The sequence below is a fragment of the Coregonus lavaretus genome (assembly GCF_964263955.1).
Source record: "Coregonus lavaretus genome assembly, chromosome: 17".
NCBI classification, from domain to species: Eukaryota; Metazoa; Chordata; class Actinopteri; order Salmoniformes; family Salmonidae; genus Coregonus; species Coregonus lavaretus.
The window spans coordinates 40,069,194-40,137,786 of NC_140004.1; the positions used below are offsets into that span (position 1 = coordinate 40,069,194).

At 42.8% G+C, this 68,593-nt stretch overlaps 2 protein-coding genes across 2 annotated transcripts; one reads left to right on the top strand and one right to left on the bottom strand.

Moving 5' to 3' along the window:
- Positions 1-5,040: 5,040 nt before the first annotated feature.
- LOC311144557 (volume-regulated anion channel subunit LRRC8A-like) lies at positions 5,041-18,037 on the bottom strand. The gene is made up of 8 exons (XM_084180592.1): positions 17,898-18,037; positions 16,955-17,086; positions 13,727-13,871; positions 12,379-13,542; positions 11,768-12,100; positions 11,394-11,579; positions 10,024-10,314; positions 5,041-5,920 (listed from the first exon to the last, which is right to left on the bottom strand). The coding sequence occupies exons 3-8, from the start codon at positions 13,862-13,864 to the stop codon at positions 5,645-5,647; spliced, it is 2,388 nt and encodes a 795-aa protein (XP_084036718.1). The 5' UTR covers positions 13,865-13,871; positions 16,955-17,086; positions 17,898-18,037; the 3' UTR covers positions 5,041-5,644.
- Positions 18,038-18,091: 54 nt separating this feature from the next.
- Positions 18,092-33,262, top strand: hscb (HscB mitochondrial iron-sulfur cluster cochaperone). The gene is made up of 6 exons (XM_084180593.1): positions 18,092-18,534; positions 24,269-24,365; positions 30,961-31,050; positions 31,479-31,623; positions 31,847-31,894; positions 32,030-33,262. Exons 1-6 carry the CDS (start codon positions 18,179-18,181, stop codon positions 32,122-32,124), a joined length of 831 nt encoding a protein of 276 aa, XP_084036719.1. The 5' UTR covers positions 18,092-18,178; the 3' UTR covers positions 32,125-33,262.
- Positions 33,263-68,593: the final 35,331 nt, after the last annotated feature.

Consider the following 68,593-nt stretch of genomic DNA (forward strand, 5'->3'; position numbering starts at 1 on the left):
GTAGTACGTGAATTGATTGACGCTGCTACCCGCTCTTTTCTTAGTTACGTTCATGGTTATGTTACGTATGACGAAAGCGCGTAAGTGCAAGCCCTCAGAAACCCATAGAGATTGTATTGAAAGCTCTGATATTTGAAAAAAAAATATTTTACATGAGAGGCTATGAAAGTCTTCTGGGCGATTTTCAACCTGACTGAAATCGCCCCAAAAGGGGCGGGGCCATTTGAAGCACGACTTTAGCCTGATTGGACATTTAGTGGCAGATCAGACGTCTAGATTAGAACACTGATAACTACTGTTGCCGTGATATAATTGATTAGAAAAAAAATCCCTTCCTTTTCCCGTTTGGCAGTGCGTCGCCCATATCGCCCTAATGAACACACCGCCCCTGGTCAGAGCCATACGTTGACCTTGCATACAGAAGTCCACAATCATCGCATCATCATCATGCTCACTGAGTCAAACCCAGAAATGCCAGCAAGCCATTTTTCTTTTTTTGTTGTTGAAAAAAGTATAGAAATGTACTCCACAAAAACAGAAGTTGAAGAACAAATAGATGGATATGGAATAACCTATGAGGATCAGATAATTGGTTGTCAGACTCATAAGAGCTAACTAGTTTGAAATGGCATCCTATTCCCTACAGTACTTAGGGAGACATTTCAGATGCACACTAACAACTTCTTTTCTACAGCATAGAGCCCCTTCACGGTTGCGTATCAACACTAATGAACAGTAGTAACCGGTAGCTTAATATGGCACCAACACATAAAGGACCAAATGGAACATCAATCCCCATCTCACCCTGAAGGAGATGGGGTTTCAGTACAAGTGAATAAGGCCAAAGTACCTATGGAACACTAGTCACTTTAATAATGTTTACATACTTTTTTACTAATTTCATATGTACAGTGGGGAAAAAAAGTATTTAGTCAGCCACCAATTGTGCAAGTTCTCCCACTTAAAAAGATGAGAGAGGCCTGTAATTTTCATCATAGGTACACGTCAACTATGACAGACAAAATGAGGAAAAAAAATCCAGAAAATCACATTGTAGGATTTTTATGAATTTATTTGCAAAATATGGTGGAAAATAAGTATTTGGTCAATAACAAAAGTTTCTCAATACTTTGTTATATACCCTTTGTTGGCAATGACACAGGTCAAACGTTTTCTGTAAGTCTTCACAAGGTTTTCACACACTGTTGCTGGTATTTTGGCCCATTCCTCCATGCAGATCTCCTCTAGAGTAGTGATGTTTTGGGGCTGTCGCTGGGCAACACGGACTTTCAACTCCCTCCAAAGATTTTCTATGGGGTTGACATCTGGAGACTGGCTAGGCCACTCCAGGACCTTGAAATGCTTCTTACGAAGCCACTCCTTCGTTGCCCGGGCGGTGTGTTTGGGATCATTGTCATGCTGAAAGTCCCAGCCACGTTTAATCTTCAATGCCCTTGCTGATGGAAGGAGGTTTTCACTCAAAATCTCACGATACATGGCCCCATTCATTCTTTCCTTTACATGGATCAGTCGTCCTGGTCCCTTTGCAGACAAACAGCCCCAAAGCATGATGTTTCCACCCCCATGCTTCACAGTAGGTATGGTGTTTTTTGGATGCAACTCAGCATTCTTTGTTCTCCAAACACGACGTGTTGAGTTTTTACCAAAAAGTTCTATTTTGGTTTCATCTGACCATATGACATTCTCCCAATCCTCTTCTGGATCATCCAAATGCACTCTAGCAAACTTCAGACGGGCCTGGACATGTACTGGCTTAAGCCGGGGGACACGTCTGGCACTGCAGGATTTGAGTCTTGGCTTTGTTACTTTGGTCCCAGCTCTCTGCAGGTCATTCACTAGGTCCCCCCGTGTGGTTCTGGGATTTTTGCTCACCGTTCTTGTGATCATTTTGACCCCACGGGGTGAGATCTTGCGTGGAGCCCCAGATCGAGGGAGATTATCAGTGGTCTTGTATGTCTTCCATTTCCTAATAATTGCTCCCACAGTTGATTTATTCAAACCAAGCTGCTTACCTATTGCAGATTCAGTCTTCCCAGCCTGGTGCAGGTCTACAATTTTGTTTCTGGTGTCCTTTGACAGCTCTTTGGTCTTGGCCATAGTGGAGTTTGGAGTGTGACTGTTTGAGGTTGTGGACAGGTGTCTTTTATACTGATAACAAGTTCAAACAGGTGCCATTAATACAGGTAACGAGTGGAGGACAGCGGAGCCTCTTAAAGAAGAAGTTACAGGTCTGTGAGAGCCAGAAATCTTGCTTGTTTGTAGGTGACCAAATACTTATTTTCTACCATAATTTGCAAATAAATTCATAAAAAATCCTACAATGTGATTTTCTGGATTTTTTTTCCTCAATTTGTCTGTCATAGTTGACGTGTACCTATGATGAAAATTACAGGCCTCTCTCATCTTTTTAAGTGGGAGAACTTGCACAATTGGTGGCTGACTAAATACTTTTTTCCCCCACTGTATATACTGTATTCTACTGTCAATGCCACTCCGACATTGCTCGTCCTAATATTTATATATTTCTTAATTCCATTATTTTACTTTTAGATTTATGTGTATTGTTGTGAATTGTTAGATACTACTGCACTGTTGGAGCTAGGAACACAAGCATATCGCTACACCAGCAATAACATCTGCTAAATATGTGTATGTGACCAATAATATTTTATTTGAAATCCTAACTCAATTTAGGTCCTTAATTCTGAAAATTAAAATAATGTAGCCTCCAAGATCCCTGTTCATAGTGATGGCTATCCTCCACTGGGGTAGCTTGACAAAGGGACAGATTGAATCAAACCTGTCTATTGTGATTAATCTTGTTTATTCAGGTGCCTCAATTATAATATACTGCCCATGCAGTATTATATAGGCCCTAGAACTGTGGAAATACTATAATGTGGGTTTGATTGAATTCAACCTTATATGACCATTCTATTCAAATACTGCCATTAATCCACGGAATGCTGATGCCATTCAGGTAGCTATTGTTAATACACTGAACAGAAATATAAACGCAACATGTAAAGTGTTGGTCCCATGTTTCATGAGTTGAAATAAAAAAATAAGCACAGAAAGCTTATTTCTCTCATGTTTTTATGCACAAATTTGATTACATCCCTGTTAGTGAGCATTTCTCCTTTGCCAAGATAATCCATCCACCTGACAGGTGTGGCATATCAATAAGCTGATTAAACAGCATGATCATTACACCAGTGCACCTTGTGCTGAGGACAATAAAAGGCCACTCTAAAATGTGCAGTTTTGTCACACAACACAATGCAATAGGTATCTCAAGTTGAGGGAGTGTGCAGTTGGCATGCTGACTGCAGGAATGTCCACCAGAGCTGTTGCCAGAGAATGTTAATTTCTCTACCATAAGCCACCTCTAATGTCATTTTAGAGAATTTGGCAGTAGGTCCAACCGGCCTGAGAACCGCAGACCACATGTATGGCGTTCTGTGGGCGAGTGGTTTGCGGATATCAACGTTGTGAAGAGTGCCCCATGGTGGCGGTGGGGTTTGGGATAGTCTGAATCAACAACGTGTTCCAGTTCCCGCCAATATCCAGCAACTTCGCACAGCCATTGAAGAGGAGTGGGACAACATTCCACAGGCAACAGCCTGATCAACAATGCAAAGGAGATGTGTTGCGCTACACGAGGCAAATGGTGGTCACACCAGATACTGACTGGTTTTCTGATCCACGCTCCTACCTTTTTAAAAAGTTATCGTGACCAACAGATGCAAATCTGTATTCCCAGTCATGTGAAATCCATAGATTAGGGCCTGATTAATTTATTGCAATTAACTGATTTCCTTATATGAACTGTAACTCAGTCAAATCTTAGAAAATGTTGCATGTTGCGTATATATTTTTGTTCAGTACAATATACTTTGTATGCAAAAACAAATGATCCCTGACAACATAACTATGAAATATGCTTACAGGCGCTATCTGCAATTGCTATATTCATTTGTGGACTTCTAAATTAATGATATATATCCATTGATTGATTCTTGGATAATATAACACAAATTCCCGGACACAGATTAAGCTTAATCCTGGAATAAAATCTATTTCAAAGGAGAATTTCCATTGAGACTGAGAATGCTTTTTAGTCCTGGACTAATCGGTGTCCAGGAAACGGATCCCTTCTGTTAGTCTCGTCTCACTATCTAGTCTAGCATTAATATTTGCATAATTCCATTTAGAGATAAGTATGTCTGAGATAACACCATGAAATAAGAGTTGATTGTTGATGTCATCAGCAGTGGATTTCTGAGGAAAGGGGCTATCTTCAATTGTTATATCCATTTGTGGACTTATAAATTATTGATATATACACCCATTGATTCTTCAACAATATAACTCAAATTCCCAGACACAGATTAACCTTAGTCCTGGAATAAAAACCTATTTCAAAAAGGAGAAATTCCATTGAGACTGAGAAAGCTTAATCCTTGGTTGAATGGCTCCGCCTATGAATTTGAGAGTGGTTACAATGATTCAGCCCCATCCCTCAGCTGTTTATGGAAAAAGTGGCAGGGTGACAATATGGTCCTATTTGACAATATGTTGGACTCACCCAATATCTCAATTTTACCTAACTTAAGCAGCACATTTCAGTGCTGATGCATAGGAGGAGTAATATACATGGATTATGTATAGCCTTTGTCAGCTACATTTACTTTGATAATAACTTACTGATAAAATAACGATTTGCCAATTGGCCACTGGAAAAAACACTGGTGTATTATTCATCAAATACCAGTTGAGTCTCATAAGCACGCAACTATGGTTTTGTGTTTCTCTATAAAACATGTTAACTAAAATGTCAGCAAGGAATATAGACCCAGCCGTTACAATATAATTTGATTTGACAAACTCAGCTAGGTCCGTCCAATTTTGAGTGGAAAATTCCCTATTTAACTCATTTTCTGTTATGAATTCCTTATGTAATGTACCACACACACAAACACACACACACACAGAGAGTAATGAGCACAGGACCAGAGATCTTGGAGAATCCCCCTTTAATGGAGCTTCTTGCTGACAGTAGCTATATACCATCTCTCATGGCACATACTGAGAGTGGGCAACTAACTATTGCCACTTAGCACCCTATGGACTAGAATCGATCAAGGGGGGCCTATTGTACTGTATTGTATGAGTGGGTTATGATACGATTTAACAGGATAATATACCCTGCCTGAATGACAATTACACTCCCCACCTGCAGAGTCCCTTCTCTTACAGGAATATTGCATTTGCATTTTGTAACCTCACATGCAACGTCATCATCTCAGTCAAAGCACACTCATCTCATAAAACTAACATTTTCCTCATCAATGTCTCTTCCAAAATTGCATTTCAAAACTGTATCCCACGGTAGACTTTTCATTTTTTACATCCGAAAAAAGTAGCATGGCGGTTGGACATTTGCTTTGATTCCCTTGAGAAGCATCCCTGCAGTAGAGTAGAGTACAGTCACGAGTGAGCAGGGGCTGCTCTGTTAGCGAGCTGTCTGAGTCTGTGTAGTCCTCTCTAGTCCTCTTCACTCCTCCAGGGGACCGGCCTGTGTCTGTTTCGACTGAGTTACCATCCTCCAACCCCTATCTGCTCAGGCAGTCTCCTTGTCCACCTTCCACAGCTGCTCCTTCACCTCGGTGGGTAGGGTGTTGAAGAGATCTTCTTCCACCACCAGACCAGTCTTTTTCAACTGCCTGCATTCCCCGAGCTCCACGGGCAGACAGTCCAACCTGTTCCCCCTCAGCTCCAGCTGGGTCAGGCCCGTCAGCTCCCCGAAGCGCGACGGCAGAGACGTCAGGCAGTTGTTTCCCAGGTTCAGAGTACGGAGCTTCTTACACTGGAACAGCTCGTTGGGCAGGGTCTCAATCTAAATGGGGCGAAGAGGTAGAACAAAAAGAGGAAAAAGTGAGATGGAGCGATAGTGTCAGGTGGATGTGACTAACAGTGTACAATGTGTTATAGTGTCATGTGGACATGACTCACACTGCACAATGTGTTAGTGTCAGGTGGACGTGACTAACACTGCACAATGTGTTATAGTGTCATGTGGATGTGACTAACACTGCACAATGTGTTATAGTGTCAGGTGGACGTGACTAACACTGCACAATGTGTTATAGTGTCAGGTGGATGTGACTAACACTGCACAATGTGTTATAGTGTCATGTGGATGTGACTAACACTGCACAATGTGTTATAGTGTCAGGTGGATGTGACTAACACTGCACAATGTGTGATAGTGTCAGGTGGATGTGACTAACACTGCACAATGTGTGATAGTGTCATGTGGACATGACTCACGCTGCACAATGTGTTATAGTGTCATGTGGACATGACTCACACTGCACAATGTGTTAGTGTCAGGTGGACGTGACTAACACTGCACAATGTGTTATAGTGTCATGTGGATGTGACTAACACTGCACAATGTGTTATAGTGTCATGTGGATGTGACTAACACTGCACAATGTGTGATAGTGTCATGTGGATGTGACTAACACTGCACAATGTGTGATAGTGTCATGTGGACATGACTCACGCTGCACAATGTGTTATAGTGTCAGGTGTATGTGACTAACACTGCACAATGTGTGATAGTGTCATGTGGATGTGACTAACACTGCACAATGTGTTATAGTGTCAGGTGGACGTGACTAACACTGCACAATGTGTGATAGTGTCAGGTGGACGTGACTAACACTGCACAATGTGTGATAGTGTCATGTGGACGTGGCTAATACTGCACAATGTGTGATAGTGTCATGTGGACATGACTCACGCTGCACAATGTGTTAGTGTCAGGTGGATGTGACTAACACTGCACAATGTGTTATAGTGTCAGGTGGATGTGACTAACACTGTACAATGTGTTATAGTGTCATGTGGACATGACTCACGCTGCACAATGTGTGATAGTGTCATGTGGATGTGACTAACACTGCACAATGTGTTATAGTGTCATGTGGACATGACTCTCACTGCACAATGTGTTAGTGTCAGGTGGATGTGACTCACACTGCACAATGTGTTAGTGTCAGGTGGATGTGACTAACACTGCACAATGTGTTAGTGTCAGGTGGATGTGACTAACACTGCACAATGTGTTATAGTGTCAGGTGGACGTGACTAACACTGCACAATGTGTGATAGTGTCATGTGGATGTGACTAACACTGCACAATGTGTGATAGTGTCATGTGGATGTGACTAACACTGCACAATGTGTTATAGTGTCAGGTGGACGTGACTAACACTGCACAATGTGTGATAGTGTCATGTGGACGTGACTAACACTGCACAATGTGTTATAGTGTCAGGTGGACGTGACTAACACTGCACAATGTGTTAGTGTCAGGTGGATGTGACTAACATTGCACAATGTGTTATAGTGTCATGTGGATGTGACTAACACTGCACAATGTGTTAGTGTCATGTGGATGTGACTAACACTGCACAATGTGTTAGTGTCAGGTGGATGTGACTAACACTGCACAATGTGTTAGTGTCAGGTGGATGTGACTAACACTGCACAATGTGTTAGTGTCAGGTGGATGTGACTAACACTGCACAATGTGTTAGTGTCAGGTGGATGTGACTAACACTGCACAATGTGTTATAGTGTCAGGTGGACGTGACTAACACTGCACAATGTGTTATAGTGTCATGTGGACATGACTAACACTGCACAATGTGTTAGTGTCAGGTGGATGTGACTAACACTGCACAATGTGTTAGTGTCAGGTGGATGTGACTAACACTGCACAATGTGTGATAGTGTCATGTGGACGTGACTAACACTGCACAATGTGTGATAGTGTCATGTGGATGTGACTAACACTGCACAATGTGTTATAGTGTCAGGTGGACGTGACTAACACTGCACAATGTGTTAGTGTCAGGTGGATGTGACTAACACTGCACAATGTGTTATAGTGTCAGGTGGATGTGACTAACACTGCACAATGTGTTATAGTGTCAGGTGGACGTGACTAACACTGCACAATGTGTTAGTGTCAGGTGGACGTGACTAACACTGCACAATGTGTTAGTGTCAGGTGGATGTGACTAACACTGCACAATGTGTTATAGTGTCAGGTGGATGTGACTAACACTGCACAATGTGTGATAGTGTCATGTGGATGTGACTAATAATAATAATAATAATAATATGCCATTTAGCAGACGCTTTTATCCAAAGCGACTTACAGTCATGCGTGCATACATTTTTGTGTATGGGTGGTCCCGGGGATCGAACCCACTACCTTGGCGTTACAAGCGCCGTGCTCTACCAGCTGAGCTACAGAGGACCACACTAACACTGCACAATGTGTTATAGTGTCATGTGGATGTGACTAACACTGCACAATGTGTTATAGTGTCAGGTGGATGTGACTAACACTGCACAATGTGTGATAGTGTCATGTGGATGTGACTAACACTGCACAATGTGTTATAGTGTCATGTGGATGTGACTAACACTGCACAATGTGTTATAGTGTCAGGTGGACGTGACTAACACTGCACAATGTGTTATAGTGTCAGGTGGATGTGACTAACACTGCACAATGTGTGATAGTGTCATGTGGATGTGACTAACACTGCACAATGTGTTATAGTGTCATGTGGATGTGACTAACACTGCACAATGTGTTATAGTGTCATGTGGACATGACTAACACTGCACAATGTGTTATAGTGTCAGGTGGATGTGACTAACACTGCACAATGTGTGATAGTGTCATGTGGATGTGACTAACACTGCACAATGTGTTATAGTGTCATGTGGATGTGACTAACACTGCACAATGTGTTATAGTGTCATGTGGACATGACTAACACTGCACAATGTGTTATAGTGTCAGGTGGATGTGACTAACACTGCACAATGTGTGATAGTGTCATGTGGATGTGACTAACACTGCACAATGTGTTATAGTGTCATGTGGATGTGACTAACACTGTACAATGTGGTATAGTGTCAGGTGGACATGACTAACACTGCACAATGTGTTAGTGTCAGGTGGATGTGACTCACACTGCACAATGTGTTATAGTGTCATGTGGATGTGACTAACACTGCACATTGTGTTATAGTGTCATGTGGATGTGACTAACACTGCACAATGTGTGATAGTGTCATGTGGATGTGACTAACACTGCACATTGTGTTATAGTGTCATGTGGATGTGACTAACACTGCACAATGTGTTATAGTGTCATGTGGACGTGACTCTCACTGCACAATGTGTTATAGTGTCAGGTGGACGTGACTAACACTGCACAATGTGTGATAGTGTCATGTGGATGTGACTAACACTGCACAATGTGTTATAGTGTCATGTGGATGTGACTAACACTGCACAATGTGTTATAGTGTCATGTGGACGTGACTAACACTGCACAATGTGTTATAGTGTCATGTGGATGTGACTAACACTGCACAATGTGTTATAGTGTCATGTGGACGTGGCTAATACTGCACAATGTGTGATAGTGTCATGTGGATGTGACTAACACTGCACAATGTGTTATAGTGTCATGTGGACGTGGCTAATACTGCACAATGTGTGATAGTGTCATGTGGATGTGACTAACACTGCACAATGTGTGATAGTGTCATGTGGACATGACTCACACTGCACAATGTGTTAGTGTCAGGTGGATGTGACTCACACTGCGTTATAGTGTCAGGTGGATGTGACTAACACTGCACAATGTGTTATAGTGTCAGGTGGATGTGACTAACACTGCACAATGTGTTATAGTGTCAGGTGGATGTAACTAACACTGCACAATGTGTTATAGTGTCAGGTGGACGTGACTAACACTGCACAATGTGTTAATGGGATTTGATTCACAGTTCTCAGATGAGTCAACACGGCTACGGACAACACGTTCCTCATAACTCATCCAGAATACACCCTCAGAAATGTTTGTACAGAAAACCAAAAATGAAAATGAAAGCACTCACTCGGTTGGCGGTGACTGCCAGGTACTGAAGGTTCTGCAGGTACCCGACGTCTGCTGGGATGTAGGTGAGGTTGTTGTGGCTCAGGTCCAGGAAGCGCAGCTTACGACAGTAGAACAGCTGGCTGGGGATATTATCGATCTTGTTCCTGTTCAGATAGAGACGCTCCAGGTTGTTGAGGGTGCCGATCTGGATGGGAATATAGGCGATCTGGTTGTACCAGAGTTTAAGGCAGACCAGCCGGTGCAGGTGCTGGAAGCTGATGATCTCCTCAATGGTCTTCAGGTTGTTGTCCTTCAATGATGACAATAATAATACATTTTATTCATACATAAAAAAATACAAAATAAACAGGGCCAGTTTCTCAGACACAGATTCAGTTTAGTACTGGGGTAAACAACTATTCCAAAGGATATCCTCCATTGAGCATGGTTTTTTGTCCAGGACTAGATTTAGGGCGTTTTCACACACGTTTTCACTGAGCTATAGTTCCAATCAGAGTTTGATTATTTGTTACATAGTATTTTTTTCATTTTTTATTTTTTCATTTGGTCCAGTTGGTTTCACATTGCCAAAATGTCAAACCAACTAAAATGCCTAAACAAAACCACCTGTTCATGCAAGTCATTTGTTTATTGGAGAGAAATGATCACGGTAAATCCATCTTCAATAATCAAAAGCATAACTTGTATGTCCCAAACTTCATACTACTTTCGCTTTGGTCTTCCAACAACATGCGGGAGGTAACAACGCAAAAGCCACTTTAACCCTTGACGTGAACAGTCTATATTCAGTAGCCTATATCCCCTGTATAGCCCCAGTCCCCCCAATCTGCATCGGATGTGGTCATAAATGCGCAGCTACTCACAGAATGTTTCAGAGATATCAAGTTATGGTACTGCGTGCACTTCATCAAATGCTCTCAGTCAAACAACCAATAATAATGCGGAACTCTGGTTATTTTCCTGTGTTTGGTCTGGACTGCATTCTCAATGGCAGCGAACCGCACCACGGTACAAATTGAATCAGACCGAGATTACCCTTTACGAGCGAACCACGTGCGTTGTTTAGTGCACTCACGAGTGCGGATAGAGTGCTCACACCAGTCCAAACTAACGGAACTAAGGGAAGAAAAGTGGCAAAATTCGGAAAGAACACTCCAAACCAATTTGGTGTGAGAGCCACCTTAATGTGTGTCCGGGAAACCAAAGTCATTTTACGTAATAAAATCAGCAAGTTTAATAAAAACAATACAATCACTTAATAAAATGTCATCCTGCGACCAGGACTTCTGGAAAACCAGGGAAATTTGGGAAAGTGAACAGAATTTTGCAACCCTAACGCAGCGTAATAAACAGCAATGACAAACGAACCTTAAGGTCAATCTCCTGCAAGTTGTGCAGGCTGAAGATGGAGTGTGGGATGCGTTCCAGGTCACAGCGGATCAGCTCCAGTTCAGTCAGGTTCACCATCTTCTTCAGGCTGTTGAGGACCATCAGCTTGGTGCCCTCGTTGTTGACTGACAGCTTCTGGAGGTGCACCCCCACGTCAGTCACCACCTGAGGTGAAGAACATCATACATAAAAGGTGAAACATTACAGTGCAGGGAGAGGGGGAAAAAACCAACAGGGCTTGATAGGGGCTCCTCTCACAAACAAAATGATTAAAACAAAAAATTACATGAAACACAAACAAACACTAGACAAAAAGACAGAGTGAGGAAGAAAAAAAAGAGAAAAAAAAAGACCTGAGGTAGCTTGGTCAGGTTGCTCTTCAGCCGGAGCACCTTGAGCCTCTTCAGCTCCCGTAGCCCATCAATAACAATGTATCGGTTGTTCTCTGCGCTCAGGTTCCCTGTCAAGTGCAGCTCGCTCAGGTTCTTCAGGCTGTAGATCCACAGAGGGATCTCCTTGATGTCGGTGAACTTGATGTGGAGGGACTTGAGGTTCTCCCTGAGGAAGGCCAGGGCCGGAGCCTCGATCTTAGCCGGGGTGTGGTACAGCCAAAGCTCCTTCAGGTTGACCAGCTGGGCGATGATGGGAGGGATGGTGATGTCTGGGATGAGCTCCAGCTTCAGCACCTAGAATAATAACAAAAACAATACATACGGACAGAGAGGCCGATATCGAAGCTCAATAAACTGAAGCGACACGGGCAAAAGCAGTGTGCGAGTTTCTCGCTTCTTTTAAGACATCGTGTAATTATTCCAACACACCTCCGACTCAGATGTGCGAGTACTTTTCCTATAATGTACAACAATCACAAGGTTGGTACAGTGTGTGCATTCAAAAATAGATAAAAACAAGTCACAGGAACAACAAGGACAACAAGGAATAGAGCCAACTCTACACAAACTACCTCCAGCTCCATCAGGTCAAACACTGTGTCTGGGATGCCGCTCAGCATGAAGAGGTGCAGCTCCAGCTTCTCCTGGGAGTTCTTGGTGATCCTCTGCCTCAGTTTGTCCAGAGTCCACTCGTTGTTCAGGTTGAGCTGCCGCAGCTTGTTCTCGCTCACCTCGGACAGGAAGACGGCAAAGCGTTTGGAGTACAGAGGGTCGTACTGGTCGATCATGTGCAGCATGAAAGCAAAGTCGTTCTTTACGTCCGGTATGTCGCTGTAACTGCTCTCCTCTCGTATCGACTCGAAGGAGTATTTCTTCAGCGAGTGCCGCAGCATCCAACAGAGAGTGTACATGCAAATTAAGCCGTAAACCCCCACTAAGCTGATGTAGACGCAGGCTAGGATCTTAAACAGCGTGGCCAGAGGATGGGCACAACGATACATGCTGTACCCCGTGAGGCTCTCTATATCCACACTACAGTCCACGCTGAACTGAATTTTGTGCACATAATACCCTGTATAGCAGATAATCAAAATGAACTTAATGACTTTGATAATAGTCTGTCGGATGTAGAGCCTGTACACAATGTCTCCCTCTTCCACATGTAGGCGGAACTTTTTCACCTTTTCGAACAGAGCTTTTGCTTGTTCGCCCTCTTTTTTATCCAGGACGCCTGTCTCAGTGCGGTCCACGATCCCCTGCTCCAGGCGAGACTTTGTCTTTTGGAGCATGGGGACGCTGGCCTCCACGTCCTCGCTGACACATGACGCCTTCTTATCCATGGAGCCGTTCATCTTGTGGGGCTTGGGGTCGCGCTCCTCCACCACTGTCTCAGACAGGGCCCTGGTGGTCCAGGGAGAGTCAAAACACTTGAGTAAGATGGACACAAAGTGCTCCAGTTTGGAACTAGTCCGGGGGAACTTGAACCAGAAGTTACTGCAGGCCAGGAAAATGAGGGTATGAAGTAGCACCAGGTAGGGGAAGTACTTGGCGAACCAGTGCAGGCGGTTCTCGTAGCACACGGCGTCTACGTAGTTGTACTGGTGGCGATCCAGGTTGTATTGGATCCCTTTGGGCTCCAACAACAGCGGGGCCGACTGGGTGGCGTTGAAATACCTCCTGCAGGTCTGGTTGACCACCCACTTGCAGGGTAGGCAGATCATCTTGTCCTGGGTGACCTAAAGAGTGAAACGAGAGCATTTTAGGCACATCGACAATAGTAAAGTAAGCATTTCATTGTAGTGTGTGTGTGTATATACTACGCTGTATCCCGTGCATATGACAAATTACACTTTTAAATTATTTGTAACAGAAGCTGAACAAAAACAAGCTAAAAAAAAAAGGGAATGTCCTCTCACGGACCTGCAGCGTTCCCCCGAACACGGCGATCATCAGCATGACTATGGAGATGTAGTCAGTGAAGACGTCCCACCATGGCTTCAGGATACGGTAGGCCGGCTGACAGTCTACAAAGTAACGCAGCTCAGTGATGGGGATCATGGTTTATCTGGGAAGAGGAGAGTTAATAGTAATAATAATTAGGTGGGTGCTTAAATTTGTCCTGTTTCACACATGTAAAAGTATGTATTACACGCATGTGTGAATTGGAAATATGTTTTTGCATATCCCAACTCCCCCTGAGACACCCTACGAGAGTTGGGTCATGGCCAGGGTCTGCTATTATCAATGGCGACCCTGGAGCAATTAGGGTTAAGTGCCTTGCTCAAAAGGCACAGACGGATTTTTCACCTTGTCGAATTGGGGATTCGACCTGGCGACGTTTCGGTTATTGGCCCAACGCTTTAACTGCTAGGCTACCTGCCACCCTTACTATGACAGACAGTATGTTTCATAATTTCAAATTCAACGTTTTTTTATGATCAAATTGCATAAGAGCAATAAGCTTTCTGAAATACTTGGCATTTCAAAAATGGGGGCCTTCAGCTCCAATAAAATAATGGTGCCACTAATAAATTGTCTATTACATTAAAATAGGGAACGCCCTTTTATGCCATAAAAAGATAATGTCATCCGGAACATATAGATTAGCTACTGCAATTAGTAACAGCCATTCCTGTCTTCATTTAACACTCAAATCAAATGAAGACTACCATAGCTCTTGCCTCTGGCACTCTATGAACAAAAAAAACAAGCATCCTATGTCGAATGAATGTGATGTGTAACACATTCTGTACTGACAGCAACAGGAAAGGGAAAGGGGGATACCTGGTCAGCTGCACAACTGAACGCATTCAACCCAAATAGGTCTTCCGCATTTAACCCAACCCCTCTGAATCAATGGCAGCAATGCTAACAGGGTCATGCATCAGATAATAGGCTACCAGATGATTCATTTGAAAATATGTAGTAATGAAATAGACTGACTATCGCATGCATATTCTGACACCTGAATCTCTGATGCATTATATTGGCTGGTTTGCTATTGATTTCACCATTGTTAAACCGGTCCAGTTAATCTAGCTCCCATTGGGCAGGTATTGGGACAGCATTTTCATTAGGGCTGGCAGTGTGTGTGTGTGCGTGCGTGTTAGGCTGGGAATTGCCAGGGACCTCCCGATACTATATTATCGTGATACTTTGGTGCCGATAAGATATATATTGCGATTCTCACGATTCAATATTGCGATGTTATTGCGATTTGATGTTCCAAACATATTGCTCACTATATGGCTGATGCAGAGAGACGAGAGAAAGCATGAGAAAATGAGTCTTGATCAGTCAGGGAAATAAAAGTGCTGAAATCATGTTGGCTCACTATTTAAAAAGATGAGAACAAGCTATAGGATGAAAAATACCAGAGTTTTGGTGCAGGTACAGCCGACTAGCGCTACCTAACAACAACAAAAATACAAATCAATACTTGGAGTCAAAGTATTGATATAATATAATCCAAAATAATATTGCGATATTTCACTGTATCAATCCCCCCCCCCCCCCATCACTAATTTGTATTACCCTGGTAAACACACACCATGTCTCAGAAGATCAAAGTCAGTTTAGCAGTAATCTAATTAATCAGATTAGTAATTTAAGTGTGTAAATCACTTGTAAATCACTTAAAATATGAAGAAAGAAACACAGAGAGCAGGCCATGATCCTAGCTGGCAAATACAAGAGGTAAAATGTTGGTGTTTACATGCGGTGAGAAGAACAGTGTAGTGAGATTAATGTATAACAAAAGCTCTGGGGAAGGTATTTGGCAGATCATTGTGAATCAGAAATTAAAACATTCCAGAATAGATAGGAGGCACAAGTGACAGAAAATCTAAACTAACAGAAAAAAAGATGTAGTCTAGCTTTCCTATATGCCCAATATTCCACATTTTAAAGTAAAATAAATACTACTTACAATATCTGGAATAAAATACAGTAGAACATTAAGTCTCCACTTGTGTCTCCATTTATGAACAGCTTACAAAATATGTCTTCTCTATTTAAGCCTTCAACTCCAATACTTAAAAACGACCATGAAGATAGACAGACTGATAAACCTCTGACATTTTACCATGTGCCCCCCTCTTTCACTCGCGTGCCACTCTCTCCAAGAACATTATCTTCACCACCGTAACACTTCTTCAGTTTTGGCTCGTCTAGTCCAAACACAAACCACAGGAACGACAGCCACCTTACTCTCTTGTTCTCTATTCTTAGTCATTTCCCATAATAATACCCAGGGTATTGTCTCCCAGCGACCTTCAGGAGGAGATCCTGTTTACATTAGAGGAGGAGTCGGCGCTGGCTGTCTCCAGCCCCTGTCTCCCAGAAGGCCCAACACTGTACCCCGTGTCTCCTGCTCCTGGCTGTCTCCCTGGAAGGAACACTGGCTGTACCCCGGCCCTCACCTAATGGCCCTTCTCCTCTCTGGATGGTCATTATTTTCAGGAAGATGTTATTTAGTTCTTTAGAACCTGTTCCAAAAATGCTGCTGCAAAGCGGCCAATAAAGAATAAAGCACATACAAAGCTGTAGGATTGAAGAATCCACATGTGTTCGTTATTGCCAACTTTGTTACTTGCAATGTTTTTTTTTGGAACATATTCTAAAGAACATATTCCTGAGAATATAGGCTACCATCCCTGCCCTCCTCACTCACTCCCACAAGACTGGGAGTTGGCTATCTGTCGCTGCCTGTGTTCAGTGAGGAAGACAGATAAAAACAGACAGACTTCCTGTGGAGCTGAGAAGTCTGACGCCTGCCTAGCCCCACTACAGCCTAGCCCAGCCCAGTCAGATCTCCAACCTACTCCCACACACAATGTCATTGTCACAACAATTCAGCCCAATTCACCCTATTCAGAGACCAGACAACCCATTAGAGTACTGATAAAAAGTGCTGATTGGTAAAACTCTTCTTTCTACAGAGCCAACAGAACCACAAAAAGACATCACTCAGTGAGGGACAGTAGCCACATGTCTGACCAAACTTCATATTCGTATGTAATACGAAGTACACAAGAATTCTGAGTACTGTACAGAGAATTGAAGAGTTATAAACATGGTTAGATGACATCTCTGGGAGATTAGCCTAATTTATGTGAACTGTGCAGGTATCAAGACATCTGCTCTTACCACAGTGGAGGTACTGGTGTGATCTGTACTCCTGTGCCTGCTGCTGTCGTTGGTGGGTATCCCACTCAGTGTGAGCCCAGCAATCCTCATGAGCCCAGGTCTCTTCTATCTCCATAGGAATGGGTGGCTGATCTGAAAACGAAAGGAAATTAGAAGTGAAGAATAAGCCTAATTAGGCCTAGCAAGCAACTATTTAATGTCTGATCTTGTAGCACAGGGATTATGTAAGTTAATACAGACAAACTCACTAGCTAGCAAACAGACTGGCAAGATGTAGGCTTGTATATAACACTAATAGTTTAAGCTTACATAAGTCTGACATCCCATTCCCAAAGCTGAAATCACATGCTGGGATGACATGTGGATTTAAGCACTTGAAAGGGTGACACACATATTACATGACATGGCTTATTCGGCAGTCTGATGATGTGAGCAGTTTGCAAAGTCCAAAACATATGACACATGAATGATCTCATGAAATTCAAGAGACAAATGCAATTTCCATGGTGAAATACTCTAGCTACATTACTTAGCTTGCTAACTAGCTAGCCTTAGTATTGTCATACATTTTGTGGCTAATGTCGACAGCTAACTAGCTAACTAATGATAGCTAACTAGCTAGCTGGCCAAGTCATATCAGATGAAACCGGTATATGATGCAGACGATTGAGGAGTTCAGCTGCTAGATAGCCTATAATCGATTGTCAATTAGACCGTTTGTAACTATTGATGTTATCATATCAGTGATGGCTAGAAAAACATACATTAGTTATAGTTAAACTGGTTAGCTAGCTATAACGTTAGCTAGCGTAGCTTGCTAGCTGACATTTCTTAGCATTAAAATGTTAGCTCGACCGGCATTTCTATAAACAACTCTCAGAGAAGTAAGGCCTATCTTGACTATCGTTTTAACTAACTACAGTCTAGTTACTCGACAACTTACTCAGTTTGGCTCCACTGCAGCAAGGCTGGCGAGCACCACAGGCTAACAGAAATACATGATGGTGTGGGGCTAGCTAACGTTAGCTAGCTAGTGTTGCCTTCTTTTCGTCTGTTGTCGTTGTAGTTGAGCACTGCAGCCTGCAACTATGCCCGTTTCCAATAGGTGGCAGTAGTGCGCTTTTTGTCGCTTATCACACCGTAGAAGAAGAAACTCCAGGAAGTGCTCCATTATTATAAACATTCAGACAACTAACCTATGCTTTCACCTTTCAGCTGTCAACAATGCTGTCACTGAATAATTTACGACTTGTTTGCATATCTCAGACTCTTCAGCATTCACCGAAGTTATTAGCGATCAGGCAATGCTTATCAAAGGCTTCCTCTTGTGCAACGCTATGCAACAACTCTATCACCTTCAGCAGTAAGGGCACAATGAGGCACACAGGCTTCAGATTACTGAACGAAAGTACAGTAAAACATGTCAGTTCACTGCAAAGGACTTTCTGCACGGCCTCTGTGAAGCTACACTGTTGGAACTGTGGCCAGTCTCTCGAACAAACTCCGGCCTTCTTCTGTTTATCTTGTAATTTTGTCCAGCCTCCAGATGAGGTGGCATCCTACTTCCAGATTATGGACTGGTGAGTGATATGACGTTTTCAATTTAAATGTTTACACACATTAGGCTACCGATTATTGTTATTATTAATTTAGTTTGTATTCACTAGTTTGTATGCACTCATCACAAACAGTGCCTTCAGAAAGTATTTACACCCATTACATTTACATTTACGTCATTTATCAGACGCTCTTATCCAGAGCGATTTACAAATTGGTGCATTCACCTTATAGCCAGTGGGATAACCACTTTACAATTATTATTATTATTATTTGTTATTTTTTGTGTTACAGCATGAATTTAAAATGAATTAAATTGAGATTGTGTGTCACTGGCCTACATACAATACCCCATAATGTCAAAGTGGTATTATGGTTTTAGAAATCTTTACAAAATAATTAAAAATCAGTGGTGTGACAACTTTTACTTTTACTTCACTAAATTCCTAAAGAAAATTATGTACTTTTTACTCCATACATTTTCCCTGACACCCAAAAGTACTCGTTACATTTTGAATGCTTAGCAGGACAGGAAAATGGTCTAATTCACACACTAATCAAGAAAACATCCCTGGTCATCTCTACTGTTTCTGATCTGGCAGACTCACTCAACACAAATGCTTTATTTGCAAATGGTGTTGGAGTGTGCCCCTGACTATACATAAATGTAAAACAAAAATTGTGCCAATATAAGGAATTTGAAAATAATTATACTTTTACTTTTGATACTTAAGTATATTTTAGCAATTGCATTTACTTTTGATCCTTAAGTATATTTAAAACCAAATACTTTTTAACTTTTACTCAAGTAGTATTTTACTGGGTGACATTTACCTGAGTCATTTTCTATTAAGGTAACTTTACTTGGACAAGGTAACTTTACTTGTACTCAAGTATGACAATTGAGTACATTTTCCACCACTGTTAAAAATGAAAAGATGAAATGTCTTGAGTCAATATGTATTCAACCCCTTTGTTATGGCAAGCCTAAATAAGTTCAGGAGTAAACATTTGCTTAACAAGTCATATAATAATAGCATGGACTCACTCTGTGTGCAATAATACAGTCATGGTCTAAAGTTTTGAGAATGACACAAATAAATCAAATCAAATTGTATTGGCCACATGCGCCGTATACAACAGTGAAAATAGTCCGGGTAGCCATGATTAGCTGTTCAGGAGTCTTATGGCTTGGGGGTAGAAGCTGTTGAGAAGTCTTTTGGACCTAAACTTGGCACTCCGGTAGTCTATGACTAGGGTGGCTGGAGTCTTTGACAATTTTGAGGGCCTTCCTCTCAAAACCGCCTGGTATAGAGGTCCTGGATGGCAGGAAGCTTGGCCCCAGTGATGTACTGGGCCGTACGCTCTACCCTCTGTAGTGCCTTGCGGTCGGAGGCCAAGCAGTTGCCATACCAGGCGGTGATGCAACCAGTCAGGATGCTAATTTTCACAAAGTCTGCTGCCTCAGTTTTGATGATGGCAATTTGCATATACTCCAGAAAGTCATGAAGAGTGATCAGATGAATTGCAATTAATTACAAAGTCCCTCTTTGCCATGAAAATGAACTTAATCCCAATAAAACATTTCCACTGCATTTCAGCCCTGCCACAAAAGGTCCAGCTGCCATCATGTCAGTGATTCTCTCGTTAACACAGGTGAGAGTGTTGACGAGGACAAGGCTGGAGATCACTCTGTCATGCTGATTGAGTTAGAATAACAGACTGGAAGCTGTAAAAGGAGGGTGGTGCTTGAAGTCATTGTTCTTCCTCTGTTAACCATGGTTACCTGCAAGGAAACATGTGCTGTCATCATTGCTTTGCACAAAAAGGGCTTCACAGGCAAGGATATCGCTGCTAGTAAGATTGCACCTAAATCAACCATTTATCGGATCATCAAGAACTTAAAGGAGAGAGGTTCAATTGTTATGAAGAAGGCGTCAGGGTGCCCAAGAAAGTCAAACAATCGCCAGGACCGTCTCCTAAAGTTGATTCTGCTGCGGGATCGGGGCACCACCAGTGCAGAGCTTGCTCAGGAATGGCAGCAGGCAGTTGTGAGTGCATCTGCACGCACAGTGAAGCGAAGACTTTTGGAGGATGGCCTTGTGTCAAGAAGGGCAGCAAAGAAGCCACTTCTCTCCAGGAAAAACATCAGGGACAGACTGATATTCTGCAAAAGGTACCGGGATTTGACTGCTGAGGACTGGGGTAAAGTCATTTTCTCTGATGAATCCCCTTTCCGATTGTTTGGGGCATCCGGAAAACACCTTGTCCGGAGAAGACAAGGTGAGCGCCACCATCAGTCCTGTGTCATGCCAACAGTAAAGCATCCTGAGACCATTCATGTGTGGGGTTGCTTCTCAGCCAAGGGAGTGGGCTCACTCACATTTTTGCCTAAGAACACAGCCATGAATAAAGAATGGTACCAACACATCCTCCGAGAGCAAGTTCTCCCAACCATCCAAGAACAGTTTGGTGACGACCAATGCCTTTTCCAGCATGATGGAGCACCTTGCCATAAGGCAAAAGTGATAATAAGTGGCTCGGGGAACAAAACATCGACATTTTGGGTCCATGGCCAGGAAACTCCCCAGACCTTAATCCCATTGAGAACTTGTGGTCGATCCTCAAGAGGCGGGTGGACAAACAAAAACCCACAAACTCCAACATTGATTATGCAAGAATGGGCTGCCATCAGTCAGGATGTGGCCCAGAAGTTAATTGACAGCATGCCAGGGCGGATTGCAGAGGTCTTGAAAAAGAAGGGTCAACACTGCAAATATTGACTCTTTGCATAAACTTAATGTAATTGTCAATAAACGCCTTTGACACTTATGGAATGCTTGTAATTATACTTCAGTATACCATAGTAACATCTGACAAAAATATCTCATAACACTGAAGCAGCGAACTATGTGAAGACCAATACTTGTCATTCTCAAAACCTTTGACCACGACTGTAGTGTTTAACATGATTTTTGAATGACTACCTCATCTCTGTACCCCAAACATATAATTATCTGTAAGGTCCCTCAATTGAACAGTGAATTTCAAACAGATTCAACCACAAAGACCAGGGAGGTTTTCCAATGACTCGCAAAGGGGACCTACAGTATTGGTAGATGGATAAAAATAAAAAGAGCATACATTGAATATCCCTTTGAGCATGGTGAAGTTATTAATTACACTTTGGATGGTGTGTCAAAACACCCAGTCACTACAAAGATAGTGGCATCCTTCCTAACTCAGTTGCCAGAGAGGAAGGAAACCGCTCAGGGATTTCACAATGAGCCCAAAGAATTTAATGGCTGTGATAGGAGAAAACTGAGGATGGATCAACAAAACTGTAGTTACTCCACAATACTAACCTAATTGACAGAGTGAAAAGAAGGAAGCCTGTACAGAATAAAAACATCCAAAACATGCATCCTGTTTGCAATAAGGCACTAAAATAAAACTGCTAAACATTTGGCAAAGAAATGAACTTTATGTCCTGAATAGAAAGTGTTATGTTTGGGGCAAATCCAACACATCACTGAGTACCACTCTTCATATTTTAAATCATGGTGGATCATGTTATGGGCATGGTGTATGTCATCGGCAAGGATTAGGGATTTTATTTTTTATTTTATTTTACAAACAGAATAGTGCTAAGCACAGGCAAAATCCAAGAGGAAAACCTGGTTCAGTCTGTTTACCAACAGACACTGGGAGACAAATTCACCTTTCAGCAGGACAATAGCCTAAAGCACAAGACCAAATATACGTACACTGGAGTTGTGCAAATATTGTACAATACAGGTGTGAAAAGCTCTTAGAGACTTACCCAGAAAGACTCATATCTGTAATCGTTGCCAAAGGTGATTCTAACATGTATTGACTCAGGGGTGTGAATACCTACAGTTGAAGTCTGAAGTTTACATACACCTTAGCCAAATACATTTCAACTCAGTTTTTCACAATTCCTGACATTTAATCATTGTAAAAATTCCCTGTCTTAGGTCAGTCAGGATCACCACTTTATTTTAAGAATGTGAAATGTCAGAATAATAATAGAGAGAATGATTTATTTCAGCTTTTATTTATTTCATCACATCAGAAGTTTACATACACTCAATTAGTATTTGGTAGCATTGCCTTTAAATTCTTTAACTTGGGTCAAACGTTTTGGGTAGCCTTCCACAAGCTTCCCACAGTAAGTTGAATTTTGGCCCATTCCTCCTGACAGAGCTGGGGTAACTGAGTCAGGTTTGTAGGCGTCCTTGCTCGCACATGCTTTTTCAGTTCTGCCCACAAATGTTCTATAGAATTGAGGTCAGGGCTTTGTGATGGCCACTCCAATACCTTGACTTTGTTGTCCTTAAGTCATTTTGCCACAACTTTGGAAGTGTGCTTGGGGTCATTGTCCATTTGGAAGACCCATTTGCGACCAAGCTTTAACTTCCTGACTGATGTCTTGAGATGTTGCTTCAATACATCCACATAATTTTCCTTCGCATGATGCCATCTATTTTGTGAAGTGCACCAGTCCCTCCTGCAGCAAAGCACCCCCACAGCATGATGCTGCCACACCCGTGCTTCACGGTTGGGATGGTGTTCTTCGGCTTGCAAGTTACTCCCTTTTTCCTGAAAACATAACGATGGTCATTATGGCCAAACAGTTCTATTTTTGTTTCATCAGACCAGAGGACGATCTTTGTCCCCATGTGCAGTTGTAAATCGTAGTCTGGCTTTTTTATGGCGGTTTTGGAGCAGTGGCTTCTTCTTTGCTGAGCGGTCTTTCAGGCTATGTCGATATAGGACTCGTTTTACTGTGGATAGAGATACTTTTGTACCTGTTTCCTCCAGCATCTTCACAAGGTCCTTTGCTGTTGTTCTGGTATTGATTTGTACTTTTCGCACCAAAGTACGTTCATCTCTAGGAGACAGAACGCGTCTCCTTCCTGAGCGGTATGACGGCTGCGTGGTCCCATGGTGTTTATACTTGTGTACTATTGTTTGTACAGATAAACGTGGTACCTTCAGGCGTTTGGAAATTGCTCCCAAGGATGAACCAGACTTGTGGAGGTCTACAATTCTTTTTCTGAGGTCTTGGCTGATTTCCTTTGATTTTCCCATGATGTCAAGCAAAGAGGCACTGAGTTTGAAGGTAGGCCTTGAAATACATCTACAGGTTCACCTCCAGTTGACTGAAATGATGTCAATTAGCCTATCAGAAGCTTCTAAAACCATTACATCATTTTCTGGAATTTTCCAAGCTGTTTAAAGGCACTGTCAACTTAGTGTATGTAAACCTGTGACCCACTGGAATTGTGATACAGTGAATTATAAATGAAATAATCTGTCTGTAAACAATTGTTGGAAAAATTACTTGTGTTATGCACAAAGTAGATGTCCTAACCGACTTGCCAAAACTATAGTTTGTTAAGAAGAAATTTGTGGAGTGGTTGAAAAACAAGTTTTAATGACTCCAACCTAAGTGTATGTAAACTTCCGACTTCAACTGTATGTAAATGAGATATATCTGTATTTCATTTTCAATACATTTCCAAACATTTCTAAAAACATGTTTGCACTTTGTCATTATGGAGTGAGAAAAAATGTGTATTTAATCCATTTTGAATTCAGGCTGTAACACAACAAAATGTGGAATAAGTCAATGGGTATGAATCACAATCAGTTAAAAAACAAAGTATAGATTTACCCTAAAGTAGCCTACAGTGCAATGGATGCTTAACCTCTGTCATTGCTTCTTTTAAGTGACCAGACCTTTGCACTGGATACCCAGAGGCTGCAGAAAACATACTTGAAGCTCCAGCGGTCTCTTCACCCTGACAACTTCAGCCAGAAAACTGCGGTATGGATGGAGGGCTCAGGGCTTGTCAGTTGACAGCAATAAGGCTGGGACCACTTGGGTTGGGGTTTTGAGTAGGGATGGGCATTTTTAATGATTTCACTATTCGAATAATATCATACAATTTTGGGGGTGATATCCAGATAGTCAAAATACATGTGTTTTAAACTTTAAAAACTTCAATGGGGACTTGCTCGCACGACTCAGGTGAAGCGGTGCACTCTCTGCTTGTCAAATAATCGGGTTATCATTACTAGTTACCACAGCCACAAAGTTAGAATTGGCTATATCGTAAAAATTAATTTAAGGTTAGGCATAAGGTTAACAGTGTGGTTAATATTAGTGCTAAGGTTAGGTTTAAAATCACGTTTTATGCAGATACATTTTTGAAATAGGCTGGGTGTATAACTTTGTGGATGTGGTAACTAGTGAAGACCATCAAATCGATGTAAAGAAGCTTGCTAGCTACACTGTCCAGCTAAGTTAGCCAGCTAGCTAGTTAGCAAGGCTAATTGAGGATATTTTGCTGTGCTCCCTGTTCTTATCTACAGCAACTCCATTCATATTAAACAACAGCCTACCTGTTGGTTGATCAATTTAGCCTATTCCTTCTCATATAGCCAACTTAATTCCGTAATTGTAATTCCATTTTGCATTGATTAGAAATCACCCACTTCAGGGCCTCCCGAGTGGCGCAGCGGTCTAAGGCACTGCATCGCAGTGTTGTGGCTACACTACAGCGGCTAATTGGCCCAGCGTCGTCCGGGGAAGGGGAGGGTTTACTTGGCTCATCACGCTCTAGCGACTGCTTGTGACGGGCCGGGCGCTTGCAAGCAGACTTCGGTCGTCAGTTGAACTGTGTTTCCTCCGACACATTGGTGCAGCTGGCTTCCGGGTTAAGCGAGCGGGTGTTAAGAAGCGTGGGGTGGAGGGTCAAGTTTCGGAGGATGCATGACTCGACCTTTGCCTCTCCCGAGCATGTTGGGGAGTTGCATCGATGAGACAAGATCGTAATATCACGAAATTGGGGGAGATAAAGGGGGTAAAAAAATTAAAAATAATAATGAATCTCCCACTTCACTTCCTACACATGGAGTAGGCCAATAATGGAGCCTACCGTTACTAAAGGAGCCTAACGTTACTCCTTATAGTCCAAGGACCTTACATGTTCTGTTTAAAGGCAAACTGCCTCTGGAAGCCAAAACAGCCAAATACTCCATCTAAATGTGAATCGATTCTCAATTGCGGTATGTTTCTTGAAACATAAATCCTTTTACTTTCATATCACTTCAAAAATATTTTCACAAATGTAAAATACACACTTACTGTACACTGTTTTAACACAGTTGCAGCCAACAGTATTTTTATGTGACAACACGTTTGTGGTGTCTGTCTTCCGTTTTCACACAGGTGTTTGGAGATGCAGATAGCTAATTAGCACAGGTAGTCCATTCTGTCTTCCGTCTGTTTTCCGGAAACAAACGCTGTAACATGAAAATATGGCAGTGTGGGAACACTAACCCTATAAAGGTGTGTATCAATTTAACCTTTTGTTTTTGGAAAATTATTTCTTGCTGATATGAAAGATAAGGTCCTTATGCTTCCAAAACCGTATCGCAAGCGATGCGTGTTAATGTTCAGACCGAGCATCGGGGCTCTTAACAAAACTCCCCTGTACAGAAGACGCCTTCGTCCAATGACTTTTATGTGTAGTGTAATGTAATGGAACTGAGAGTCATGATCAAGGGCTACACATGGAGCCCCTGACACTAGTGCAGCTTCGATTGACCGACAATAACAAGAACAAGCTACATGTGTCTTTTTATGGGACACGCTCATAAAAACTGTTGTTTTATAAAACTGTTGAATGTCATGGTCTATCCTTGTATATAGCAACGTCACATACATCATTTAATTACATTTTATACTTTTTATTTAAAATAGCCCTATAAATAAATATTTTCTCAAAATGAATACTCTCGGAAATAGGCTAATGGAATACTAATGTCCGTTCAGATATTAGAATAATCGTGCCCATCCTTAGTTTTGCAAAATGATAAGGCTGGGATAAGAGAAAAGGCTGGGGACTTTCATGAAGGCTAATGTTTGGATAGTGGTTTTGAAAATTGGTGATTAGGCCTTGACAATACTAGAAATGGACAATACTAGGAATGGACAATACTAGGAATGGACAATACTAGGAATGGACAATACTGGGAATGGACAATACTGGGAATGGACAATACTAGGAATGGACAATACTGGGAATGGGTGCTTGCATTTCACACTTCAAACCATTTTAGACCCTGTAATATCATGGGATAATGATATAATCTAGATAGGCTGGGATAATTATATAATGGAAATAATCCCACCATACTTCAATGGGACTAGACAGTTATCACCTAATTAGCTGACCTTATACTGTTGCACAATGGGACTAGACAGTTATCACCTAATTAGCTGACCTTATAATGTTGCACAATGGGACTAGACAGTTATCACCTAATTAGCTGACCTTATACTGTTGCACAATGGGACTAGACAGTTATCACCTAATTAGCTGACCTTATACTGTTGCGCAATGGGACTGAAAGCAACAACATGCTGCCAAGGATTCCTCCACCACAACCAAATCATTACTTTCAAATTGTATTATTAATCAGCACCCCTGGCTACGTTCCCCTAATTTGACTCTCAGTCCTCCAGGGGGTAATGCTCATTACTTACAATTACAAGGTTTCCAGGATGCTCCTGTTGCATTTGAGGCATCCAGGTAAAGACAAAGGCCATACTGCTGACATGACAGCCCCTCTGGCCACCACTGAAGGCTATTGATCCTGCCTGGGTTTGAAGGACCTGACAGTTGCAAACGCTCTCTGCCTGCCAGCCATCTCCAAATCTGCGTCCGACATGGCACCCTATTCACTTTATAGTGCACTACTTTTTTTCCTCCAAAATATTGGTATAGGGAATAGGGTGCCATTTTGGATGCAGCCTAAGTTGGTATCCACCGTCTCACTTGTACCTGTCTCCTGATGGATCCAGACACATCCCAACCCGCTTCCAATTGTAAAGTGTCAAGATCTGTCGAGAAATCTAATTATCACCCAGGGTTTGGCTTTTTGTGAAATGAGTCATATTTAAAGATAAATTGATATAGAGGGAAAGGGAAGTCTGTTGTACAACTGAATGCATTCAACCGAAATGTGTCTTCTGCATTTAACCCAACCCCTCTGAATCGAAGAGGTGGCAATGTGTGAAATAACTTGTAATGTAATTCCCATGGTGACATGGTCTTTCCCAAATGTGTGACAGTTTGACAGTTTGAGGTAAGATGTGTTAAATGTGTTTGAGTTTATTTTTGTCTGTCTGATGTCCAATTTTCCCTTTATACAGTCACATCCCAAATGATTGGTACCCTTGATAAAGATGAGTAAAAAAGACTGGATCAAATAAATAATACAAATACTCAGCTATATTGTATGCTACATTTCTTTTTAACTATTATATTATTTTATACTAGTACAATTTGCTCAGAGAAAGGGATTTTGTTTAACGAGTAATATTTTATGAGGATAACGACACTGACCCTTTTTCTAAAATGTTTTCTACGATTGGAGAACACATTGGGAAGGATCTTAGATCAAAGAGTTGCAGTGTGTTTTGGAATGGGTGGCCAGTAATAAACTTGTCCTGAACATCACTAAAACTAAGAGCATTGTATTTGGTACAAAGCATTCCCTAAGTTCTACACCTCAGCTGAATCTGGTAATGAATGGTGTGGCTGTTGAACAAGTTGAGGAGACCAAATTACTTGGCGTTACCTTAGATTGTATTCTATCATGGTCAAAACGTATAGATTCAATGGTTGTAAAGATGGGGAGTGGTCTGTCCGTAGTAAAGAGATGCTCTGCTTTTTTGACACCACATTCCACAAAGCAAGTCCTGCAGGCTCTAGTGTTATCTCATCTTGATTATTGTCCAGCCATATGGTCAAGTGCTGCAAAGAAATACCTAGTTAAGCTGCAGTTAAGTCTTGCTCTTCTTTGTAATCATTGTGCCAGTCTCTCTTGGATAAAAGTTGAGGAAAGACTGCGTCACTTCTTTTTTCTATAAGAAACATTAATGTGTTGTAAATTACTAATTATTTGCAGTCAACTTACACACAGCACTGACACACACACACTTATCCCACCAGAGGTCTTTTCACAGTCCCCAGGTCCAGAACAAATTCAAAGCAAACCTGGTTTCAAAAAACAAATAAAGCAACACTTCACAGCACAACGCCTCTCCCCCATGTGACCTACAGTGGGGGAAAAAAAGTATTTAGTCAGCCACCAATTGTGCATGTTCTCCCACTTAAAAAGATGAGAGAGGCCTGTAATTTTCATCATAGGTACACGTCAACTATGGCAGACAAAATGAGATTTTCTTTCTCCAGAAAATCACATTGTAGGATTTTTAATGAATTTATTTGCAAATTATGGTGGAAAATTAAGTATTTGGTCAATAACAAAAGTTTCTCAATACTTTGTTATATACCCTTTGTTGGCAATGACACAGATCAAACGTTTTCTGTAAGTCTTCACAAGGTTTTCACACACTGTTGCTGGTATTTTGGCCCATTCCTCCATGCAGATCTCCTCTAGAGCAGTGATGTTTTGGGGCTGTCGCTGGGCAACACGGACTTTCAACTCCCTCCAAAGATTTTCTATGGGGTTGAGATCTGGAGACTGGCTAGGCCACTCCAGGACCTTGAAATGCTTCTTATGAAGCCACTCCTTCGTTGCCCGGGCGGTGTGTTTGGGATCATTGTCATGCTGAAAGTCCCAGCTACGTTTCATCTTCAATGCCCTTGCTGATGGAAGGAGGTTTTCACTCAAAATCTCACGATACATGGCCCCATTCATTCTTTCCTTTACACGGATCAGTCGTCCTGGTCCCTTTGCAGAAAAACAGCCCCAAAGCATGATGTTTCCACCCCCATGCTTCACAGTAGGTATGGTGTTCTTTGGATGCAACTCAGCATTCTTTGTCCTCCAAACACGACGAGTTGAGTTTTTACCAAAAAGTTATATTTTGGTTTCATCTGACCATATGACATTCTCCCAATCCTCTTCTGGATCATCCAAATGCACTCTAGCAAACTTCAGACGGGCCTGGACATGTACTGGCTTAAGCAGGGGGACATGTCTGGCACTGCAGGATTTGAGTCCCTGGCGGCGTAGTGTGTTACTGATGGTAGGCTTTGTTACTTTGGTCCCAGCTCTCTGCAGGTCATTCACTAGGTCCCCCCGTGTGGTTCTGGGATTTTTGCTCACCGTTCTTGTGATCATTTTGACCCCACGGGGTGAGATCTTGCGTGGAGCCCCAGATCGAGGGAGATTATCAGTGGTCTTGTATGTCTTCCATTTCCTAATAATTGCTCCCACAGTTGATTTCTTCAAACCAAGCTGCTTACCTATTGCAGATTCAGTCTTCCCAGCCTGGTGCAGGTCTACAATTTTGTTTCTGGTGTCCTTTGACAGCTCTTTGGTCTTGGCCATAGTGGAGTTTGGAGTGTGACTGTTTGAGGTTGTGGACAGGTGTCTTTTATACTGATAACAAGTTCAAACAGGTGCCATTATTACAGGTAACGAGTGGAGGACAGAGGAGCCTCTTAAAGAAGAAGTTACAGGTCTGTGAGAGCCAGAAATCTTGCTTGTTTGTAGGTGACCAAATACTTATTTTCCACCATAATTTGCAAATAAATTCATTAAAAATCCTACAATGTGATTTTCTGGAGAAAAAAAATCTCAATTTGTCTGTCATAGTTGACGTGTACCTATGATGAAAATTACAGGCCTCTCTCATCTTTTTAAGTGGGAGAACTTGCACAATTGGTGGCTGACTAAATACTTTTTTTCCCCACTGTACTTGTTGTGTGTATGTACTGACATGCATGTGTAACACACTACATGTTAATGTTTTTGAAAGTATGTAAAATTGTAAAGTCTTTAGTCTATAATGTCATTTTCTTTATGTAGACCCCAGTAAGACTAGCTGTTGCCATTGGCTCCTAATAAATCTAAATAAAATCTTAGGCCATTCCTCCATACAGAATCTTTCCAGATCCTTGATATCCTTCGTCTGCGCTTATGGACTGCTCTCTTCAAGTAAAACCAAATGTTTTCAATGTGGTTTAAGTCCAGAAACTCAGATGGCCATTGCAAAATGTAGATTTTATGGTCAATTAACCATTTCTTTGTGGATTTTGATGTGTGCTTGGGGTTATTGTCTTGCTGGAAGATCCACTTGCGGGCAAGTTTCAGCCTCCTGGCAGAGACAACCAGGCTTTTGGCTAAAATGTCCTGGTACTGGGTAAAGTTCCTGATTCCATTGACCTTAACAATATAACTCAGTATTTTTATTATTTATTTCATACAGTCTTTTTTGTTCATCTTTGTCAAGGGTGCCAATTAATTTTGGAGGTGACTGTAAGTTACCATTATGTGATGTCAGTCTGGGCATGTAGACTAACTACAGTACAGTGATCAATGTACTAGTTTACCGAATCTTTACTTGTAAGTTAAAGTGGTCTAATTTCTTTTGTCAGAAAGAACAAGAGTACTCTGAATACCAGTCAGCCCTAGTGAACAAAGCTTACAGGACCCTGCTCAAGCCTTTGAGTCGTGGCCTTTACATGGTGAGTTTGATGTCCTTTTAAAAGGTATTTTATTATTTAACTGTGGTGCTTTTATATAGACACACTTTGAATGAATGTACCACAGTTTTTCTTAACAGTCCCTTTTTTCAAACCAATTCAATCAATCAAATAGTATTAACGTAGCATAACTCTTTTAACAACAGACATTTGTCACAGTGTTTGAGAGTAACCTAGCCCAGAGCCCCTAGGAGCCATCGGCAGCACAAAGCCGACTGTACTTGTTTGTTTTTCTAGCATCCCAGACAGTCAGTGAAACAGTATGTTGTTTCCTTCAATGTCAGAAAATGGATAGTTTGAGTCAGTCTTTTTATATGACCTCCTGCTATATGTGACAACCTGGTGGAATGTTGTGTTCCCTTCAATGTAAAAAAAACTTTTTTTTAAGTGACTTCCTGCTTCTGTTTCAGCTGGAGCTGAATGGCATGGGGATAGAGGAGGGGACTGATGCGGGGGCTGATCCCCTGTTCCTTATGGAGTTGATGGAGATCAACCAAGCACTGGAAGAGGCACAGAGCAAAGAAGAGTCTGATAAGATAGGCGCCTCTATGAAAGGTGTGGGTTGAAAAAGTCATTTTACTCAGCCTACTTTTTTTGTTTTTGAGTGCGTTGATTTGAATCGGCAGGATGTGAGTTTAACGAAATGGATCAGTGTTATTTGTATTTTTTTGTAATGATTTTGATATGCTCACGGATGTGATTTTTTTTGAGGGAAATTGTACCATATGTCACCTAAATGCAAAATGTGTTCAAGCTTTTTTCCTCCTTTTACTTGCAGAGAAATTGAAAGACTTGACTGAACAAATAGATGCATCCTTGCACAAAGGTATGTTGCACCATCTCAGATACCAAAGTGTTATGTTACTCTCCCTCCTCCGTCTTCAGTCTTCTGAGATGCTTTCTGTTGCACTAGTGAGTCACATGGTTCAACTTTTGCTCTATGTCTATTTCTTTTCAACAGGAGAGCTTCAAGCTGCCAAAGCACTTCTCGCCCAAATGAAATACTTTGCGAACATTGAAGAGAAGGTGAAGGAAAAACTTTCAGAGCTAATGTAAACTGTGTTGACTTCCTTTTGATGCTTCCAGGGTCATTTTAAGGTTGTTGAGACTTTCAAAAATACAATACCACATTTTAATAGAACATTTTAAAGATGTATTCGCATGCAAGTTTCAGGTATACAAATAAATGTGAAATATTTACTGAATACACATTGCCATCCTTTTTGTGTGTGTAGTTGGTCAGTTAAAAAGAGTTACATTATCCAGTTTGATCCAAATCAAAACACGACAGCCTTTACTGATAAGCCTATTTGTATGTGTAGTTGGTCAGTTAAAAAGACAGTTACATTATCCAGTTTGATCCAAAATCAGCCTTTACTGATAAGCCTTCAACTCCCACGATCTCCCCTGAAATATTTGTAAATAATACAGTATTAACGACATTGGAGGGTCAGGATGGTGTATTTGAACTGAATACATTTAATATGACAAAAACAGACATGTAATTGCACTGATTGAAATGCCGAAAACAACATTTACATGATCATCCTGCCTGTCAGTGCAGCATGTGATTAATATGTCCTCTGGTTGAGTCACTGGGAAATATTAGTTGAGAATATGCCCCTCGTAACCTGTAGAGGGAGACATACTACCTTGAAAATACAGGATGAAGAATAGCAGCTCATATCTCTCTATCTGAACCAAGAGGATGCCCTTCACAGAATTAGAAAGGAGATTGTGCATTATTCATGTATGCCACATGTATGTAACATTAATGTTATGATAATCAGACGGGCGCTATTGAATAATGATTAAGCTGCCTGTTCAGTAGGGCCTCGGCTCTTTCATCATTGTAATTGTTAGTTCAAGAAGAACGGCAAGTTGTGCCAGTCACGGTGTCAATTAGAGATCACTCCCATACAATTTGTTAAAACATTTTTTTATCTGCAGTGGATTGAAAAAGTGAAAATCAAGCTTCCATTTTCCCCCTTTTGTTTATTCATCATGCATTTATGGAACTCAGTTTAATATCCAGCTAGCATAGATCATTCTGAGAACCATATGCTTCTCAGAGCTTGGTGAGAGCGTGGTTGTCCTATGGTTATTTTGCATACAACCTTCCCACAACATTCTGGGAATGGTGCAGGATGGTTGCTTGGCTTTGGAACATTCTCAGCACATTGAAGGAACTTGACAAAATAAATGTATTTTCTTGGTATTTCATTACTTTAACAGAACGTTTCCTAAAAGTTCAACCATGGTTACATTTCATTTAAATGTTAGTAATGTTCTAGGAACGTTCTCCAACTGGTTTGACATTGGGAATGTTCTCAAATAGTTCAGAGAATGTTAAGAAACAACGTTCTTCTGTGGAAATGTCAGTACTTCATCATAATGTTTCCTACAGGTTTCCTCATGATTCTATTTAAAGTCATGTTCTCATATTTGTTCTGAGAACGTTAAGAAAGCTTTACATAAAATCCACACAAAAATGTTAGTAACGTCAGAGAATGTTCTAAGAATGTTATTTAAAAACGTACATTCCGTTCTCAGCATCAACAAAACTCTATCCTCGATCTTGTGTGTTGGCCTAGCCCACTAATTGGCCACACCTGATCTTAATGAGTGCTTGTTTCCTTTGAAATGCGGTCTGTTTGAATAGACTAAAATGATGTATGAGTTTAAAAAACATGGCATGCTAGCTCCATCCTGGTGGCGCGGTGGACTAATTCCATGGATAGAGAACAGAAGCCGTGCCACAATAATAAATAAATGAATTTCCATGTGTCCTATCTGTGCTTGGAGTACAAAACAGTTAAACTAAGCTAGCAGTGTTATTAAAAGTATTATTAAAACATTGTCAGAACTTTATTTAATTAACTTCAAATAACCTATAATTTCCATTCTCAGAAAGTTAATACAACTTTCCAGGAAAACTTTCAGGGAACCATAGTAAAATGTTCTCAGAACCTCCCTGCAACCAAAACATTTTCACTTCCGTTCTCAGCATGTTAAAAAAACATTCAGTTTTACCGGTCAGGAAACGTATGGCTTAATTCCCAGAACCAGTGGGATACCTGAGAGATAGTGGTCTTTGTGCACCATGCCTGACCTTTACTGTCAATCAAAGCCCAGGGATCGTCTTCAGATGTATACGTGTGTGGAGCTGTGCAATGTTCCTCATAACATGGTGCTCGACTGAGGGTCCCTCATAACCAACGCTTAGTCTATGACCTAAACTCTAGGTAACCTGAGGTCACCCTCACAGGTTCTGTCACTCTCCTCATCTCATGCTGGGCATGCCCCAGACCGTAATCACAGCCAACCACCCACAATAAATATTGGCCAAATAATAATCCTACCCGACTTCCAAAGGAATATAAAGGAATATGTAGGACGTGACATGTATTATTTTTGCCACATTCAACATAAAAAACTCCAACCACAGGTGAATTCGATTTTGGAAAGATCTAAGGGCAGGTCTGTTTGTGACAGCCCTTTCACAGTCTCTCCTTCACAACCAGACAACCAACCATTCCACTGCTGGAGTATCCCCAGCATCATTCAGGCTGAGATAACATTCCAGTTAGTAAATGGGTCTCGTTGGCATGAAAGCTGCATCTGCTGAGTGGCTGCACCAAACTATTGTAGAAATGGAAACTGATCACCACACAGACCTGAATACCCTGCCAGTCATACAGGAAGGACACTGCCCTTGTCACTGCAGCTTACCCAGAATGACCAGTTAGCTGTGCAACCTGGTCAGGCCCCAGAACTACAACCACTACTGGTTACTTTGTGTCATCACCCTGTTAGGACACACTCATGTCCTGGTCACGTCAAATACTTTAAATCAACCTTGCACACTTAGTTTAAGTGGAGAAATGAGAGGAAATGTTAGAGCTACACATACAATGAACAAAAATATAAACGCAACATGTAAAGTGTTGGTCCCATGTTTCATGAACTGATGTAAAAGATCCCAGACATTTTCCTTTACGCACAAAAGGCTTATTTATCTCAAATGTTGTTCACAAATGTATTTACATCCCTGTTAGTGAGCATTTCTCCTTTGCCAAGATAATCCATCCACCTGACAGGTGTGGCATATCAAGAAGCCGATTAAACAGCATGATCATTACACAGGTGCACCTTGTGCTGGGGACAATAAAAGTCCACTTTAAAATGTGCAGTTTTGTCACACAACACAATGCCACAGATGTCTCAAGTTTTGCATGCTGACTGCAGGAATGTCACCAGAGCTGTTTCCAGAGAATTGAATGTTAATTTCTCTATCATAAGCCGCATCCAACGTCATTTTAGAGAATTTGGCTGTACGTCCAACCGGCCTCACAACCTCAGACCACGTGTAACCATGCCAGCCCAGGACCTCCACATCCGGCTTCTTCACCTGTGGGATAGTATGAGACCAGCCACCCGGACATGTGATGAAACTGTACATTTGCAAAACCGAAGCATTTCTGCACTGTCAGAAACCATCTCAGGGAAGCTCATCTGCATGCTCGTCGTGATCACCAGGGTCTTGACCTGACTGCAGTTTGGCGTCGTAACTGACTTCAGTGGGCAAATGCTCACCTTCGATGGGCACTGGCACGCTGGAGAAGTGTGCTCTTCACGAATGAATCCTGGTTTCAACTGTACTGGGCAGATGTCAGACCGTGTGTATGGCGTCATGTGGGCGAGCCGTTTGCTGATGTTAATATTGTGAACAAGAGTTCCCCATGGTAGCGGTGGGGTTATGATATGGGCAGGCATAAGCTACGGACAACGAACACAATTGCATTTGATCAATGGCAATTTGAATGCACAGAGACACTGTGGCACAGCCATTGAAGAGGAGTGAGACAACATTCAAGAGGCCACAATCAACAGCCTGATCAACTATATGCAAAATAGATGTGTCGCGCTGCATCAGACAAATGGTGGTCACACCAGATACTGACTGGTTTTCTGATCCACGCCCCTACCTTAAAAAATAAATAAATATGTATCTGTGACCAACAGATGCATATCTGTATTCCCAGTCATGTGAAATCCATAGATTAGGGCCTAATGCGTTTATTTCAATTGACTGATTTCCTTATATGAACTGTAACTCAGTCAAATCTTTGGAGTTGTTGCATTTATATTTTTGTTCAGTATATACAGTGCTATGAAAAAGTATTTGCCCCCTTTCTAATTTTCTCTACTTTTACATATTTATGATACTGAACGTTATCAGATCTTCAACCAAAACCTAATATTAGATAAAGGGAACATAAGTGAACAAATAACACAACAATTACATATTTATTTTATTTATTTCATAAACAAAGTTATGCAACACCCAATTCCCCTGTGTGAAAAAGTAATTGCCCCCTTACACTCAATAACTGGTTGTGCCACCTTTAGCTGCAATGACTCCAACCAAATGCTTCCTGTAGTTGTTGATCAGTCTCTCACGTCGCTGTGGAAGAATTTTGGCCCACTCTTCCATGCAGAACTGCTTTAACTCAGTGACGTGTGGGTTTTCAAGCATGAAGTGCTCGTTTCAAGTCCTGCCACAACATCTCAATTGGGATTAGGTCTGGACTTTGACTAGGCCATTCCAAAACTTCAAATGTGTTGCTTTTTAGTAATTTTCATGTAGACTTGATTGTGTGTTTTGGATCATTGTCTTGGTGCATGACCCAGCTGCACTTCAGCTTCAGCTCACAGACTGATGGTCTGACATTCTCCTGTAGAATTCTCTGATACAGAGCAGAATTCATGGTTCCTTCTATTAAGGCAAGTCGTCCAGGTCCTGAGGCAGCAAAGCATCCCCAAACCATCACACCACCACCACCATGCTTGACCTTTGGTATGATGTTCTTACTGTGGAATGCAGTGTTTGGTTTTTGCCAGGCATAATGGGACCCATCTCGTCCAAAAAGTTGACTCAAGTTTGCCAAAAAGCACCTGGATGATCATCAAGACTCTTGGAAGAGCGTTCTATGGACAGATGATTCAAAAGTGTAACTTTTTGGACGACATGGTTCCAGTAATGCCTGGCGAAAACCAAACTCTGCATTCCACAGTAAGAACATCATACCAAAGGTCAAGCATGGTGGTGATGGTGTGATGGTTTAGGGATGCTTTGCTGCCTCAGGACCTGGACGACTTGCCTTAATTAATTAACTTAATTAATTAACTTGCTCAGTGGGATGTTCAAAGTTTCTGATATTTTTTAATAACCTGACCCTGATCTGTACTTCTCCACAACTTTGTCCCTGACCTGTTTGGAGAGCTCCTTGATCTTCATGGTGCCGCTTGCTTGGTGGTGCCGCTTGCTTAGTGGTGTTGGAGACTCTGGGGCCTTTCAGAACAGGTGTATATATACTGAGATCATGTGACAGATCATGTGACACTTAGATTACACACAGGTGGACTTTATTTAACAAATTATGTGACTTCTGAAGGTAATTGGTTGCCCCAGATCTTATTTAGGGGCTTCATAGCAAAGAGGGTGAATACATATGCACGCACCACTTTTCCTGTATTTATTTTTGAGAGTTTTTTGAAACAAGTAATTTCTTTTCATTTCACTTCACCAATTTGGACTATTTTGTGTATGTCCATTACATGAAATCCAAATAAAAATCAATTTAAATTACAGGTTGTAATGCAACAAAATAGGAAAAACGGCAAGGGGGATGAATGCTTTTGCAAGGCACTGTATACCAAGAGCCGATTTGACCTCCATCAAATGGTACTATGGCAGCCATATGCGATTTGAGGAAAAATCCAGGGTGACCCCAAAGATAATCTGTGGTGGGCCCCTTATTAAATTGCAAGAGTAGGGGCTAAAGATACAAAATTCTTCAAAGTACATTGGAGCCCAAACATATTTTGAGCACATTTGTTTATTTTAGAGCCAATTATAATAGCCACACCATCAAGACGTGTAACTGTATGTATTTTTGTCAGCCAGCTACCATACAGTACTGAATGAGAGCAAATTTGACCTGGAAAGTTGCCAATTAATCAGCCACCAAAAAGTAAAGCATACATTCATCAAATATTCATAGTTGATATTTCCATCTATTGTATCTCTGTGTTTACTGGTCTATATTTCCCAGATGCATTAAGATATCCTAATTCAGTTTTTTATGTGCATGTAGGGCAGACAACTGACTGCTTGTGTTCCAAATGTTAGCAATATCAGAGCATGTAATATTGGGTTACATGAGTTTATGTGGTCCCCCCCCCCCCCCCTCCAGCCAGGCATTATTCTGCACTTTCTGAGTTTAGGGGGTGTGTCACACTATCTAAAAAATTCAACCACTTTTACAGTAAAATATTTGTAAACAATCATCCATTTAATAAATGGGAGACATTAGAGATGTGAAAAAACATGGTTGTGTTTTGTTCTTCCTCGGGTAGGGGTATCTAACAAATTTGGAGGCCTTGCCACTAGCCTTTTTTATGTAATTTGTTAGACTAAATGTAAAAGGAATTACTTGTATAAAACAGTGATACACAGGGACACTTACGCAACAATCAGAACTAGAACCATCATCACATAGATCAACTAATTAGTGAAGTAGTTCCTCACACAGCAATCTGAAACTAGTATTAGAGGGAACACAACTTGCTTTCTCCAATCTATGTCAAACAGAAACAGCGTGTAAAATGCCGCAGGACTATTCTTAGGGACCCTGACTGGGATTCTCTGGGAACATCCATCCATACAGTAACAGGACTTGACTGGTTGTTTATTAAGTCTGGAACAACAATGTAATGTGTTCCTGCTGCCACTTTGGAGAAGCCGCTTCCCTATTATTGTTGGATAGACAGTAAATTAAACAGTAGGTCTGCCTGGCACACCCACTGCAGTGAGACTCACAGGCCTATTTATTATTCATGCTGTAATCGGAAGGCATCTACCGCCTCTAAATTAATGAGAAAATGTGATCGACCAACTCTGAGGCCACTGCTGTCTCCAGGGACTCTTTGAAATTGAGTTTGAAAGAAAAGGGATGGGGGTGGAAAACACTAACTGCAGCATAGCAAGAGAAATTGACTTGGATGGGAATGCATGGTGGAATGAACTAGGTACATGTGGTTTTAGATTAAGAAAGGTAAGCTTAGTTAGGTGCAGTGAGTGGGAAAGGAAATGGAGCAAAAATATATATATTTTTTTCTGCTGCTTTAATGGCACCTAGGCTTAAAGTGGAAAGGGAAAACATTTGGACACAGTTTGCTTCTCTGTCTAATCCCTTCAGTCACTTCCTTGGTTCTGCTACTGGCAAGGTGAGGGTGATAGCTGAGGGTGATATAAAAAAACTAAACTCTTGCAGGTTTCTCACAAAAGTTTCTGACAGAAACCAAACGTGAAACAGCCAATGATCAGCCTGGTCCCAAACAGACAGATTCTGCAAGTATGGCTCACAATCTGGTATGGTAAATTGTGTCAGGAAAAGGAATGTAAAATGATCATATTTCTCATAAATCTCTAGTTGACACTGCTTCTCCTCTTGGGGTCCGGGACCAGTATTTGGTGGTTAAGTAGGTACAGGAAATCCTATGATTGAGGTCTGGACCAATGGAGAATGAATTTGGTCCTCTGGTTCACAAGTGTGAATTGAGCTGTGGTTGGTTCTCCACCAGTCTCATTATCAGCTAACAGTCACTCAGTCTCTGATATGTGTTACCTTAGCTACACAGCGCGTGTGTATATTTCCGTGTGTGAGCGGGTGTCTACTCTGCCTTTTCTCAGGGAGTAATATGTCCATAATCTACCACTGTTAAAGGTTCCATGCTGCCTCTAATATTTCCATAACCTACCACTGTTAAAGGTTCCATGCTGCCTCTAATATGTCTCCCTCGCTGTTATGTTATTTTCTTCAACATGGTCTCCCTCACTGTTATGTTATTTTCTTCAAAATGGTCTCCCTCGCTGTTATGTTTTTCTCCTAAAAATGGCACTACCTCTTCCTGAGTCCATGTTTGTCCTATTTCTTATTCCACCCACCCCGGCTCTGGCCGTGAGGCCCTGGCCCCTAACACAGTGTTAGGCCAAAGAGCTGAACTCCTGCCAGCACTCGACTGGACTCAAGCCGTAGTGTTGGTATTTTATTAGGATCCCCATTAGCTGTTGCAAAAGCAGCAACTACTCTTCCTGGGGTCCACACAAAACATGAAACATGACATAACACAGAACACTAATAGACTATTTCAGCTCAAGGACAGAACTACCTCAATTTAAAAAAGGCACACGTAGCCTAAATATCAATACATACACACAAATTATCTACGTCAATTAGGGAGAGGCGTTGTGCCGTGAGGTGTTGCTTTGTATGTTTTTTTTAACCAGATTTGCTGTTCATTTGAACAATATGAGATGGAAGGGAGTTCCATGCAATAATGGCTCTATATAATACTGTACGCTTTCTTGAATTTGTTCTGGATTTGGGGACTGTGAAAAGACCCCTGGTGGCATGTCTGGTGGGGTAAGTGTATGTCAGAGCTGTGTTTAAGTTGACTATGCAAACAATTTGGAATTGTGTCTACTCTGCCTTTTCTCAGGGAGTAATATTTCCATAATCTACTACTGTTAAAGGTTCCATGCTGCCTCTAATATTTCCATAATCTACCACTGTTAAAGGTTTTGTGGAGTAACTAAAATGTTGTTGATCCATCTTCAGTTTTCTCCTGTTACAGCCATTAAACTATGTAACGGTTTTAAAGCCACCATTGGCCTCATGGTGAAATCACTGAGCGGTTTCTTTCCTCTCCGGCAACTGAGTTAGGAAGGACGCCTGTATCTTTGTAGAGACTGGGTGTATTGATACCATCGAAAGTGTAATTAATAACTTCATGATGCTCTACGGGATATTCAATGTCTGCATTTTTTTATTTTTCCTCTACCTATAGGGGTCCTTCTTTGTGAGGCATTGGAAAACCTCCCTGATCTTTGTGGGTGAATCTGTGTTTGAAATTCACTGCTCAACTGAGTGACCTTACAATTATCTGTATGTGTGGGGTACAGAGATGAGTTAGTCATTCAAAAATCATGTTAAACACTATTATTGCACACAGAGTCCATGCAACTTATTACTTGTTAAGCTAATTTTTACTCTTGAACTTTTTAGGCTTGCCATAAAATACAATTTGACTCGAGATATATATATATATATTTTTTAATGAATTTCTAAAATGTTCTCCAAACAAAATTCCACGTTGTCATAATGGGGTATTGTGTGTAGATCAGTGACACACAATTTAATCCATTTTGAATTCAGGCTGTAACACAACAGAATATGGAAAAAGTAAAGGTGTGTGAATACTTTCTGAAGGCACTGTATACCAGGCCACTCTCCCTCTGTGGAACATTAAATAAAGGTAGGAAGTTGGACTAATGCTTTGTGACTTGTGATGGCAGAGGGATGATAGGATCATTGCAAAAGATGAATAGGCAGTTTGACAGAGTACTATTTTTACTGCCAGTACCATTGAAATGGATCACCTGTAGGCATGGAAAGCTTATAAACATTGACATGCAGTGATATGATAGGTGAAATTAATCTGAGACAAATGCATTTAAATACAACTCATGTTCACCTGTTGTTGGGGTTGTTTTTCCCTTTGCTGTTTTATTTTTTTATGATAATACCACGGGCGTTTTCTTGCATTCTCGCTGAGTTATCTGGCTGCAGTTGTTTTGTTTTTATTTTGGGTAGGAAATAATCTCTTTGTCTGGGTCTGTTTTAACTTGAAGGGGACCTGGCTTATTAACAGCATTGTGAGGATTGTGAGGGTCTCAAGGCTATAGTGGGGTCGTGTCTTCCTCTTTTAAAACACATTTATAATGTCAAATCCAAACACGGCACAAGCAGGCCCCTTTCTACTCAGCAGGCTGTGTCTTTTTGAGGAATATTCATAGAGAAAGAGGTAGAGAGAGAGAGAGACAGGCGAGAGACCGAGAGAGAGAAACAGAGAGAGTAAGATGGAGAGAGAGAGAGAGAAAGAGAGAGAGGGACTCACTGCAGCAAGCAGGCAACTCCTCTAAGCTTTTGATAAGGGTCTTACTGAGAGATTTTCTCTTTCCCCATTCAGCAATATTAGGCAGAATGCTGTAGCAGTTAGACAAGACACTGTGTGTGCGTGTGTGTGCGCGCGCTGTGACTCATCCCCTCGTCACTTCATTTCTAAATCCTCTTGCCTTCCCAGAACGTGTAATCCCCCACCAAAAATCAGATGTTAGGCAATCCCTTTATCAATTACCCTTCCAAAATCTCCTGCGTGTTTCTCCTGAAATCATATTGGATTACATATTGGATGTACACAGCACCAATCAAGGGTCTTTGCTGCTAGCTGTGCTACAGCAGGACAGACTGCAGTACACAGGCAACTAACACCATCTAGGCTACATCGTGTCCTCACACTATGAATACTAGGATGCTTTCTGTTAACACAAAAGCATCCTCCTTGGCTCTCTCTCCCTCCTTTATTGGTAATGATCACAGGGTGGACCCTGCATTGCATTCAGATCAATGGAAAGATCCTATGGAATTCTTATGCCAAATTAATAGCAGGCTAAACCGAAATCGATCCCAAACGAGATGGCCACCGCAAATTCAATAATCACAATTATCAAATAGCTGGAATGGTGACAATATCTCAATATCTCTTCCCTCTGAAGAGTGTGTTCCCTGCTGGAGCGCATAGTCCGATTTTAATTAAAGATTGGTAGAGCAGCAGGCTCTCTTGTGGATCTGGAAACTTCACAGGGATCTAACAGTCCTTGGTCATTCCATTGAAACCTTAGAAGATATTGTTTGAAAGGGCCTTTGTGGTCCAAGGGTTTGTGGGGGAGCCTTTGAAAGAGAGACAGGAAGCAGAGACACTGATTGATACTTGAGGTGTGTGAATAAATACAGAACCACCAGCCATTCATATTCACTGCAGTGGTGTGGCAATCACTAGCCTCTGGAGAGAGATTTCTCTCCTTACCTTCAGACACCCTCTACCTAGACAGTATATCTCATGGTAGGTTCTGTCAGACACCCTCTACCTAGACAGTATATCTCATGGCAGGCTCTGTCGGACACCCTCTACCTAGACAGTATATCTCATGGCAGGCTCTGTCGGACACCCTCTACCTAGACAGTATATCTCATGGCAGGCTCTGTCGGACACCCTCTACCTAGACAGTATATCTCATGGCAGGCTCTGTCGGACACCCTCTACCTAGACAGTATATCTCATGGCAGGTTCTGTCAGACACCCTCTACCTAGACAGTATATCTCATGGCAGGTTCTGTCAGACACCCTCTACCTAGACAGTATATCTCATGGCAGGCTCAGATGTAGCCTTTTAATACCTATTTTCTTTAGCATGATGCAATGTGTTTCATTGGGGATACAGGGATGCTACCATTCTTTTACATTTCATTACCAATTATGTCCATCAAATGGCCAAAGACAGTTTCCAGTGTGTATCAAGAATGGTCCACCAGATCACCACCCAAAGGACATCCAGCCAAATTAACACATCTGTGGGAAGCATTGGAGTCAACATAGGCCAGCATCCCTGTGGAGCGCTTTCGACACCTTGTAGAGTCCCTGCCCCAACAAATTGAGGCTGTTCTGAGGGCAAAAGGGAGAACACACTCAATATTAGGAAGGTGTTCGTAATGTTTTGTACACTCAGCATATTTCCCCTCCACTAGACTGAGGTGGCTGATGAATTTAAATGTTGCCACACAATGTACTATGACTCATTTATGGTGGGAGTGTGATAAGCTCACATGCCTCTAATGGTGTAAATGGTTTACTGGTTAGCTTGTCGTCTCATCAGTGACACATTCAGAGCCGTGTCAGGTCTGTTGGCGCTTTTCACAAAACAGACGCACACACACACCTGTAAGATACTTCAGCAGGTGGTACTAGCAGGAGTTCGGTAAACACCAATTTATGTGAATTCTAATGCTGCGCATGTGGTGCTCTCAGGTAAATACGTCAATATGGGTTTGTCTCAAATGACACCCTATTTTCCATGTATAGTGCACTACTTTTGACAGGTGCTGGTCAAAAGTAGTGCACTATATTTTTTCACATTTACATTTTTAGTCATTTAGCAGACGCTCTTATCCAGAGCGACTTAGGGAATAGGGTGCCATTTCGGACGCAGTTTAAATCTTAGAGGGGTAGCAATAGCAAGTTATGAAATGATGAACTGTTGGTTGTTGCTGGTGGCTTTGAAATTAAATCGGTATACAAACATTTGAGCAGTAAAGGCTGAATCACGTTCAAGTGTTTTGGCATTCAAGGTATTGCATTATTTTAATAGTGTCTGAGAATAGTAATCTTTCTGCATTATTTTCCATTGTCAACACAGTCAGGTATTTACAGTCAGCACCATGCATTAATTTGGAAACTTTCGCTTTTAGATAAACAACAACCCCCCCCCACACACACACACACACACACACACATTTCCCCTGCATTCTATGTGCTGATGAAAGCCAGACAATAATGATCCTGTTTGTACGTGCGTCCTAGCAGGTTAGACACCACTGTAACCTTCTCCTACAGCCCGTGTTACCATGCCAACCACAGCCCCTGCTCTGCTGCAACTTTACAGCACGATAAACACTAAAGGCTGATAATGGATTTCATTGATTCTTCTTCTGTTACTGATCTGGGAATATGAGAATGTAGAAAAACAAAGTTGAGGAAAGGTGGTATAATTGCAGGGGTTACATTTCTGTCACCGATTCTCGAGAGGTCGTTTATGAAATCCGCAATAAACATCTCCAGCTGGTGGCCGTTGGGCTGAATATAATAATTATAATTCCCTTCTCACGACTGCCAATTGGCGTGCACCAAAGCACCTTTCACTCACAAGGTTCTCTCAGATATCTCAATTCTTACTAGCCAATGCCCATCCCGTGATCAGGTCCTTCTCACAGGCCTCGCAGCGCCGAAGTAAAAGTGAAGACAGACACATCGGGGATGCAAAAGCGCGCATCCCGCTTATCGAATTCAGAGGCGCACTTTGAAGATGTTAGAAGAACTGCCCACATGTACTTTTTCTCAGCCGACAAGACGAGTAAACGAACAGTAAAATCACTAGCCTATGCCAATGTTCTATCCCCCATAGAAGCTTCTTCGTTCTGTGCGATAAATAAATATTCCAAACAGACTCTGGGACAGTTGTGGGACGATAGATCCCAAATTCATACAACCACTGCACATAAAAAAAAGTTAAAAGCAATGAAACTGATGCAACAGATCAAAATGTTTAGCTTAATGTCGATAAACTATTATTTCTTCACATTATAAGTGCAGCAATGCGCACACAGCAGTAGTGTGAAACTATGAAAATATCAGTTAGACATTTTGAAAGAGGGGAGATCTAAAGATGCAACAACTAGCATAGGTTGCTAATATGACTAGGATTGTGCCTTTGGCTACTGCAATGAAAGAAAGTTGATTTGAAAACCAATAGAACATGAGATTCAATGGCATATGAAGAAGTGTTTATATAATTCCCTACATTTATATGGTTGGATTTTGGCTAGGCTTCTTTGAAACAAGGTAGGACTTGCCTCATAAAATGACAAAAAACATACAAGTTTATGGTTGAATATAATGCTAACTGCCTCCGCTCAGATTGCAAGGTGCATGGGTGATGTTGAGGTGCACAACAGGCACTTTCTCTCCTATCTAAATGAGCTGTCCCTTGAGTAGGCCTATGTCGACAGAATCAAGCCTTTCAATTTAAATGTTAATTATCCTACATTATATTTGTCGAACATGACTGGCGTTTAGCCTATATATGTACAAAAATATAAATGCAACATGTAAAGTGTTGGTCCCATGTTTCATGAGCTGAAATAAAAGTTCCCAGACATTTTCCATACACACATAAGCTTATTTCTCTCAAATGTTGTACACAAATTAGTTTTCATCCCTGTTAGTGATCATTTCTCCTTTTCCAAGATAATCCCTCCACAAGTGTGGCATATCAAGAAGCTGATTAAACAGCATGATCATTACACAGGTGCACCTTGTGCTGGGGACAAGAAAAGGCCACTCTAAAATGTGCAGTTTTGTCACACAACACAATGACACGGATGTCTCAAGTTTTGAGGGAGTGTGCAATTGGCATTCTTACTGCATAAATATCCACCAGAGCTGTTGCCAGAGAACTGAATGTTAATTTCTCTACCATAAGCTGCCTCCAACATCTAAGGAGTATTGCTGTCTGTAATAAAGCCCTGTTTGTGGGGAAAAACTAATTCTGATTGGCTGGGCCTAGCTCCCCAGTGGGTGAGCCTGTGCCCTCCTGTGCCCCTGCCCAGTCATGTGAAATCCAGAAATTAGGGCCTAATGAATTTATTTCAATTGACTGATTTCCTTCTATGAACTGTAACTCAGTAAAATCTTTGAAATTGTTGCATGTTTGTTCAATATATATATAGTCACTATGCTGCATCAGTTGGGCTACAGGTGATAATGCTTATTGCTATAGCACATCTAATAATGTAGATCATGCATAGGGTTCTGACTAGTTGAATATAGCTACGACTGGAAGTGACTTTTTCGTAGCAGGTTAGGATAGTTAGGTTAAGGTTAGGAAAAGGGTTAGGGTTAGCTAAAATGCTCTACTAACCTGCTACTAAAAGTAACTTCCAGTCGTAGCTGTACTCCATCTAGTCACAACCAATGCATAGACTATATGCATGGTCCAATATGTAAAAATTATTTCAACATAATTTTTACCAATATGTTATTGATGAGTCATAGTATATTGTGTGGCAACATTGAAATTCATTTTATTTTCATAAGTTTTGGAGTAGAATGTCCTTTTAAAAAGTCACCAGAACTGAGCTTCTCAGTCCATCTACATACAAATTATCCCCGGGAGCACCCCGAACCCACTAAGCAACGAAACAGGAATTGGTCAAACTTGCAGTTTAATACAAAATGATCCTCTTTCCCTAAAAGCATGATGGTCATGACTTTTTTTTACATGAAAGAGGAGGTTAACTTGGCCCCACAGACAATCGATCTGAGATCGACTTAAGTTTCAGTCATGGGATTTTGTTTCGCTTTAAGCCCTGTACTTGTAGCCTATAGTGCATTTAGTGTCATAAATATTCATGAAAAAGTAATGCTACTTACACTATATATACAAAAGTATGTGGACACCCCTTCAAATTACTGGATTATTTCAATAACATTTGAGATGATTCTGTGCTACCATCTTTGTGGCAACAGTTTGGGGAAGGCCCTTTCCTGTTTCAGCATGATAATACCCTTGTGCACAGAGTGAGGTCCATACAGAAATGGTTTGTCGAGATCGGTGTGGAAGAACTTAACTGGCCTGCACAGAGCCCTGATCTCAACCCGATCAAAAACCTTTGGGATGAATTGGAACTCTGACTGCGAGCCAGGCCTAATTGCCCAACATCAGTGCCAGACCTCACTAATGCTCTTGTGGCTGAATGGAAGCAACTCCCTGCAGCAATGTTCCAACATCTATTGGAAAGCCTTCCCAGAAGAGTGGTGGCTGTTATAGCAGCAAAGGGGGGACCAACTCCATATTAATGCCCATGATTTTGGAATGAGGTGTCCACTTTTGGTCATATAGTGTATTTCTTCAAGTGTTTTGTCTGTTTGGTCTCCTTGTGTTGTGCAGTATGTGTTGTGAGGAGGGCTGGAGATGCAGTGTATTCGGAAAGTATTCAGACACCCTTGACTTTTTCCACATTTTGTTATGTTACAGCCTTATTCTAAAATGGATTAATAAAAATAAAAAAATTCTCTCATCAATCTACAGGGTCTTGAATACTTATGTAAATGTAATATTTACGTTTTTTTGCCAAATGTTCTAAAAACCTGTTTTTGCTTTGGTATTATGTGTAGATTGATGAGAAAAAAAGAACAATTTAAACAATTTTAGAACAAGGCTGTACCGTAACAAAATATGGAAAAAGTCAAGGGGTCTGAATACTCTCCGAATGCACTGTAGGTTGTAATGGCGTTTTTTTCTGTCTTGGCTTCTCCAGTGATTTTACCCATGCGCCGCTACTGCAATGAAATAGTGTTAAACTAACACTTTTCAAAGTGTTGATGATGTCACGTCTCCTCCCGTTGCTCCCCTCCGGAGCTCTGATTCGCCGGTCTACTGAGACACCGGTCTGAGCGCACCACCTCGGCAACACCGGAAAGGAAACCCAACGCACCCTAATCACCTCCAGCGCACCTGCACCTCATCATCTCATCACCACCCCTATTTAGCCCTGGACTGTTGTGTTGTGTGTGATTGTTTAGCGTCGTGTCGTTTACTCTCTCTTTGTTATTCTCTTTCTCATTATTAAGTAAACCTTGACCTTGTTAATTCCTGCGTCTGCGTCCTGCCTCTTCGTATATCAATACTTGTCACAGATGAACTAACACCCCAAGAGTGTTGCGTCCTTAACACCATGGGTGTTGCAAATTCTGACTTAAATTAACACTTTATTAGAGATGATGCTGTTACACTTTGTCAGTGTTAGGGAATGAACACCTGTGGTGTTACACTTTCTCAGTGTTAGGGAATGAATACCTGTGGTGTTACACTTTCTCTGTGTTAGGGAATGAACACCTGTGGTGTTACACTTTCTCTGTGTTAGGGAATGAACACCTGTGGTGTTACACTTTCTCAGTGTTAGGGAATGAACACCTGTGGTGTTACACTTTGCCAGTGTTTGGGAATGAACACCTGTGGTGTTACACTTTCTCTGTGTTAGGGAATGAACACCTGTGGTGTTACACTTTCTCTGTGTTAGGGAATGAACACCTGTGGTGTTACATTTTCTCAGTGTTAGGGAATGAACACCTGTGGTGTTACACTTTCTCATTGTTAGGGAATGAATACCTGTGGTGTTACACTTTCTCTGTGTTAGGGAATGGACACCTGTGGTGTTACACTTTCTCAGTGTTAGGGAATGGACACCTGTGGTGTTACACTTTCTCAGTGTTAGGGAATGGACACCTGTGGTGTTACACTAACTCGTTTTGGGGTGTTGTTTTAACACTGAGTAAGTTTATATGCACAGTAATTGATTATGGCAGTATTCAGATTACGCAATAGTCATGTAAACACCTTACTTTGCTTATCTCAATCGGCATAAGGTCAAAATCAAAGTAAGCGTACATAAATTAAAACACCTGGTTTTCTGAGCAATCTTTCAAATTATTAGGACGTGTAAACACCTTAATCGACGTTCCAGCGATGTATTTGATCTGCTCATGTGCTAGCACTAGCCGAGCGAGCCTCCCTCTTTAGCGTGAGTAAAGTGAGTTTGGAACAACTGCATGTATGCATCTTAGAAGTAGTTTTCACATACAAACTCAGAATTAAATATGCTTCCCAAAAATAACATGGTCGCTGTGGTAGAAGGTTTATTTTGATTGGCGATTTTCTGCATTTATCAGAGCGCCATCAGGTAGCCTTATTTCAGATGTTCCCATGTAAACAGGGTTATTAGGGAAATCGTTCTTCTTGCAAAGCATGTAAACGTTTTAATCTAGCTATTATATTAATCTGACTATCCACAATAATCCCATTATTGTGTGCATGTAGCCGTGCTCACTGTAGGGTGTAAAGCTTTATTTGCATATTTATTTCCCAGGATGTATTTCAAGTGAATTTTAGAGGTATCAGTACCACCCATGACTGTGTTTGCTAGTGACAGAGACATGATTGTTGCCGTCGATGGCTTTCAGTCCTGTAGCCTTTACCAAGTGAGTGCCTAAGTTAATATTTTATCATACTAATTGTATTATTTATGACACTACATTACTTTTTTTGACAAAACGATATTTCGACAGCCTAGTTTTACCCTAACAAACTCCTGGTTTGCAGGCAACATCGGCAAGTCATATTATGCTGGCATGCAAAATGTTATCTAATTCCTATTGGAATCCAGCCCGAGTAAGGATATCCAAAGATTGGAAGTTTAAATCACCCGCAATCTGCAGTTAGCTTGACTGCCAAGGGAGGGAAGATTGATAAATAAAATCTAAATCTAATTTATTTGCAGAATACAACAGGTGTAGAAATGCTTTACAGTGAAATGCTTACTTACGAGCCCTTTCCCAATAATGCAGTTCAAAAGGAAAAAAGGAAATAGTAACACTATAGCAACAATAAAATAACAATAACAAAGCTATATACAAGGAGTACCGATACCCAGTGATTGTGTCGAGGTGTTCGAGGTAGTTGAGGTAATTGAGGTGATATGTACAGTGGCTTGCGAAAGTATTCACCACACTTGGCATTTTTCCTATTTTGTTGCCTTACAACCTGGAATTAAAATGGATTTTTTGGGGATTTGTATAATTTGATTTACACAACATGCCTACCACTCTGAAGATGCAAAATATTTTTTATTGTGAAACAAACAAGAAATAAGACAAAAAAAACACAAACCTTTAGCATGCATAACTATATTCACAATTGGTGGCTGACTAAATACTTTTTTTCCCCACTGTATACTGAGATCATGGGACACTTAGATTGCACACAGGTGGACTTTATTTCACAAATTATGTGACTTCTGAAGGTAATTGTTTGCACCAGATCTTATTTAGGGGTTTCATAGCTAAGGGGGTGAATACATATGCACGCACCACTTTTCCACCTGTGGGTGGCCCGTCAGGAAGTCCAGGATCCAGTTGCAGAGGGAAGTATTCCATCCCAGGGTCATTAGCTTAGTGATGAGCTTGGAGGGCACTATGGGTTTGAATGCTGTAGTCAATGAAACATAGGTCACGTAGGTGATCCTTTTCTACAGGTGGGAAAGGGCAGTGTGGAGTGCAATAGAGATTGCGTCATCTGTGGATCTGTTGGGGCTGTATGCGAATTGGAGTGGGTCCAGGGTGTCTGGGATGATGGTGTGAGCTATAACCTCCCTTTCAAAACATTTCATGGCTACTTATGTGAGTGCTATGGGTCGATAGTCATTTAGACAGGTTACCTTGGCGTTATTGGGCACAGTGACTATGGTGGTCTTCTTGAAGCATGTGGGTATTACAGACTGTGTCAGGGAGAAGTTGAAAATGTCAGTGAAGACACTTGCCAGCTGGTCAGCGCATGCGCTGAGGTCGTGTCCTGGTTATCCTGCCTTGTGAATGTTAACCTTTTTAAAGATCATACTCACATCAGCTACGAAGAGCGTGATCACACAGTAGTCCGGAACAGCTGGTGCTCTCATGCATGGTTCAGTGTTGCTTGCCTCGAAGCTAGCATAAAAGGTATTTAGCTTGTTTGGTAGGCTCGCGTCGCTGGAAGCTCCCGGCTGGGTTTCCCTTTGTAGTATGTGATAGTTTTCAAGCCCTGCCACATCCGACGAGCATCAGAGCCGATGTAGTAGGATTGGATCTTGGTCCTGTATTGATGCTTTGTCTGTTTGATGGTTTGTCAGAGGGTGTAGCAGGATTTTTTATAAGCGTCCGGATTAGGATTATCCCGCTCCTTGGAAGCGGCAGCTCTAGCCTAAATGAGACTACCTAAACCATCTACACTGGAACAACCATCTCAAAAACGAGAGAAAGAAGTCCAACCACTTACAGTTTGGATTAGTTCAGATTTTGTTATCATTTATCTTTGTGTAGTGTAAGATCGATTAATCAATCAATGTGCATGCAGAAACATAGATATTAAAACAAAGTATTCTAAAAAGCAACCTGCAACAAAGCATGATATGATAATGAGGCCCCTCCCATGTCTTTTTTTTCCACTTTGAGAGAGTGAAAGATGCACTATGCAGAGAATTTGCTGTGTGTAGTGCCATGGATGGGATTTGTAATGTTATGGCAATTACGCTGGCTCTGTTACAACAGGAAAACTCAATCAAGTGCAGCTGAAGTATTTGAAAGAACGCAAATACTATTTGAACCCAGGTCTGGTTGTGTGTATGTGTGAAGGAGGGTGGTATGTGGGCTGTAGCGTTTCTAGCGTGCTGCAGAATCAGGATGCTGAAAATAAATGATGAAACAGACCACCCGGCCAGGCCCAGTTTTACTCTCTTGCCAATCATTGGAGTAAAGCAGAATTAATCACTCTCAGAGCTGTCAGTTTTCATTAGCCAGAAGCCATCCATCTCTGATTCTGAGTCTGTAATTTGGCAATAACTGTTATTTTGATTAATTCACTGCCGGAAACAGTTCCAGGACTTCCAGGAGATCAGAGACAATGACAGATTGATGATGCTCTTATCCTTTAATGCAATACCCCCAAACTTCACAATGATTGGGCTATATGAAAGATATTCCAGATATATGTGGTATCCCCCTAGATGCGATGATGTATGGATCATTGTGTAGGAGCCTCTGTAGCGTGGGGGCCTATACTTCAATTGCACTTTGTCAGCGGAAGGAAGCTTCAAGCCTGCTCCTTCAACAGACTTTATCATTAGCCTGTAGCTTTAGCTGAGGGGCTGAGCTGAGTGTTAGGGGGTGTCTCAAATCACACCCTATTGCCTACATAGTGCACTACTTTTGACCAGAGCGCTATGGGCCCTAGTGAAAAGTAGTGCGCTAAATAGGGAATACCATTTTAGGATGCACCCTTAGTGTTACTAGGGATGCTTTGCTGCGTTATCCTGTTGTGTTGTGTTTTCAGATGCACTTTTGTTGTTGTTGTTGCTGCTGCTAGAGAAACATAATTGTGTTTCTTTTCGAATGCAACACCAGTGTTACACTAGTATACGCACCCTAATGTTATACTAGGGTAATTGTGTTTCCATAGGTAGGGTTGACAGTGAGGACTTGTGAAGAACAGAATACAGTAGCAAAAGTGAGTGGTAAGATTATAGTACATGGCTGAGAAGGAAATACCCGGGATAGCATATGGTCTGCCTTTTGGTGCCTGTTGTTTATTATATGGTGATTGTCTTGTATAGATTAGGTATTGATTGTTTTATATATTAAGGGTATGTGAGACAAGGGAGATGTACCTGTCCATAGTTTATTAGGAAAGGAAATTGTACTAATTATTATGTTATGATGACATTCCTCAAGCTTACCACATCACACCATAGTCTCTCCTGTCTTCCCAAAACTATGGAGAGGGATTTAGGTATCAAAATATTTGAAGTAGCCGACAGTATTTATCAAAAGAAAAAGCCAATTCAGCAGATGTTGCTCTACAATATTTTCTCCTCACCTTTATAATTTATTTTATTTTATTGATGTTCACTTCAAGCCACGTCTCCTCTCAGATTGGAGGATTGGACAACATTGTTGTTCTGTATTTTGTCATATTTAATTAGCACTGCACAGTCAGACAGACACCCCAACTTTGGTGATGTTTAGTTTTAAACAAACACTATTAACAAACTCCTATGTGATGAGATTCTATAACAAATTGAAATTAATGAATGCTGTTTTCCACGAAATTAGATATAATAAGCAAAACAATCTTAATTGGTATATTGTTGTTGTTTTGTTACCATCCAGTTTGTCAAGATGAAGAATGAGCAGAATTTGTATTTTTAATAAAACTGTCTGTGGAATTTCAATTAGATTATGACCATGAGACTACAAAATGGTCTACATGATGCATCCCTAAGATGTTAATAGGTTTTTATAGCAGAAGCTCAGATCCATTTCAATTGGTCTTGAGGAAGAAGAACAATGCTGTTAAACTGGCATTGCTATGACCTAAACACGTTTCCTGAATGAAAAGACTTGGGGCATCAATGGAGAAGATTACTTGGTAGTTATGTCTGAATTGCCTGTGTGTGTGTATCTCTGAAATTACAGTTTCATCCTATGTGGAATCTTATCGGTGTTAGCAGCATTTCGAAAGTGAGGGTCATACGGGAGATGTAATTTCTCTCAGCAGATGGTCTCATCTGGTCTCATCTGGCTTACCTTGGCTGTGTGGTTGCTTTTCTCCCCCCACAGGACTCTTTATGAGAGCCAGGAACATTTCAATCTTATGCATTTATTTACTACATCAGTCATTTATTTACTACTGTATGACAGGTTTTGTATGTAGCCACTTTGAAAGAAGCCACTAACCATTGTACATGTTGCACAGGCATTTTTTGGGCAATTACAGTCCCTTAACAATTGCTTATTGTCTACCATTCTACCATACCATGCTTGCTGTCTTGATATAATCTTGATGGGGAAATAAGTGGATGGGGTACCATGGCGGGTATATATGGTATAATATTTCCATCAGTATTGCAAGTCAGCTCTCTCTCTCCAGTCCAGCTGTAGCTATGGCAACCAGTCAAACTTTGACCCTCAGCTGTTATGCTTTATTAAAGTGTTAATATAATTCAGAATGTAGATGCAATAGAACAGCAATAAGTCCATTACTATACCATTAAAACCATGACACCACATTTACCATTACACCCATTACCCTCATCTCCATAGCTTTCTTCAGGATGTTTTAAACAGATTCACACATGACTGCCTGCCCTGCCCTTTTTATCACAACAGGCACAGCAGACTCTTCATCATACTGTACCTCTTTTTCTGATAGGACATTTAGAGAAATGCCAAAATGCTCTCTAACGTTGTGAGCAGACTTTGAGCAAGTATCCCCATCACTATCCACCAAATACTTTATCTGTGCTTGATTGAGCTTGTTCAGATCATATTACTTAGGTCTGATGGTTCACCACCACCACCTGCAGCAGTTGCTTGCCCCTCTAACTCACAACTCCAACATGTTCTTTCGCTCCGTTCCAGCTGCTTGCCCCTCAAACTCACAACACCAACATGTTCTATCGCTCCGTTCCAGCTGCTTGCCCCTCTAACTCACAACTCCAACATGTTCTATCGCTCCGTTCCAGCTGCTTGCCCCTCTAACTCACAACTCCAACATGTTCTATCGCTCCGTTCCAGCTGCTTGCCCCTTTAACTCACAAATCCAACATGTTCTATCGCTCCGTTCCAGCTGCTTGCCCCTCTAACTCACAACTCCAACATGTTCTATCACTCCGTTCCAGCTGCTTGCCCCTCTAACTCACAACTCCAACATGTTCTATCGCTCAGTTCCAGCTGCTTGCCCCTCTAACTCACAACTCCAACACGTTCTATCGCTCCGTTCCAGCTGCTTGCCCCTCTAACTCACAACTCCAACATGTTCTATCGCTCCGTTCCAGCTGCTTGCCCCTCTAACTCACAACTCCAACATGTTCTATCGCTCCGTTCCAGCTGCTTGCCCCTCTAACTCACAACTCCAACATGTTCTATCGCTTCGTTCCAGCTGCTTGCCCCTCTAACTCACAACTCCAACATGTTCTATCGCTCCGTTCCAGCTGCTTGCCCCTCTAACTCACAACTCCAACATGTTCTATCGCTCCGTTCCAGCTGCTTGCCTCTCTAACTCACAACTCCAACATGTTCTATCGCTCCGTTCCAGCTGCTTGCCCCTCTAACTCACAACTCCAACATGTTCTATCGCTCCATTCCAGCTGCTTGCCCCTCTAACTCACAACTCCAACATGTTCTATCGCTCCGTTCCAGCTGCTTGCCCCTCTAACTCACAACTCCAACATGTTCTATCACTCCGTTCCAGCTGCTTGCCCCTCTAACTCACAACTCCAACATGTTCTATCGCTCCGTTCCAGCTGCTTGCCCCTCTAACTCACAACTCCAACATGTTATATCGCTCCGTTCCAGCTGCTTGCCCCTCTAACTCACAACTCCAACATGTTCTATCGCTCCGTTCCAGCTGCTTGCCCCTCTAACTCACAACTCCAACATGTTCTATCACTTCGTTCCAGCTGCTTGCCCCTCTAACTCACAACTCCAACATGTTCTATCGCTCCGTTCCAGCTGCTTGCCCCTTTAACTCACAAATCCAACATGTTCTATCGCTCCGTTCCAGCTGCTTGCCCCTCTAACTCACAACTCCAACATGTTCTATCACTCCGTTCCAGCTGCTTGCCCCTCTAACTCACAACTCCAACATGTTCTATCGCTCAGTTCCAGCTGCTTGCCCCTCTAACTCACAACTCCAACACGTTCTATCGCTCCGTTCCAGCTGCTTGCCCCTCTAACTCACAACTCCAACATGTTCTATCGCTCCGTTCCAGCTGCTTGCCCCTCTAACTCACAACTCAAACATGTTCTATTGCTCCGTTCCAGCTGCTTGCCCCTCTAACTCACAACTCCAACATGTTCTATCGCTCCGTTCCAGCTGCTTGCCCCTCTAACTCACAACTCCAACATGTTCTATCGCTTCGTTCCAGCTGCTTGACCCTCTAACTCACAACTCCAACATGTTCTATCGCTCCGTTCCAGCTGCTTGCCCCTCTAACTCACAACTCCAACATGTTCTATCGCTCCGTTCCAGCTGCTTGCCCCTCTAACTCACAACTCCAAAATGTTCTATCGCTCCGTTCCAGCTGCTTGCCCCTCTAACTCACAACTCCAACATGTTCTATCGCTCCATTCCAGCTGCTTGCCCCTCTAACTCACAACTCCAACATGTTCTATTGTTCCGTTCCAGCTGCTTGCCCCTCTAACTCACAACTCCAACATGTTCTATCGCTCCGTTCCAGCTGCTTGCCCCTCTAACTCACAACTCCAGCATGTTCTATCGCTCCGTTCCAGCTGCTTGCCCCTCTAACTCACAACTCCAACATGTTCTATCGCTCCGTTCCAGCTGCTTACCCCTCTAACTCACAACTCCAACATGTTCTATCGCTCCGTTCCAGCTGCTTGCCCCTCTAACTCACAACTCCAACATGTTCTATCGCTCAGTTCCAGTTGCTTGCCCCTCTAACTCACAACTCCAACATGTTCTATCACTCCGTTCCAGCTGCTTGCCCCTCTAACTCACAACTCCAGCATGTTCTATCGCTCCGTTCCAGCTGCTTGCCCCTCTAACTCACAACTCCAACATGTTCTATCACTCCGTTCCAGCTGCTTGCCCCTCTAACTCACAACTCCAACATGTTCTATCGCTCCGTTCCAGCTGCTTGCCCCTTTAACTCACAAATCCAACATGTTCTATCGCTCCGTTCCAGCTGCTTGCCCCTCTAACTCACAACTCCAACATGTTCTATCGCTCCGTTCCAGCTGCTTGCCCCTCTAACTCACAACTCCAACATGTTCTATCACTCCGTTCCAGCTGCTTGCCCCTGTAACTCACAACTCCAACATGTTCTATCGCTCAGTTCCATCTGCTTGCCCCTCTAACTCACAACTCCAACACGTTCTATCGCTCCGTTCCAGCTGCTTGCCCCTCTAACTCACAACTCCAACATGTTCTATCGCTCCGTTCCAGCTGCTTGCCCCTCAAACTCACAACTCCAACATGTTCTATCGCTCCGTTCCAGCTGCTTGCCCCTCTAACTCACAACTCCAACACGTTCTATCGCTCCGTTCCAGCTGCTTGCCCCTCTAACTCACAACTCAAACATGTTCTATCACTCTGTTCCAGCTGCTTGCCCTTTAACTCACAACTCCAACATGTTCTAATGCTCCGTTCCAGCTGCTTGCCCCTGAAACTCACAACTCCAACATGTTCTATTGCTCCGTTCCAGCTGCTTGCCCCTCTAACTCACAACTCCAACATGTTCTATTGCTCCGTTCCAGCTGCTTGCCCCTCTAACTCACAACTCCAACATGTTCTATCGCTCCGTTCCAGCTGCTTGCCCCTCTAACTCACAACTCCAACATGTTCTATCGCTCCGTTCCAGCTGCTTGCCCCTCAAACTCACAACTCCAACATGTTCTATCGCTCCGTTCCAGCTGCTTGCCTCTCTAAGTCACAACTCCAACATGTTCTATCGCTCCGTTCCAGCTGCTTGCCCCTCTAACTCACAACTCCAACATGTTCTATCGCTCCATTCCAGCTGCTTGCCCCTCTAACTCACAACTCCAGCATGTTCTATCGCTCCGTTCCAGCTGCTTGCCCCTCTAACTCACAACTCCAACATGTTCTATCGCTTCGTTCCAGCTGCTTGCCCCTCTAACTCACAACTCCAACATGTTCTATCGCTCCGTTCCAGCTGCTTGCCCCTCTAACTCACAACTCCAACATGTTCTATCGCTCCGTTCCAGCTGCTTGCCTCTCTAACTCACAACTCCAACATGTTCTATCGCTCCGTTCCAGCTGCTTGCCCCTCTAACTCACAACTCCAACATGTTCTATCGCTCCATTCCAGTTGCTTGCCCCTCTAACTCACAACTCCAACATGTTCTATCGCTCCGTTCCAGCTGCTTGCCCCTCTAACTCACAACTCCAACATGTTCTATCACTTCGTTCCAAATGCTTGCCCCTCTAACTCACAACTCCAACATGTTCTATCGCTCCGTTCCAGCTGCTTGCCCCTTTAACTCACAAATCCAACATGTTCTATCGCTCCGTTCCAGTTGCTTGCCCCTCTAACTCACAACTCCAACATGTTCTATCACTCCGTTCCAGCTGCTTGCCCCTCTAACTCACAACTCCAACATGTTCTATCGCTCAGTTCCAGCTGCTTGCCCCTCTAACTCACAACTCCAACACGTTCTATCGCTCCGTTCCAGCTGCTTGCCCCTCTAACTCACAACTCCAACATGTTCTATCGCTCCGTTCCAGCTGCTTGCCCCTCTAACTCACAACTCAAACATGTTCTATTGCTCCGTTCCAGCTGCTTGCCCCTCTAACTCACAACTCCAACATGTTCTATCGCTCCGTTCCAGCTGCTTGCCCCTCTAACTCACAACTCCAACATGTTCTATCGCTTCGTTCCAGCTGCTTGCCCCTCTAACTCACAACTCCAACATGTTCTATCGCTCCGTTCCAGCTGCTTGCCCCTCTAACTCACAACTCCAACATGTTCTATCGCTCCGTTCCAGCTGCTTGCCTCTCTAACTCACAACTCCAACATGTTCTATCGCTCCGTTCCAGCTGCTTGCCCCTCTAACTCACAACTCCAACATGTTCTATCGCTCCGTTCCAGCTGCTTGCCCCTCTAACTCACAACTCCAACATGTTCTATCGCTCCGTTCCAGCTGCTTGCCCCTCTAACTCACAACTCCAGCATGTTCTATCGCTCCGTTCCAGCTGCTTGCCCCTCTAACTCACAACTCCAACATGTTCTATCGCTCCGTTCCAGCTGCTTACCCCTCTAACTCACAACTCCAACATGTTCTATCGCTCCGTTCCAGCTGCTTGCCCCTCTAACTCACAACTCCAACATGTTCTATCGCTCAGTTCCAGTTGCTTGCCCCTCTAACTCACAACTCCAACATGTTCTATCACTCCGTTCCAGCTGCTTGCCCCTCTAACTCACAACTCCAGCATGTTCTATCGCTCCGTTCCAGCTGCTTGCCCCTCTAACTCATAACTCCAACATGTTCTATCACTCCGTTCCAGCTGCTTGCCCCTCTAACTCACAACTCCAACATGTTCTATCGCTCCGTTCCAGCTGCTTGCCCCTTTAACTCACAACTCCAACATGTTCTATCGCTCCGTTCCAGCTGCTTACCCCTCTAACTCACAACTCCAACATGTTCTATCGCTCCGTTCCAGCTGCTTGCCCCTCTAACTCACAACTCCAACATGTTCTATCGCTCAGTTCCAGTTGCTTGCCCCTCTAACTCACAACTCCAACATGTTCTATCACTCCGTTCCAGCTGCTTGCCCCTCTAACTCACAACTCCAGCATGTTCTATCGCTCCGTTCCAGCTGCTTGCCCCTCTAACTCACAACTCCAACATGTTCTATCACTCCGTTCCAGCTGCTTGCCCCTCTAACTCACAACTCCAACATGTTCTATCGCTCCGTTCCAGCTGCTTGCCCCTTTAACTCACAAATCCAACATGTTCTATCGCTCCATTCCAGCTGCTTGCCCCTCTAACTCACAACTCCAACATGTTCTATCGCTCCGTTCCAGCTGCTTGCCCCTCTAACTCACAACTCCAACATGTTCTATCACTCCGTTCCAGCTGCTTGCCCCTGTAACTCACAACTCCAACATGTTCTATCGCTCAGTTCCATCTGCTTGCCCCTCTAACTCACAACTCCAACACGTTCTATCGCTCCGTTCCAGCTGCTTGCCCCTCTAACTCACAACTCCAACATGTTCTATCGCTCCGTTCCAGCTGCTTGCCCCTCAAACTCACAACTCCAACATGTTCTATCGCTCCGTTCCAGCTGCTTGCCCCTCTAACTCACAACTCCAACACGTTCTATCGCTCCGTTCCAGCTGCTTGCCCCTCTAACTCACAACTCAAACATGTTCTATCACTCTGTTCCAGCTGCTTGCCCTTTAACTCACAACTCCAACATGTTCTAATGCTCCGTTCCAGCTGCTTGCCCCTGAAACTCACAACTCCAACATGTTCTATTGCTCCGTTCCAGCTGCTTGCCCCTCTAACTCACAACTCCAACATGTTCTATCGCTCCGTTCCAGCTGCTTGCCCCTCTAACTCACAACTCCAACATGTTCTATCGCTCCGTTCCAGCTGCTTGCCCCTCTAACTCACAACTCCAACATGTTCTATCGCTCCGTTCCAGCTGCTTGCCCCTCAAACTCACAACTCCAACATGTTCTATCGCTCCGTTCCAGCTGCTTGCCTCTCTAAGTCACAACTCCAACATGTTCTATCGCTCCGTTCCAGCTGCTTGCCCCTCTAACTCACAACTCCAACATGTTCTATCGCTCCGTTCCAGCTGCTTGCCCCTCTAACTCACAACTCCAGCATGTTCTATCGCTCCGTTCCAGCTGCTTGCCCCTCTAACTCACAACTCCAACATGTTCTATCGCTTCGTTCCAGCTGCTTGCCCCTCTAACTCACAACTCCAACATGTTCTATCGCTCCGTTCCAGCTGCTTGCCCCTCTAACTCACAACTCCAACATGTTCTATCGCTCCGTTCCAGCTGCTTGCCTCTCTAACTCACAACTCCAACATGTTCTATCGCTCCGTTCCAGCTGCTTGCCCCTCTAACTCACAACTCCAACATGTTCTATCGCTCCATTCCAGTTGCTTGCCCCTCTAACTCACAACTCCAACATGTTCTATCGCTCCGTTCCAGCTGCTTGCCCCTCTAACTCACAACTCCAACATGTTCTATCACTTCGTTCCAAATGCTTGCCCCTCTAACTCACAACTCCAACATGTTCTATCGCTCCGTTCCAGCTGCTTGCCCCTTTAACTCACAAATCCAACATGTTCTATCGCTCCGTTCCAGCTGCTTGCCCCTCTAACTCACAACTCCAACATGTTCTATCACTCCGTTCCAGCTGCTTGCCCCTCTAACTCACAACTCCAACATGTTCTATCGCTCAGTTCCAGCTGCTTGCCCCTCTAACTCACAACTCCAACACGTTCTATCGCTCCGTTCCAGCTGCTTGCCCCTCTAACTCACAACTCCAACATGTTCTATCGCTCCGTTCCAGCTGCTTGCCCCTCTAACTCACAACTCAAACATGTTCTATTGCTCCGTTCCAGCTGCTTGCCCCTCTAACTCACAACTCCAACATGTTCTATCGCTCCGTTCCAGCTGCTTGCCCCTCTAACTCACAACTCCAACATGTTCTATCGCTTCGTTCCAGCTGCTTGCCCCTCTAACTCACAACTCCAACATGTTCTATCGCTCCGTTCCAGCTGCTTGCCCCTCTAACTCACAACTCCAACATGTTCTATCGCTCCGTTCCAGCTGCTTGCCTCTCTAACTCACAACTCCAACATGTTCTATCGCTCCGTTCCAGCTGCTTGCCCCTCTAACTCACAACTCCAACATGTTCTATCGCTCCGTTCCAGCTGCTTGCCCCTGTAACTCACAACTCCAACATGTTCTATCGCTCCGTTCCAGCTGCTTGCCCCTCTAACTCACAACTCCAGCATGTTCTATCGCTCCGTTCCAGCTGCTTGCCCCTCTAACTCACAACTCCAACATGTTCTATCGCTCCGTTCCAGCTGCTTACCCCTCTAACTCACAACTCCAACATGTTCTATCGCTCCGTTCCAGCTGCTTGCCCCTCTAACTCACAACTCCAACATGTTCTATCGCTCAGTTCCAGTTGCTTGCCCCTCTAACTCACAACTCCAACATGTTCTATCACTCCGTTCCAGCTGCTTGCCCCTCTAACTCACAACTCCAGCATGTTCTATCGCTCCGTTCCAGCTGCTTGCCCCTCTAACTCACAACTCCAACATGTTCTATCACTCCGTTCCAGCTGCTTGCCCCTCTAACTCACAACTCCAACATGTTCTATCGCTCCGTTCCAGCTGCTTGCCCCTTTAACTCACAACTCCAACATGTTCTATCACTCCGTTCCAGCTGCTTGCCCCTCTAACTCACAACTCCAACATGTTCTATCACTCCGTTCCAGCTGCTTGCCCCTGTAACTCACAACTCCAACATGTTCTATCGCTCAGTTCCATCTGCTTGCCCCTCTAACTCACAACTCCAACACGTTCTATCGCTCCGTTCCAGCTGCTTGCCCCTCAAACTCACAACTCCAACATGTTCTATCGCTCCGTTCCAGCTGCTTGCCCCTCTAACTCACAACTCCAACACGTTCTATCGCTCCGTTCCAGCTGCTTGCCCCTCTAACTCACAACTCAAACATGTTCTATCACTCTGTTCCAGCTGCTTGCCCTTTAACTCACAACTCCAACATGTTCTAATGCTCCGTTCCAGCTGCTTGCCCCTCAAACTCACAACTCCAACATGTTCTATTGCTCCGTTCCAGCTGCTTGCCCCTCTAACTCACAACTCCAGCATGTTCTATCGCTCCGTTCCAGCTGCTTGCCCCTCTAACTCACAACTCCAACATGTTCTATCGCTACGTTCCTGCTGCTTGCCCCTCTAACTCACAACTCCAACATGTTCTATCGCTCCGTTCCAGCTGCTTGCCCCTCTAACTCACAACTCCAACATGTTCTATCGCTCCGTTCCAGCTGCTTGCCCCTCTAACTCACAACTCCAACATGTTCTAATGCTCCGTTCCAGCTGCTTGCCCCTCAAACTCACAACTCCAACATGTTCTATCGCTCCGTTCCAGCTGCTTGCCCCTCTAACTCACAACTCCAACATGTTCTATCGCTCCGTTCCAGCTGCTTGCCCCTCTAACTCACAACTCCAACATGTTCTATCGCTCCGTTCCAGCTGCTTGCCCCTCTAACTCACAACTCCAACATGTTCTATTGTTCCGTTCCAGCTGCTTGCCCCTCTAACTCACAACTCCAACATGTTCTATCGCTCCGTTCCAGCTGCTTGCCCCTCTAACTCACAACTCCAACATGTTCTATCGCTCCGTTCCAGCTGCTTGCCCCTCTAACTCACAACTCCAACATGTTCTATCGCTCCGTTCCAGCTGCTTGCCCCTCTAACTCACAACTCCAGCATGTTCTATCGCTCCGTTCCAGCTGCTTGCCCCTTTAACTCACAACTCCAACATGTTCTATCGCTCCGTTCCAGCTGCTTGCCCCTCTAACTCACAACTCCAACATGTTCTATCGCTCCGTTCCAGCTGCTTGCCCCTCTAACTCACAACTCCAACATGTTCTATCGCTCCGTTCCAGCTGCTTGCCCCTCTAACTCACAACTCCAACATGTTCTATCGCTCCGTTCCAGCTGCTTGCCCCTCTAACTCACAACTCCAACATGTTCTTTCGCTCCGTTCCAGCTGCTTGCCCCTCTAACTCACAACTCCAACATGTTCTATCACTCCGTTCCAGCTGCTTGCCCCTCTAACTCACAACTCCAACATGTTCTATTGCTCCGTTCCAGCTGCTTGACCCAGGAATTAAAGATGGATTTGGAGAGCGCAGGCAAATGTAACAGCTGAGTTGACGCCGGCTGCTCTTGCTTGGCAACATGGTGACACACACACACACACACACACACTCCTTCTGCTCAGATAGGGGGAAATTGGACGCTGCGCCCTAGTAACTGGAGGCTTAAGGTTGTTGTGAGCTTCATTACGTTCCAGACAAGCTTTTTGACTTGGTAACCAAAGTGTATTTTCTCAGTGCCTACTGAGTTATTGGGGACGGGAGATGGAAGGTTAGTTTGCTAGAGGTGGTAAAGCAGATGACCTTGTGAAATGTGTTTTGTGGTCACCTGGGAAAACGTAATTTTATGGTCTCAGTGGAAAACTATAAATGTTCTTGACTGTCAATTTCAATTCCTAGAGTGAGTTACTTTAGAGAGAATACTTAATCGTTCAGTACAAGTAAACATGTAAAGCTGTTTTTCAATCGATCGGTCAAATCTAACTGGCTGAATGAAACCCCAACTAGAGATGTAGGATCTTAATTTGATCACCTTGTGAAGTTTGTCATTTCCACTTAGACATTTCAGACTCGATTTCTCCTTATGAAAAATGTATCAACCCCTACAAAAAAATGTCCATGAATTATAATCCACATAATAATTCACATTTCCTGTTGCTGCAAGAATATTTTCCTGCTGTAGAAAACTGGCTCAAATGAATATCCTACTTCTGTACAGTACCTATTCTGGACTACATCTCTGCTTCCCACTCAAGGGTAGATTTAGTACACCATGAATCAGGTCCAGCAGTACAGTAGGCTACCTCTGAATGGAAAAATTAAATATTTATCAAGGTTGAGTATGTCTCTATGTAGGCATTGCTGCCTGGAGATTGGAATTTGCTCAAGTTTATGGACTGAAAATGCCCACTCCCTTCCTCCCCGTTTTTCCAGCTCTGTTGGGAATGATAACTGAAAAGATGAATCTAAACTCCATTCACATTCAAATTATCAAGGTCGTTTTTTTCCTTCCAAAAGGAAGGTCAAACCACAAAAAATAAGTAAAGTTGTATAGACGTAGCTACGTAACCGAGGAGACATCTTCCCACGTCTTATACAACTCCTTTCACATGGAAAGGTTTACTTTGTCATTTCAGGTCTCAGAATCATATTTGCCCTTTTAATAATCGTTAGCGCTCTATAAGGTGTCGTCGAAGCGGAAATGAATGGAAGAACGATAGCATAGTGTCCTCTCGCGGTTATGTCAGTAACCTTCTCTCAGACCCTGAGACCTGAAGTCAACTGTCGCCTCCGGAGAGACAAGCCAGCTTCTTTCTTTAATTGGTGGGAAAATGGAGTCAGAGAGGTTGGTTCATCCAGGATGCTATTAGCATCAACAGTCTTGCATTGTATTCTACCTTTATTAAGTGTTAGAGCGCTCGTGGGTCACAGAGAGGTTGGTATATAACCTACTGTATGCCATTGGCATCAACAGTCCATGTTTGATTGAATGCACAGCACCATGTTCAGTGTGTATCAGAAACTGCTACTGCTATGAAGGTTTCATGCCTCCCTGTAAGAGAAAAAAGCCTTCAAATACTGAATGTTAACATGCAAGGCATGGAATTCGCCTGGCAACACATACCAACTCCATGCAGTCCACATTTAATATGAATTTAGCCTGTCAATGATTGTGTGCTGAAGTTGTGAGTTAACAATTAGAAAATGTGAAAAAAAAGTTAAATCTGTCATACTGTTTCTCCAGTCCTTCTGTAGCCTTCAATCACGGCTAAGGGTTAGTGCTGGGAGGTGTTCATTTCATTACGGTAAACCATCGGCACACACACACACACACAGACAGATGGAAACTGATCAAACAGAAACCTTCGAAAATTGACAGAAATATGGAATCAGAGATTGCTGTTGTCGAACAAGTTTTTTGAGAGATCCCCATGGACTCGCTGCCTAATCGCCGCAAATCTTTCGCCTAATCTCTCTCTCTCTCTTTCTTCCTTTCACTCGTACATTCTTCCATTCTTCCTCTTCGGCTATGCTACACTTTTAATGTATTCATGACACATTAATCATTCACTGGACAAGAAAAAATATGACTTGTGTCATATTAATTCATCCTTCCTGCCTGTACTGACTGTCAGCGTTGGTAGGCATCTGATTAGAATTGCAGCGCGACTGCGACGGCCCCTGACCTTCTGTGTTGTGAGGCGGATGAATCCTCTGGCAGGTCCTGGATGCGTCCCAAATGGCAGCCTATTCCCTACAAAGTGCGCTACTTTTGACCAGAGCCCTGTGCCATGGTCAAAAGTAGTGCACTTTGTAGGGAATAGGCTGCCATTTGGGACGAAGCTCTGTCTCCACTCACTCTGCGACATGGTGTTAACAATGCGTCAAGCTGGCAAGCGCTGTCACCCTTTCTTAAGGCTATATTGTAATGATTCACATGAGTGAGCCATTAGAAAATGGAAGTTTGAGGACCCTGAAAGAGAACGGGATGAAAGAATGGGTTCAGAGAGGAAGCGCCCTAATGGCCTGTCTGTAGTGTGTGTGTGTGTGTGTGTGTGTGTGTGTGTTCCTGAGAATGGTAGTTTAAAGTGAGAGTAGAAGTGGATAAGAATATGTTGACAACTCTTTCAGTTGACACACGATGAGTGGAGGTGACCATATGTTCATTTGACACAATGATGCCACATTTTGTTGAGATAATTTTTCTTCTTCTTCTTCTTCTTCTTCTTCTTCTTCTTCTTCTTCTTCTTCTTCTTCTTCTTCTTCTTCTTCTTCTTCTTCTTCTTCATTTTCTCTGAGATGCGGTGGTGGTTAGGCAGGCGTCCGCAAACATGGGCAGTGAAATCATATCTCTCAGTGGGGAAGCTCTCACAGAGACTCTCAGACAGGTGAGGTTTTCTAAGAGGCTGACACACTGGACACTCGGGGGTAACGGAGGAGCGAAGGGGTCAGAGTCCACACACTCTGCCTGCTGGGGGATGACGGGAGGCTGTGTGTGAAGTCTCTCAAACACATGCATGCGTGCACACGCACACGGTCAGCCCTCCTCCCCACTGGTTTGGCTCCCCTCTGCTGTAAAGGTGTGCCCATGCCCCGAGTGTCTCCATTTACATTTTCTAAAGCGTATTGCTATGGAAATGGTGTGTATTTTCAGGGGTCATTACGGTGGGGAGCGTGGGTGTGCATACTGAGTTGTGTTAACCTCACATTCAGCTTGGCTAGGACCTGGGTGGAAACTCATGAATGTGGGACCTCTCAAAGCAGGTCTCCAAGCTGCCCCCCCCCAGAGCACGATATGAATCAACAATCACCATCACCTGGTGTTTACTGAATACTGAGTGGAGGGACTGACTGGGAAGTGAAGTGAAGTGGAGAGAGATGGAGACGGGGACGGGGGACGGGGACGGGGGGGTTTTGAGAGAGAGAGGAGAGAGAGAAAGAGGGAGAGACGGATGGAGATGAAGAAGAGAGGGATAGAAAACATGCTCAGAGACAGGGGTAGAGAGAGAGAGTATGTGTGAGAGAGAGGGGTAGAGAGAGAGAGTATGTGTGAGAGAGAGGGGTAGAGAGAGGGGTAGAGAGAGAGAGTATGTGTGAGAGAGAGGGGTAGAGAGAGGGGTAGAGAGAGAGTATGTGTGAGAGAGAGGGGTAGAGAGAGGGGTAGAGAGAGAGTATGTGTGAGAGAGGGGTAGAGAGAGAGTATGTGTGAGAGAGAGAGTATGTGTGAGAGAGAGGGGTAGAGAGAGAGAGTATGTGTGAGAGAGAGGGGTAGAGAGAGGGGTAGAGAGAGAGTATGTGTGCGAGAGAGGGGTAGAGAGAGAGAGTATGTGTGAGAGAGAGGGGTAGAGAGAGAGAGTATGTGTGAGAGAGAGGGGTAGAGAGAGGGGTAGAGAGAGAGTATGTGTGAGAGAGAGGGGTAGAGAAAGGGGTAGAGAGAGAGTATGTGTGAGAGAGAGGGGTAGAGAGAGGGGTAGAGAGAGAGTATGTGTGAGAGAGGGGTAGAGAGAGAGAGTATGTGTGAGAGAGAGGGGTAGAGAGAGAGAGTATGTGTGTGAGAGAGGGGTAGAGAGAGAGTATGTGTGAGAGAGAGGGGTAAGAGAGAGAGTATGTGTGAGAGAGAGGGGTAGAGAGAGAGAGTATGTGTGAGAGAGAGGGGTAGAGAGAGAGAGTATGTGTGTGAGAGAGAGGGGTAGAGAGAGAGAGAGTATGTGTGAGAAGAGGGGTAGAGAGAGAGTATGTGTTGAGAGAGGGGTAGAGAGAGTGTATGTGTGAGAGAGAGTGGGTTGAGAGTGAGTATGTGTGAGTGAGAGGGGTAGGGTAGAGAGAGTATGTGTGAGTGAGAGGGGGGTTGAGAGAGAGAGTAATTGTGTGTGATGGTGTGGGTAGAGGTGAGAGTGTGTAGAGTGAGGGTTAGAGTGTGGTGTAGTAGTGAGGAGTGATTGTGTGAGATGTGAGGGGGTTGTAGTTGATGTGTGAGTGTTGTTGAGTGTGTGTTGAGTGAGTGGTGTTGTGTGATGGTGGTGTTGTGAGGGTTTGTGTGTGTGTTGTGGTGTGTAGTGAGTGTGATTTGTGTTGAGTTGTTGGTGTAGTGTATTGAGTTGTTTGTAGTGTGTGTTGAGTTAGTATTGTGATGTGAGTGGGTTAGAGTGTAGTGTATGTTGTGAGAGAGGGTTAGAGGAGTATGTTTAGATAGATATATTTTGTAGTATATCGTATAGAGAAATATTTATATAGTAGATATATATCTATATATATCATATAGATATATATTAGTATATA

Coding starts and splice junctions, on each gene's coding strand:
- hscb (XM_084180593.1), top strand. CDS start 18,179: ATGCTGTCACTGAATAATTTACGACTTGTTTGCATATCTCAGACTCTT. Junction 18,535..24,268: donor TACTTCCAGATTATGGACTG/GTGAGTGATATG, acceptor GCTTCTTTTAAG/TGACCAGACCTTTGCACTGG. Junction 31,624..31,846: donor GATAGGCGCCTCTATGAAAG/GTGTGGGTTGAA, acceptor TTTTACTTGCAG/AGAAATTGAAAGACTTGACT.
- LOC311144557 (XM_084180592.1), bottom strand. CDS start 13,864: ATGATCCCCATCACTGAGCTGCGTTACTTTGTAGACTGTCAGCCGGCC. Junction 11,580..11,767: donor ACCTGACCAAGCTACCTCAG/GTCTTTTTTTTT, acceptor TCTTCACCTCAG/GTGGTGACTGACGTGGGGGT. Junction 10,315..11,393: donor TGCAGGAGATTGACCTTAAG/GTTCGTTTGTCA, acceptor TCATCATTGAAG/GACAACAACCTGAAGACCAT.